Source organism: Colossoma macropomum, unplaced genomic scaffold, assembly GCF_904425465.1.
Source record: "Colossoma macropomum unplaced genomic scaffold, Colossoma_macropomum, whole genome shotgun sequence".
Taxonomy (NCBI): Eukaryota; Metazoa; Chordata; class Actinopteri; order Characiformes; family Serrasalmidae; genus Colossoma; species Colossoma macropomum.
Genome location: NW_023495265.1, coordinates 1 through 60,819, shown reverse-complemented (window position 1 = coordinate 60,819; position 60,819 = coordinate 1). Strand labels below are relative to the sequence as shown.

At 35.4% G+C, this 60,819-nt stretch overlaps 1 protein-coding gene and 1 pseudogene across 1 annotated transcript; both read right to left on the bottom strand.

Annotated features, from left to right (window-relative positions):
• Positions 1-12,141: 12,141 nt before the first annotated feature.
• On the bottom strand, positions 12,142-23,261 carry LOC118801333 (annotated as a pseudogene).
• Positions 23,220-46,800, bottom strand: LOC118801323. Its single transcript, XM_036561581.1, has 19 exons — positions 46,714-46,800; positions 45,653-45,685; positions 44,592-44,624; positions 43,531-43,563; positions 42,469-42,501; positions 41,311-41,343; positions 38,847-38,879; positions 37,735-37,806; positions 36,522-36,554; positions 35,923-35,994; positions 34,758-34,829; positions 33,332-33,403; positions 31,854-32,267; positions 30,163-30,552; positions 29,616-29,684; positions 27,333-27,707; positions 24,872-25,297; positions 24,350-24,507; positions 23,220-23,366 (listed from the first exon to the last, which is right to left on the bottom strand). Exons 8-19 carry the CDS (start codon positions 37,790-37,792, stop codon positions 23,220-23,222), a joined length of 2,286 nt encoding a protein of 761 aa, XP_036417474.1. The 5' UTR covers positions 37,793-37,806; positions 38,847-38,879; positions 41,311-41,343; positions 42,469-42,501; positions 43,531-43,563; positions 44,592-44,624; positions 45,653-45,685; positions 46,714-46,800.
• Between the last annotated feature and the right edge of the window lie 14,019 nt (positions 46,801-60,819).

The window sequence follows — 60,819 nt, the reverse complement described above, 5'->3', positions numbered from 1 at the left end:
TTTGACTGTTTTTTTTTTGTTTGTTTGTTTTTTTGTTAATATATCTTCATCCTTAGATTGAATTTGCATCAGCAAATTTTCCAACAGGTAAAAAATAACATAACATTCCTCGACAAGCATTTGCAAGGATTTTAGGTATTTTATCTTCTGCAGTGCATAATATTATCAAATGATTCAGGGAATCTAGAAAAATCTCTTTGTGTAGAGGATAAGGCTGAAAGTAACTGAATGCATATGACCTACTACCCCACAGATGGCACTGCATTTAAAACCGGCATACTTATGTGAAGGATATCACCACATGGACTCAGGAATACTTTGACAAACGGTTTGTCCAATATGCTGCCATATGTAGCCTTTTACAGAACAGATCAGTAGATTAGATCTCAACTGTCTTTCTAATTCATAATACAAATATAAATTGATTTTACTTGTTTAAAAGCTTTCAGTGGATTTTTTTATGATGTATATTTTTTATGATGTATGATCTTATGATGTATACAGGTCATCAAACACTGGTCATTTAATCATCTACAGAGTGAGATCTAAAAACAAAGTGCTTTTAGCCATGGAGGTCCAGCTTTATGTGAAATGCTGCCTACAATTTGCTGCAAACTTGAGACCTTCCATTTTACTCAGGACTGTAGTTATGTAATATGTTTGTTCTAGTGTGTTTTATTTCTGGAGTTTTATTTGTTTAGTTATTATTATTTTTTTTTAATAATTTCACGTTTTACTTCTGTGAAGCACTTTGGGCTGCAATTCATGTAAAAACAGGTTCTATATAAATAAAGTTTACTATTATTATTATTATTATTATTATTATTATTATTAAACAAATGCAGGGAAAAGACAAGATGTGTAATGTTTATTCTATTAACCTCATGGCCCATCATAATCATCATGTATGTCATCCTGAATCCATCATCAGAATCATAATATATTTTGCCATGAAATCCCAAAGGCTAGCAAATGTTAGCTAGCCCACTAGGTTGGTGGTTAGCTTGCCATATAATGATCATCAAATGTTGGCTACTTAGAACAAAAGTTAGCATTCTCCAAAATCCATAGCAATGTAGTATTATTTATAAACTATTTGTAAACTCATAAAGATATCTATCTATGTTAAGGGAACTAAGCTATATAACGTGTTTGATATTGTGAGTTTAGCTTAGGATGTTTAGCTCTTGCTTAACTTATTTTCTTTAAAAGAAAAATAGAGATCAGTGTGTTTTCATTTGGGCATTGGTTTGAGTGCTCTTTGCCAAATATATATTATTTCTAAAAAGTTAATGGTGAGCTAAATTGAGACAATTAGACTATCATCTTCAACAAGTGTGTTGCCCTGTGTCCATCATCGCCATTATGTTTGTTGTCATGAGTCCATCCTTATCATGTTCCAGCGGAACTGAGACATCCTTAACGGGGCTGCAGAGTGGGAGAGAAACAGTGGGAAAAGAAGCAGAGATATAAACCAAATCTTCCTACAATAATTATGGGGAACGTACGGTCACTGGCTAATAAAATGGACAAACTGTCAGCTCTAACACAAACACATTGGGAATACGGGGAATGCAGCATTTTGTGCTTCACTGATTTATGGCTGAGCCTGTGCGTACCAGACTCTCATGTTCATCTGAATGGTTTTACTACTGTGAGAGTGGACAGAGACCACAAGCAAACTGGTAGGAACAAGGGAGAAGGGCTGGCTGTGTATGTGAATAACAGATGGTGTAATCCTGGTCACATCATGGTTAAAGAAGTAATCTGTAAGCCAGACATTAAACTGTTTGCTGTATCTATGCATCCATACTATCTCCCATGTGAGTTTTCTCACACCATCCTGAGTGCTATGTACATTCAACCTTCTGCTAACATGGATGCAGCATGTGATACATCCACTCGACCATTGTCTGGATACTTCCCTCTCATTATGTCTGCCCACTTTCGGCCAGTTTGTGGACTGCAAGACGAGAGAGAACAAGACTCTGGACCTGCTGTATGCCGATGTTAAAGAAGCATATAAATCCACAGTAAATTTATTTCACATCATGAGATTTTTGAGTTTGTAGCAATAAAATGTTGACTTCATACCCGTTTTTGTCCATTATTACAGAGATGCACCAATATGAATGAGCGGTTGTTGAAACATATATATTTTACACCCTCTGACCCAGGGTCTTACTTAGGAGTTGAGAGTTTGCAAAGATTAAGAAAATAGGTAAAAGGTTAAACGATAATGATGTCAAAATCTGGTCAGTGGCTCAGGATGCCTGAGTGGATATAACCAACTTATCAGAGAATAATGAAAATATGAAATTTGCTTGCAAATGCAAAAGAAGCACAGGTCGAGACTCATGGCAATTGCCCACAAGAACTTTAGGTGGCCTCATGGGAGGCGGACTGTATTTTCAAATAATAAATGCAAGATCACCAAGGGTAAGGTCAAAGTGGAAAAGAACAAATGAAGAGACAAGCGTTCTTTTTTCTTCTCTATCAAACGAAGAAGGTTGAACATTTTCTAATGCCATGCCCTTTCTGCACAGTCTTTTCACCGAATGCACCAAGTCAGAGCTAGATATTTTTACACTGCCTTACACTTCAAGAAGTATTGAAAAATATATTTCCGTCACTTTCAGCCGTGACTGATAACGGTCCCTTGGAGTTTTATGTGGCTAGCAATAGTGAAGATTACCGAGACTTGAACAACATTTTTTTTTACATCTAAGGTGTAAAATCACAAACCCTGATTGATCCAACATAGCTAATAATGCTAGGGTCGGGGTTGTAAACTATTCTCTAGCATCTCTATTTTCACAAGTAAATGGTATGCTTGGAGACAGTCTCATCAGTCAGTCTAGTAATACGTATCTGTACAGATCTATTATGGAATCTATTTTGAACTTTGGAAAGAAAGCTTTGGAAATGCATTTTTCAGCTGGATTGTTTCAAGGTTGTAACAGCGGGTTCAAATCCAGGGCCCTTTTTTAGCACAGAAAGCAAAACCTTTGACTTGATTGGGCACATTCACTCTGATATATTTTTTCAGGATAAACTTTTCCTGAACAGAGTTGATTTAAAAAAATTAAAACGGTTCAAAGTAAAGAGTTTTTTCTAGTGAAAGAAGAACCTAGGAATTACATTCTTAAAATACTCGCAACATCTCTGTTTGTGGAAAAAGTAAACGTGCCTCTGGCTGTACATCTCTACATGTGCAGACACTACTTACTGCCACCGCTAAATAACTGACCAGAAGAGTATATATGAAGACCTTCAGTGTACCAGCAGGCACCCATATATGCACCCAAGAGAACCTGTTCCTTAGCCCACATCCTAAAACATTCATTTTTGGAATGGTTGACAATGACGCATTCAGCAGAGCATCAAAATGTAATTTTACACATTACAATTCAGAATTTATCACTCTCTACATAGACATAACACAATATCCTGCAAAACCATTTCAACCCAATTTTCAATCTGGTAACATGGTCTGTGAATTTCATTAATTAATTTTGGCTTCAAGAAAACAAAGATCAGGGGTTGGCAATAAACAAACAGAACTACACACAGATCACTCTGAACTTGAGCCCTAATCAAGGATACCAGAGAACTTAGAGGTTATGAGAAGTTGTCTTTCTCTAAAGGTTTTTCATTGTGTCTTGGCCTGTGTTGAGTTACCCAAGAACACGCTGATGCAGTTTCTTGCTCTATTCATCGAAAACACTCACTCAAGTCACATACCGGGGGAACACTGGCTGGTGTTGTGTTTGAATGATGAAATATCTGGAGAATTTTTTGATTCATACAGAAACCCATCTGACTTTGACCTCTTTCCTGAATCTATTCATTTTTTAACTGTCCTGAAATAAAACATAACTCAAAACACGTTCAAAGGTTCTAATCAGTTTGCTGAAGACAACATTGCAAATTCGTTTTACGTCACAGTGCTAAAGGTTATTCTTTTAATCAAATTATGTCTATGTACACTGATGACTTTTTAAGATAAATAATGACATGAATGTGTCTTTTGTCAAAAAAAATGTATCCTAGAGGAAATAAAATGCATGCCATGAGCTGCATTTAATGTGCTAACTCTGGAGAAAAATGTAGATTGTACTTGTGATACATTTTAAAATAATGACTCTTAATACCTACAAAAGTCATTGCAATAACATTATATTTCAATAAAGAAAAACGTTACAATATTAATCATTACAATATGTTATCATTTATTAATTAATATATCATCAATCTTAATTAAAACAATAACCAGTTTGAATGGTCAAAGGTAGGAGACTTAAAAACAGATTCAAGAGTATCAGAGATGGTACTTTTAGGGGAAGATGTTAAGGGAGTTGAAGCAAGAATACAAAGTTTTAGCTTTTTTAACAACTGATATTTTATGCTGAACCCCAATTAAGAATGGTTGTGTAGGCCACAGTTCCTTTTTCCTGCCACTAGGTGGCATTTTTGCCCTAAGCTGTTATTATGCTGCACAGGAAGCAGGAAGTTACAGTTTTGTGTTGTGCTTTGTTAAGGTAAGATGTTAAATTCTGCATTCAGCTAAAATTATTACTTTATTAAGCCATCCACGTTCAGAGTTTGCTTAAAATGTATTGTGACACATCTACAATCTACAAACGATGTATGCTATTTTTTTTTAGTTTAGTAAAATATGTGTCAGGAGGCAGTCACATTAACAAGCATGGGTATGAGGCACTAGAGCCATTGTTTTGTGTAGTATGGCTGCATTGTTTGTTCCTATTATTATTCATTTGCATTTAACAATATGCAAAAAGTGACAGTTTTGTGTTGTGCTTTGTGAAGGGAGGACTGCACCATTAATGTGTGCCTAGTTGCTGTTGCGGGTCATGTGAATGCCGAGCTCCAGGTTTTTCAAAGTGCTGCATGTGAAAAGCCATAGGTCGAATAAACTGCTGCTACTGTGCTGCGTTAAAAGAACACTACTCAAGTCCAGTCTCCCTCCTTCCCCAAAAGAAACAAAATACACAACAGGTGGACTGAGCATGCAGATGGTGGAGCACATGTGACACAAGGGTTACAGTTGAAAAAGAGATATTTAAGTTAGCTACAGTTTGTAACATTTCAGACATTTCAGGTGTCTCTGGTCATCAGAGTTTTTGTGGAGCAGTGAAATTTTTAACCAGATCCAACATGTGTGATCCTTCAATCATTTTCTCATTAAAAATAAATTCTCCTTTGTCGTTTCACAAAGCTATATCGCCATACTTTGATATTTCCTCCATGATGTAAAAAGCATTTTTTTTCTAGTTCTAGCAGGAACGTTACTGATAACCTCATTAACGATTGCATCTTCGGTTGTTTGTTGATCATCAGTCACCCCAGTCACAGACTTATTTTCAGATTCAACAGGTAGGGATAGGGTTAATTGAGCCGTTTCCTCATCTCTTTGTTTGACTATGTTTAAAAAATCTTGCAGGGCTGATACATAAAGCTTAGCCTTTTCATAAGGATTCATGTCAGACCTGGTCAAAATATGATGCATCATTTCACCCAAATAATTTTCCATCATCTTTAACATTTTCTTTGCCACTCATCATGGTTTTAAGCTTATCAAGATGGTGTTGAGGTATAAAATACATCTTTTCTCCAGTTTCCATGCTGTCTCAGACAGGATGCTATTAAACTGCTGATGAAGGGAACCGCCACACTTAGTAAAGGCAGAAGAACTTCCCTGGATTGTTTATTTTTTTTTAGACTCTACAGTCATTCTTTAACTGTCAAACAGTTTTTTTTTTCTTTTTGTCTTTTCAATTGATATTGTTGTGCTGTTAAAGGAATGTTTCGCTCTGTAGATTTAGGGTTATTTCACAGAGGGCTAGTATCAGATTGGTGGGAGCTTTATGTAATATATGCCTTTCTTTCTCATGGTGAAGCGTAATATAGAGATCTCAATTCCTGAAATTTTCTCTTTAGTCAAATAGACATTATTGTATTTTTCAGTATTTTAAAGCTTTTTTCTTTGGTACATACACCACAGGATTCTCCCAGGAAAAGAGTCCTGACCTGAGACGAAGTTCTTCTGGCATTGTTGTTATCAAGTCTACAAACAAATATCCATACAGTCTAGCGGGAGCGCCTCGGAAACATTCTAAAAAGTACTTCTTGTTGTTGTTGTAGGATTTCTGACATGGAACACACACAATTTTCCAGTAACAATGGTTGATAGAAAAAGATTTTACACTATTGCTAGGTCCAAGCCTCCTTTATCTCTCACAATTTGACTGTGGGAGGTCATTATTTCACTGGTATGATTAGGGATTTTCACGCATTCATCAACCAGTTCTTCGTCATAGTCTAACCTTTGAGATTTTATGTATTACCCAAAAATAATTTATTTACTTAAATTATTTCTGGGTAATTTACACACTCACTGATTCGGGGTGCTTGAATAAGGAGGGAGGTTAGGCTTCTTAGCATCATTGTTTGAAAGATAACTACTGGGAGAGTTTCTGCACCATTTGAATTATCCAGACTATTACAATGACTAATAAACATTTTTAATAAACAATTTCAAAGTTAATTTCATCATTGGCTTGATCTATTTTACATCCTATTTAATAAACAAATATAAAATAAACTAAAAAATAAATAGCATGACAATAATTATCTTGAATTAAAGGCACTTAGATTGAGAGGTTGGTTGATTATAGCTGGTAGGAATCATGATTGAAATCTAAATAGGAAAAAATTAGGAAATTAGGACTTTGTAGATAGAAAATATATAATAATAAATGAAATATAAATATATAAATAAATATAAAATAATAAATAAAAAAATATATAAAAACAAAGGAAAGAAGAGAGGGCTTCTTGTAGTTTCTTCAGCATTACATGGTCGTTTTCTCTCTCTCTCTTTCTCTCTCTCTCTCTCTCCCTGTCTGACTCTCACTCTGCATGAGTTACTTAGTCTTCCTTAAAGACAGAACTCTTGTGGGTGGAGCTAAGGCAGGGGAAAGCGTTTTTGCACTCAATTTCTTATGAATATGCAATCTCTTGCATGGTTACTGCTAAAGTACAAGAATATAAGCATGCAATTTCATATACAAAAGCACTATTACTGTTTACATAGTAATGGTTTCAAGAACACTATTAAGTTTACAGATTAGTATATCTAAAAGTATTCTAATTCCACACCATGGTTACACAAAAAAAATTACATTTTACTTATAAAAGAAATGTGACTAGTAAGACAAAGAAATGAGATTTCTAAAGAAGGACATAATTTTGAAGTTAGTATAAATCAACCATAACATTTCTAAACAATGCTCAAATGAAAATGAAGTTACAGGGTGGATTAATCAACATTGAATACATTACTTAGTTACTCGTAATATCCTGTAGACACTATGGCAGAAACTGTACTGTGCTTAAAGTGATATATATATATATATATATATATATATATATATATATATATATATATATATATATATATATATATATATATATATACAAGCTACAAACTTTATAATTCCACTTAAAAAAGAAGAAGAAAAAAACAAGCAAACCACATGAAGACTCTAAAGAGGAGAAAATTGATAAGGTCTAACATAGTTCAAAAGAGCCTATTTAGTATTATTTAACACATAAGCCTTGATTAATGAAATTTAGTTACAATTCAACAATCATAAAATAACTACTAAATTGTAATTTTAGTGTTAATTCACTGTTTAACGGGGATAGAGTTATTTCCCAGTTAGATTAAGAAAGGAGAGTCATTTGATTTGCTCTTGCAAAGGGTCCAAAGAATTTACGACGGCTGTTTGCAGATGTTTGGAGTGTCTGCCAAGGGATTTGTGAGGTTCCACTAGCCTCTTACCTCAGGGTGATCTGGTTGTCTCATCTATGCTCCCTCACACACAGTAACCTTGTCTACTGTTCAGTTGCAGGGGTAGATGGTTCTGAGGTGCACCCCCCCTCCCCCTCACTACACATATTGCTGCATAAGGTGAGAAAGCAGGTGAGGGTTGGGATAGTGTCTTTAGAACTCTGGGCCATACATTTGACTATTGGTTCTTCTTCCAGACATCCTGGAGAACTTGTTTGTCCCTGAAGTAATATAACATTCTGCTTTGTCCAGAAAGTTCAGATCAGTTTATTAATTAAAAATTGCTAAGAACACCTGAAAAAGAGTTTTCTCCAATTCCAGACTTCAAATCAACAAAAAGAAAATCAATGGTTGGCTTTAAAGTTCTGGGCTTGATTCCACACAGCAGCATTCACATTTACCACTGTGAGAGTCTTTTTTTACTATCTAGAAAGCTTGTCTGAGAACAACACAAACATCTATAGCTTGGCTCTGTTTTACTTGGGACAATGTGGAAAGCAAAGTAGAATGTAAAGTATTTCATCAATGCCTTAGCTAAACAATTTGGGGAGCTAAAACCATCTAATATCTAATAGTGTTAGCTCCCCAAATTGCTTACCTAAGGTAGTCATTCATTCACTGAGCAAAATATTGTAGCCAAATTTAAATTATATTGTAGTTTTTATTTTGCTAGATCTTCTCCCTTGTGACTTGTTTTTGGATTTGAAAATCCTAAGAAAAAGTTTATTGGAATCAGAGTCCACTCAGAATGTCCAGAACCAACTAATTTACTGACACAGACATTCTTCCTGCAAGTTTGTTCTGAAGAGGTTCTGAAGAGTTATTCCTTTGGCAAATCAGATCACTCCTCCATCCTGCTCCTGCCCACCTATAGGCAGAAGCTGAAACGGGGGCCGGTCACTACCAGGGAGGTGCGCCGCTGGTCTGACCAATCAGATGCTATGCTGCAGGATTGTTTTGATCATGTGGACTGGGAAATGTTCCATGATTCGTCGGGCAGCGTGGACGAGTACGCAGACACAGTCACCGCCTTCATACGCAAGTGTGTGGATGACGTAGTGCCCTGCAGACAAGTCCGCGTTTACCCCAATCAGAAGCCCTGGCTGAACTGTGAGGTTCGCTCCGCCCTCAGCGCACGCAGCGCTGCATTCAGAGCGGGAAATACGGAGGAGTACAAGCAATCCAACTACGCTCTCCGTAAATCCATCAGAGCAGCTAAACGTGCGTACAGAATGAAAGTGGAAGCACAGTTCAACACAGCCAACACACGAAGCTTATGGCAGGGGTTAAATACAATCTCTGACTATAAAACTGCCTCTCGCACTCTGCCCAGTACCAGCGCTGATCTGCCGGACGAGCTTAATAACTTCTACGCTCGCTTCGACGGAATTCCCGCAGCACCACTGGAGAGCGCCCCGCCCACCGCTGATCCCAACCCCCCCTCCGTCTCCGTAGCTGATGTGTGCAAAGCCTTCAAGAGGGTGAACCCACGCAAGTCAGCAGGACCAGATGGCATTCCCAGAGTTTTTGCAGACATCTATAACACCTCACTGTCTCTCTCGGTCGTGCCAGCTAGTTTCAAACTAGCCACCGTTGTGCCAGTTCCAAAGACAGCTAGTATTACCTGTCTGAACGACTGGCGACCTGTTGCCCTGACCTCCATCGTAAGCAAATGCTTTGAGAGGCTGGTCAGAGATATCATCTGTTCCTCACTGCCTGCCACCCTGGACCCACTGCAACTTGCATATAGGCGGAATAGATCCACCGACGATGCAATCGCCCTGACCCTGCACACTGCCCTCTCCCACCTGGAAAAGAAGGACACGTATGTGAGAATGCTGTTTGTAGACTACAGTTCAGCATTCAACACAATCGTTCCTTCGAGGCTCGACTGCAAGCTCCGGGATCTGGGTCTGAACAGCACACTGTGCAGCTGGATCCTGAACTTCCTGACGGACCGACGGCAGGTGGTAAGGATGGGAAGTATCACATCCTCCTCTTTGACCCTCAACATCGGAGCCCCCCAGGGTTGTGTGCTCAGCCCGCTCCTGTACTCCCTGTACACCCATGACTGCACTGCTAGACACAGCTCCAACGTCATCATAAAGTTTGCTGACGACACAACAGTTGTGGGCCTGATCTCCAACAGCGATGAATCGGCCTACAGAGAGGAGGTTAAAATCCTGGAAAACTGGTGCCAGGAGAATAACCTCTCTCTAAACGTCAGTAAGACCAAGGAGCTGATCGTGGACTTCAGGAAGCAGGAGAGAGTACACCCATCGATTTCCATCAATGGGACTGCGGTAGAGAGGGTCAGCAGCTTTAAGTTTCTCGGTGTTCACATCAGCGAGGACCTGACATGGGCAGTGCACACCTCACAGGTGGTGAAGAAGGCCCACCAGCGCCTCTACTTCCTCAGAAGGCTGAGGAGGTTTGGCCTGAACCCCAGCATCCTTAAGACCTTCTACACCTGCACTGTGGAAAGCATCCTGACGGGCAGCATCACCACCTGGTACGGGAACTGTACTGTTCGTGAGAGGAAATCTCTGCAGAGGGTGGTGCGGACAGCACAGTCCATCACCGGGGTTCAGCTCCCTAACCTATTGGATTTATACACCAGTCGTTGCCTGAGGAAATCCAGAAGGATTATGAAGGACCCCTCCCATCCTAGTCACTGTCTGTTCTCTCAGCTGCCGAGTGGTAGGAGGCTCAGAAGCTTAAAAGCCAGAACCAGTCGGCTCAAAGACAGCTTCTTCCCCCATGCAACCAGGCTATTGAACAGCCAGTAATCACTGCTCTGCCCAGCCCAACCCTTCCCATTACACGTACGTGCACCCACTGTACTCCCGCACTTTACTTGCATAGCTGGACTTTGAATACCTATCCAAAGACAATACTCTCCCCCTGCGCTTCCACTTAACTTCCTGTACCTTGCACTTTACTAAATACTCTGCCACCTACTGTACCATCTTCTACCTCCACACCTAGTGTGATTATTTGCACATCCACATAGCATTGTAATATCCATTACTATATATAGTATATAGTTGATTACACCCACCCTACATTCCCAGTGCAATATTATATGTCTCGGTGCAATATTATTATTTTTAAGTTATTGTGTAAGATTATATGTATATATTTTAGTTAAATTGGTTTTATCTATTCTTCTATCCTATCTATAGTTTTGTTTATCTATGTGTAAATACTGTTCTCTGCATAATTTGTGGAACTCGCACTCAAGTTTTTCACTCACCTGTGTCCCTGTACTCTTGTGATGTGACAATAAATCTGATTTGATTTGATTTGATTTGATTTGATGAAGGAAGTAACATTTAGAGACAGTTATGATGGGCTGAGAGACATATCATAATTTGTCTTTAATACTACCACTTTCTTAAAAAGAAAGGTGGCAAAGATGTTTATTTGCATGATGGCATACAAAATAACCACAGTTGGTTCTCTAAAGAACATTTCAATGGGTGGATCTTTGGAGAAATGGGGTGTGTGAGTGTGAAGAACCCTTTTGAAGTCTGAAGTTCCATATAACATAAAGGTTCTCGGGAAGAAGCACTAAATTGCTAGTGCAGCTTTACATTATAGGGCCATAAGATGGAAAACTTCGTTTTCATATTTTTTGGAAAAAAAAGTGGTAGTATGCAACAAGAGTTATTGTTTCAAAAATATATCACTCGATACAGTCTTCACATACAAAATATGCAGCAAAAATTATTTTGTGATTCCATGCAAACCAATACATTCACATGTATCCATCTATTTAGTCTACAGCAGTTTAGCCCCACCCATTCATGCTTAAGTTACATAGAGTGTTTCAGCCCTGACAGCTTTTTGTATGAGAGACAGTACAGAGTGGCCAATCAGAACAGAGATAATTAGTAAGGCACATTAATAAAACAACCTATTTAATTACATGGTGTAAAAGAGATTTTACTCAATTGGGAATTCTCAATGTCAGGTAATTCCCACCATCTTTTGAACTTATCTGTAAAAAAATGCAGCTTTCTGCATGGAAACAAGTGCCTGCATATTATTTGAACCTTATTTTTTATTGAAGCAAATAGAAATGTAGAGATTACATTCTGGCATTAAACACCTCCACCCAGCTTGTGAATGCGGTGTGTACATCAAGATTTATTACAGCACTTAGCATTTCGTACACTTCATAGAGAACATTCCACAACAGATTATATATGTTTATATATATGTTTTTATATCAGAGATTTGAGTTTAATACTCACAAAGACTTTAACATATCACAATATTACAGACTCACATATAGCAGTTTGATATTCTGAGTTAAAACTCTTAAAATGTTACATATACAGCATATAAGTAAACAAAAAATCTCTCCGTCTCTCTCTGTTGGGGCAGTTTCAGTGGTTCGGTGTTGTTTCTTCAAGCCTAAGAGAAGAAGACAAACAAAATGAAGGCAGAGCACACACACACACACACACACACACACACACACACACAAATACACACTCGCCTATTCAGTTAATTTATATTAAGTACACATTGTGCTGTTTTAGCAACACTACACTATTACATAACTACTAAATATTACTGCAAGTACAGTCTGTATAGTCACACTATAATAGAAGCGCAGTAAGAAATTAATTTTATAATTGGCTGGTAAAACATTTAATACATTTAATACAAAACATTTGATACATTTAATTTTCAAGGTCCACTTTATTATGTGCTGTTATCAAATAAATAAAAAGCTCATTGTTATGAACTTTTGTGGACCCAAGAAAAATAGCACCATACAAATTGGCTAAGATGGGGCTGATCTAGCCCAAGCTGTAGATTCACAGATTGCCTAGATTTATATTCCATTAGGGTTCATTTTTAAAGCCTGTGATGTCCAGCTCTGGCTTCACACAGTTTGCATTCAGTATTAGCTGGGACAGATAAGTCTGGTTTTAAAATCTGAGACATAAAGCCCTTAAACATGAGACATTGTAAAATATTGCATGTACACACTGAGTATAAGTATGAATTTATTAATTAGTATGAATTTTTTAAATTTTGGTTTAGACTGAGAGTTAGATATAGTCAAATTCTGAGCATGTTATTATTTGTATACCATAATTAATAACTAACAATAATTAATGCAGAAACTGTTGTATTTGCGTCAAGAGAAGCCTATATTTTTTTATCCACAGCAATAATGTTAATTTCTATTGGCACACATGTAGGATTTGTAGTATTATGTTACTAGAGAGCTAACAGTGGTGCTTTAGCGGCTGCACATGGGTATCTGAAGAGTCCAGAGTACAGAGTTCAGTAATGATTTGAACTTGAAATGTTGTCATGTTCTGTACATGTAGTTGCGATGAATGCTGCTGCACAATATAGTGTAATTTCTCTGATAGCTTGCAGTAGCCATTATGCACAGGTAATGTACACATCATCAACTGTAGATTGTAGCTAGCTTAACAGCTAATTTCCATCACTGATCTGTAGCATTCCCAGTGACCAGTAAAATAATGACGAGTGTAATAAGACTTTCATGTCGGTAACTCACTGGTAGAGTCTCGTACACTGGAGGACTGACTGCATCATTGTAGATTTCTTCCATCCACATTTTCATCATTCACCTCATTTCTCCTGCGTCTTCAAAGAATAAGTATTATTATGCAGGATAGACAGAGGCATTTTTATTTAAGTGATGTACATCATATATTTTTATTAATAATATAATGTGGACTACTGAATTTACCTTAATTTTATCTTGAAATGTTTTCTTACCTTCTCCAAAAATATACCGCAAGAAAGAGCTGCAATCCCACAAAGTGCAATTCCAATAGCTACGTACAAAATTATTAAATAGTCTGTAGAGGGATAGACACACACACACACACACACACACACACACACACACACACACACACACAGCAACATTCGTGAAATCTGTCAACATTTGAAAAGTGTCACAATTTAAAAATTAAACTTTAAGGAAATCTTAAAAAATTAACCAGGTTTAAGCTGGTCTAAGATATACTTCAGTTAAGGTTTAATATAAACTTCAGTTGAACCTGATATACAGCATACTCTAGTGATTTTAAATGCTTAGGACCAGAAGCATACTCCAATTTCTTAGATTGGATTAAGGTCTAGAAATCCAATAGAGACAGCTGGATTTTAGCTCAGTAACCTCAGTGATTTCTCAGTGCATGTAAACTCTTACTCTGATTTCTTTCGTATTTCTCAGTCTGCTGGCAAACACAGACTGCTGCACCAGAAATAGCAAGCAGCGATTAACACAGCAACTGCGAGACTGCAAAAAGATACTTTTGGGGCAATGCTGTAACCAAATACATACTTGATGAAATAAAAGATTTCAATAAAATCTTAAAAATATTTGTGCTCTACGTGATGTATATACATATTTCTAGCTAAAATGACGATGCAAGATGTTCGAGTTTTGCATTACATTTACGTCATGTCTTATCCTATGAGTTGATTATCAGGTTGCAAAGCAGAAAACCAATTATTGCCTGACTAATGAAGACTCAGAGTTTCCACATTATCTGATCACTCAAGTACACATAAACAAATTAAACAGATTACTGACAAAATCTGATTTTCTGCAGTTATTGGATTATTACGTGCATGTAAATCTGTCTAGAAATCCCACCCAAAAATCTGATATAAGCTCTCTGCTTTTAGCTTTTATATTATAACAAAGGGTTAAATACAGCAACATATTGCACATCAGAACACTCAGCAGACTCAGCCCTCACTAACCAGCCTGATTTCATCTAGCTGTGACCAAACATCACCCAGTAATCTCACTCCACAAACCACCCCAAATCCACTCGCTACCACTGTATTAGCTTTTAGCCTTCAAACTATAACAAAGGGTTAAAAGAGTGTCATGATTCAAATATCAGAACACTTTTGATAGTAAACATACAAATTGAAGTTAGATAAAACTGTTTTGCTGTGTATCAAAGTTTTAGCAGTCAGCATGAATCCAAGAGGACAGAAAATGAACAAAACACATGGCCGCTTTATGCTAATGATCTATTTTTACACTAGTAGACTGAACTAACATCAAAATATTAGCATTTTTGGCTTACACACACTCCAGACAAACAATTCCTGACACTTAATTGAACAAATTTAAAAAAAAAAAAATTGCAGGCACAAAGTTAATTAATAGTTAGCAAAATTCTCTTAGCATTTTCATGTACAATCATGACATATCTGAGTAGCCCAGGGTCTTGCGATGGAATCTCATATGAAGTCTTTGCAATTGTAATTGTAATTGAACAAAATGCCAAAACAATGATGGTTAAATCATGTTAAATTGTAAACTACAGCTAATGACAGTGTAATTGCCCCAAAAGGAGCTACTTATACCAAATATACACAACCAACACAGTTGAACACAGCACATAGAATGCCCAAGGCAAATATTTCTGATTTAGGGGAAGAGCTGGGCCAGGCTTTAGCAAGAAAAACAGGCATAGAGTAAAGCATGCAGTTTATCATCAATTAGAAAATTATAATGCTGATGGTCTTTATTTAGACAAGACAATTATGAGAAGCTAAAGCACAGAGACAGCAACTGGACACCTACTAGGGTTTGTATTTGATGGTGGAACACTGGTTGCAGAGGTCAGGGTGGTGTTTGGAGTGATGGTGTTCACATCTGAATAAAGAACAAGTTACAACAGATAAGAAAACCCAAAAATGATTAACAAAACACAGACAAATGTTCAATAACCAATGGAGTACCTGTACAGTAAGTTGCAGTGCAGAACGTTGGCCTGACAAACTCATAGACGTAATAGTTTCCTGGACATGCTTTGACTCGAATAGGGGTGGAACTGTAGTAACAGCAGTCACTTCCTGACCTCCCACAGACTCCACGAGTGACTATTCCATCCTCTATCTTAGGATGAGAACCATTCAGCCACAGAGTGATATCAGTACCACATCTGGATCGATTAACACAGCTGTCTGCCATACGGACGTTCATCCCGTTATACAGCAGCCGATACCAGCCATTCCAGATGACGTTCCTATCGCAGGTGGACCCTCCAGTCTCATTAGTGGCTCTCCAGGGTTGATCCAGCGCAGTGTAGTTATTACAGGGATCAATGAACGCCGCTGTTTTTGAAGTAAATAAAATGTGCATCAGTGGTGAAGTGATTTAGTGCCAGAGAACATAACCTAAAATGTTAAAAACCTACAATGAAAATAACTACTCACTACTAAAATATCACTACTACTCAACCACTGCTTGTGTTTTTTGATTCTACAATGAATGTAAACAGTGTACACATATACCTTAACGCATTCACTGTTATTTCTCTGCTAAATCATTATGTTGAGTATAAATTTTCTAAAATATACAGCTGTATGCAAAAGTTTGAACACCCACAATTAAATTCCCATGAATGTTTTGCTGATTTTCTAAGTGAAAATAAGGGATCGGACTTAAATATGGCATTGGTTATAGTGTCACAGAACTAGCAATATAAATGCCAGCTCAGTGTTAGGAAAGCTGGTAGATACGGTGTAAGTAATGTCTTATTGTATGTTATTGCATACTTCCTTTTACTGCTGGAACTTCTGAATACAACTGCTATTCCAGTCTGAATACAAATGTAATTACATTTGTGTTATAACATGAGACAATAAGCTGTTACAACTATTAAGATACTCTTGTGTAATTACATGAGGCAAAACTGAATTTGATACACATGTATAATTACATAACGTGTACTGATTTAATCCATCTGTAACGGTGACTAAATTATTAGTAGTTACATTCTTGCATGTGTTGTTCACATGTAACTACACAGTTATTAGAGACACAATATAAAGTGGGATCAATTCTTTCAATATATATTTTTTTTTATCGCTCTGTTACGCTGTGCTACTTGATGGTCTTGAAAATGTAGACAGTCTCATTTAGTTTAAACCTCTCTTGTTCTCTCTCACTCTCTCTTGCTTCTCTTCCCCCAGCATGATGTGTAGACAGGCAAGTTTGGGTGTTTTTATACATACATAGTAGTTGTTTGATTGTTTAGACACATCAGGTAAGGGACGAGTGCCACCTGCTGTGTTTTGGTGAGGATTAGACCTGGCTAGGCAGATTTTGGTTTATTGATTTCATTTCTTTGGCACCGTCCTCCGTCCACCTTTGCAGTTGGTTGGGTCACACAAGTCAATGTACACACTTAACCAGTGGTTAATCGAATCTTATTTCTTAACATCATACTCATCCTGTGTATTATTAAGTTCGAACAATTGATCAATCTCATATTGCATCAGGGGTTTTGCTCTTTCTTTGTAAATATTATTCTTGCATCATACACTTTTTGCAAGTGGGAAGCTAAAAAAAGTAAAAAAGCATTGACTAAAATTGCAACTACTGTGTCCTTGTGCCCTTCCCTTCCTTCCTCCATCACATGCCACAACAAGTTTTCCTGGATCACTGTTAGGAATTCGTCTCCTTCTTTACTTGTTCCTAGCTAGGATTTGATTATTTTTTTCTAAATGAAGTAAGACTGTAATAATAATGAAAATAATAATGATAATAATAAGAAGAAGAAAAAGAAGAAGAAAAAGAATAGTTTCTGTGTTAAAGGGTGTCAAGTCTGCTGTCACCAGTTTAAGAACATATATTCTAAACAGAGTATGAAGGACCCCTTTAACTTGCTTTTTGAATTAAAATTCACCTTAACATACTGATCATATCAGCTGTACATTTATTATTAATAAGAAACTGCAGACTTTACCTGCACAGTATGTGGGCATTGGAAGTGATAAAGCTGGCTTGACGAGTCTGTAGACATAGTAATTTCCTGGACAGGCTTTAACTTGGATTGGGTTTGATCTGTAGGCATTACATTGTCTACTACCATTAGAATAGACATAAGTGCCATAGATGTCTCGGGTGACGATGCCGTCTCGTGGTGCAGGATGAGATCCACCAAGTAAAAGTGCAGTGTAACCACCACAGGCCATAAAACTCCAACACCAATCAGATTCAGGAATCTGAGCACTTTTTCCCTGAAGATTCAGACGATACCAGCCATTCCATTCAACAAGAGTGTCATCAAAGCCACTGTAGTTGGGGTAGAATCTACTTTCTGTTCTTCTCCAGTCATTATCAAGAACACTGTGGAGACTGCAGGGGTCAAAAGTCATGTTGTTTGCAGTGTCTGCCATGGAAACAGGATCATAAAAAGCAAATATTTTCCGTACAATTCTCACTGCTTTATACCAAAAATCAAAAAAAGAACACACAAAAACCAAACATCAAAAAACACATGTATATGTTTGATGTTTAAATATAATGAGTAGTAGTGGTGATGATGATAATGAAATAATGATGTTTAAATACTTTTACCATGTTTTTGCTTATGTGATTTGTTGCTTTATTTTAATAGACTAAAGTTCACTCAACTCAAACTTATTGGTTTAGTTAGAGGTTTTCCAAAGCAAACTTTTGGTACTAATACAACCCCAAATTCAAACAGTTGGGTGTAAAATGTAAATAAATCTAAATTAAAACAGAATGCAATGATTTGCAAATCTTATAGACCCATATTTTATCCACAAAAGAACATAGAACACATATCAAATGTTGAAAGTGAGACATTTTACCATGTCATTAAAAACATTAACTCATTCAGAGCTTGAAAGCAGAAATACATCTCAAAAAATTTGGGACAGGGCCGTGTCTACCATTGTGTAGCATCCCCTCCTTTTTTATCAACAGTCTGTAAACTTCTGGGAAGTGAGGAGACTAATTGCTGGAATTTTGGGAGAGGAATGTTGTCCCATTCTTGTCTGATGTAGGATTTTAGCTACTCAACTGCCCTGGGTCTTCTTTGCTGGATTTTTCGTTTCATGTTTCGTCAAATTTAAATAAGCTTTGGCCCGGAGAAGATGGCGGTTTTTCTGGATCATGTTGACATATGGCTTCTTTGCATGATACAGCTTTAACTTGCATTTGTGGATTGCACAGCCAACTGTGTTCAAAGACAGTGATTTCTGGAAGTGTTCTTGAGCCCATGCAGTGATTTTCAGTACAGAATCATGCTTGTTTTCAATGCCAGTGCCACCTGAAGGCCCGGAAGGTCACAAGCATCCAAAATTGACTGTCAACCTTATCCCTTGTGTACAGGGATTTCTCCAGATTCTCTGAATCTTTTGATGATATTATGTACTGTAGATGGTGGGATATCCAAAGTCTTTGCAGTTTTACATTGAGGAACATTTTTCTTAAGTTGTTCCACAATTTTTAGATGCAGTTTTTCACAGATTGATGAAGCTCTGCCCATCTTTGCTTCTGAGAGAGTCTGCCTCTCTAAAATGCTCTTTTTATACCCAGTCATGTGGGTTAGTTGCAAATTGCTCCTCCGGTTATTTTTTATTAGTACCAACTTTTTTGAGACACGTTGCTGCCATCAAGTTCTAAATGAATTAATGTTTGTTATGAAATTGTAAAATGTCTCACTTTCAACACCTAATGTATGTTCTGTGTTCTATTGTGAATACAATATGGGTCTATGAGATTTGCATTCTGTTTTTATTTACATTTATTTACATGTTACACAGTGTCTTAGAATCTGGAATTGGGGTTGTATATAATATGATAGTTCAATTTAAATTTCCTCAAGGTGGGACTCCTTCCATCACAGAATGACACAAATTATTTTCAGTTCAGGGCAGCTGTAGCATCACCAGGATTCGAACTGACAATCTCCTGATAATAAGGAAATTTAAGAAGTGGTTGTTGTTGTTGTTGTAGAAGGTAATGTTGTTGTTGTTGTTTTATACTGCCAAATCCAAAAGGGTGGACAATCAAAATAATAGCAGTTCGTAATTTTTGGCAGATCAAGACTTTAATGGCAGATTTCTTAATCCATATTTGAAATTAAGTGGTGCAACAACAGCTCAATTTAAAATACTCAGATTTAAAAATCCTTGATTAGCTATTAACTCTGTTTATGTAATCCTTGTCGGTGCAACCCACCCTAAGTGGCCCAAGGTACAGTTAATAAAAAAAACTTATGTTAATCATGTCTATCATGATGGCTGACAGTTGGATGATTTACAAATCAGAAAACATGCCATCTGTCATAAATTGCTCTTGTAAAGCACAAGTAGAACACAAGCATCTTCACTGTCTCCAGTTTAAGAGGAATTTGCTGTGGTGTTACCAAATTACTTGCTGAAAAGGGTCACTAGAGAAAGACGCAGGGACAATCTGTGGCACATTTCTATTATACCTGCTGAAAAAGTGCTCAGACTGATAGTTGCTGACTGGCCAGTGACTACTGAGTAGAATTTTCCATTGGCCTGGTGCTGATATTAGATAGTCTAATAGTGCATCACGCATACTATATATGTAATGTATGTCCATAAAGCCATCATTCTTTATTTAGACAAGAACGTCTTCAAAATCCAAAATACAGTAAAACCTTGGGAAGACCTACCAGTGTTTATCTGTGATGCAGCAACACTGGTCACATTCATCTGGGCAGTGTTTGGAGTGACGGTGTTTATATCTGAATAAAAAGAACATTGATACAAACATAAATAAACTTTCACAAAATTCTTGAAAAATGATCATTTAAAGCTAATAAAATAATCATACAGTAAGTACCTGCACAGTAAGCAGCATCACAAACATTTGGCTTCACAAACTCATAGACATAATAGTTTCCTGGACAGGCTTTAACTCGAATTGGGGTGGATCTGTAGGAACAGCAGTCACTTCCTGAACCCCCACAGACTCCACGAGTGACTATTCCATCCTCTATCTGAGGGTGAGATTCATTCAGCCACAGAGTGTAGTAAGTACCACATCTGGATCGATTAACACAGCTGTTTGGCATACGGACACTCATCCCATAATACAGCAGCCGATACCAGCCACTCCAGTTAAAATAATTGTCACAGATCCACAGTCCAGTTGCATTAGTGGCTCTCCAGGGTTGATCCAGAGCAGTGTAGTTGTTGCAGGGATCTGTAAAATTAACTGTTGTTGAAACAATAAAATAAGCATCAATGACAAAAAAAATCAAAGTTTATATAGCATTGCTGTGAGGACAAAATCTTTTATATCCAATTTTGTCATTTTTCACATTTCCACATTAACCTTTTGGGGTTTTGGTGATTTCTTAATGGTGGACTTCCTATTTTTTCTTAGAATAATTTACTTTAATTAATCGTTTTTTCTATCTACATATAATTCTAAATCTAAAGACATATACAGAAACACAAAGTGTTGTGCAGTTATCTAAGTTTCTTTTTTTTTACATCTTACAATTGAAAAAAAACTTCAGTTACATTTTCTTTATAAGAATTCCTGTGAGGACTCATTCTGCATCATATGAAACCTTACAGCAAAAGACTAAATTTACAGTAGACTAAAGTTACATCAATTAAAGTTTAAATTTCTATCATATTTTCAGTGTTAGTTTGAGCTGGTTAACCACAAATATAATATAAGACTGAAAAACACTAGTGAAAACCACTGGAATGCATATAACAATCATATTACCTGCACAGTAAGCTGCATTACAGAAGGCTGGCCTGACAAACTCATAGACATAATAGTTTCCTGGACATGCTTTGACCTGAATTGGGGTGGATCTGTAGTAACAGCAGTCACTTCCAAAACCCCCACAGACTCCACGAGTGACTATTCCATCCTTTATCTGAGGGTGAGATCCATTCAGCCACAGAGTGTAATAAGTACCACATCGGACTGATTAACACAGCTGTCTGGCATACGGACACTCATCCCATTATACAGCAGCCGATACCAGCCATTCCAGTTGAAGTTTCTATCACAGTTGGACCCTCCAGTCTCATTAGTGGCTCTCCAGGGTTGATCCAGAGATGTGTAGTTGTTACAGGGATCATAACTGGGAGTGTTGAACGCAACTGTCATGAAAACAGATGAACATTTAAAAAAAAATCAGTTAAATAACAAGAAAGATCATTTTTACCATGATGGATGAAGTCTGCAGTAGAATATGGGGTAACCCTTTCTTTTACAGTCCCCTAAGTTCTAGATATTAACGAGGTAAGTGTGGTATACAAACTCCAAAGTATTAGGTAATTATTTTTAGGTGACAAGATAGTAAGTACCAGAATAGTCTAAATTAATTATACTGAAATGTCTCACAGGTTCTAGGTATTACTAAGGGTAAGGTATAAATTCCAAAGTACTGGGTAATTATTTTAAGTAATTAGATGGTAACAGGATAGTCTAAAAGAATTACTATGAAATGTCTCACAGGTTCTAGGTATTACCCAGGTAAGTGTGGGATAGAAACTTCAAAGTACTAGGCAATTATTTTAGGTAATAAGATGATAAGTACCAAATAAATTACTTAAATAAATTACTATAAAATGTCTCAGAGGTTCTAGGTATGAAAATCGTAATGTATTGCATTGTACTGTACAGGAATTATTGTGTCAAAAGACAGAGTTGTCAAAAGGTTTTAATAAACAGGTATTGCCATTGTGACGATTCCTGCTTTCTCTTACAGTCTGTTTACACTTGCATAACAAGTGGCAGTTTTTTTCTGAACTTTGTGGTAAGAACCCAGTAAAACTATAGAAAGAGTCCCTGCTTTCTTTTACAGTTCAGATTCAGTTTAGTATCTAGGTAATAGATCCATACTATTTAAGACTCTTCAGTTTGAGTGACCTGGTCTCCTACTCACAGTCTGTTTATTCTGTTCTTTTGAAGTTCCAGGTAAATACATTATAACACATAAATACATTCCCTCTAATATTGACAATCTAGTAGCCATGTGTCAAACACAAGGCCCACAGGCCTGATCTAGAACCTGTGAGACGTTTCATAATAATTCATAAATAATAATAATAATAATAATAATAATAAAAATTTACTCTCACCAGATTAAGAAGACATTTTTAAACAGACTTTGTAGGAGACCTAGAAATTACTGTTTAAATTAAAATTAACCGTAAGATACTGATCATATCAGCTGTATGAATGAACAATACAGGAAACTGCAGACTTTACCTGCACAGTATGTGGGCATTGGAATTGATAAAGCTGGCTTGACGAGTCTGTAGACGTAGTAATTTCCTGGACAGGCTTTGACTTGGATTGAGTTTGACCTGTAGGAATTACATTGTCTACTATTATTAGAATAGACATAGGTTCCATAGATGTCTCGGGTGACGATGCCGTCCTGTGGTACAGGATGAGATCCACCAAGTAAAAGTGCAGTGTAACCACCACAGGACATAGAACTCCAACACCAATCAGATTCAGGAATCTGAGCACTTTTTCCCTGAAGATTCAGACGATACCAGCCACTCCATTCAACAAGAGTGTCATCAAAGCCACCGTAGCTGGTGTAGAATCTACTTTCTGTTCTTCTCCAGTCATTATCAAGAACACTGTAGACACTGCAGGGGTCAGACGTGATGTTGTTTGCAGTGTTTGCTGTGGAAACGGAATCATAAGAAGCAATTCTTTTCTGCACAATCTGCACTGCCTTATACTCTAAATCACAGAACACCAATCAAAACACAGGTATATGTCAAGTTCAAAATAATGGCAGTTTATGATTTTCAGCAGACATTTTAATGGCAGATTTGTTAATCCATGTTTAAAATTAAGTGGTGCAACAACAGCTCAATCTAAATTAAAAAAAAGGTAGAGTAACGAATGCTTGATTAGGTTTAAACTCTGTTTATTTAATCCTTGTTGGTGCAACCCACCCTAAGTGGCTCAAGGTACCGTTAATAATGTTTCAACCATATCTATTATGATGGTTATCAAGTGGATGATTTACCTATCAGAAAACATGCCATCTCTCATAAATCACTCTTGTAAAGCAATTAATAGGCTGAAAAATTGGTATTTTATCAGAATACACCAACGCTAGAACAAAGTTAGCTTAGCAACTTGGCAAGTTTCCAACAAGAACACAATCATCTTCATTGACTCCAGGCTTTGCTGTGGTGGATCCATAAACCATTATTCTTTATTTAGACAAGAAAGAATTCCAAATGTAAAATATTTTTAAATCTTTTGAAGACCTACTAGTGTTTGTATTTGATGCAGCAACACTGGGCGCACTTGTCAGGGCGGTGTTCGTAGTGACGGTGTTCACATCTGAATAAAAATAAACATTGACACAAACATGAATAAACTTTGGCAACACTATAAAATACACAGTCTAAATCTTATAATGCAAATAAAGTACCTGCACAGTAAGCAGCATCACAAACATTTGGCTTCACAAATTCATAGATGTAATAGTTTCCTGGACAGGCTTTAACTCGAATTGGGGTGGAACTGTAAGAACAACAGTCACGTCCTGAACCCCCACAGACCCCACGAGTGACTATTCCATCATCTATCTGAGGGTGAGATTCATTCAGCCACAGACTATAATATGTATCACATCTGTATCTATTAACACAGCTCTCTGGCATACGGATGCTCATCCCATAATACAGCAGCCGATACCAGCCATTCCAGTTGAAGTTGCTGTCACAGATCCGCAGTCCAGCTGCATTAGTGGCTCTCCAGGGTTGATCCAGAGCAGTGTAGTTGTAGCAGGGATCATTAAAAACAACTGAAATCAATAAAATATGCATCAGCGGCAAAGAAAGTTTATTTATAGATCGCTACTGTTGAGACAAAAGCTTTTATCTCCATTTGTGTCATTTTTCACATTTTATCAGAATTTCATGACGAATGTGTGTGTGCATGTATGTATGTATGTATGTATATATATATATATATATATATATATATATATATATATATATATATATATATATATATAGTCTACCCTCAGCAGCTCAAGAATACATTTTTAAACAGACTTTGCAGGACACCTGTAAATTACTTTTTAAATTAAAATTCACCTAAAGTTACTGATCATATCAGCTGTGCACTCATTATGAATAAACAATATAGGAACCTGCAGAGTTTACCTGCACAGTATGTGGGCATTGGAATTGATAAAGCTGGCTTGACGAGTCTGTAGACGTAATAATTTCCTGGGCAGGCTTTGACTTGGATTGGGTTTGATCTGTAGGAATTACATTGCCTACTATCATTAGAATAGACAGAGGTTCCATAGATTTCTCGTGTAACGATGCCGTCCTGTAGGCGGGGATGAGATCCACCAAGTAAAAGTGCAGTGTAACCACCACAGGACATATAACTCCAACACAAATCAGATTCAGGAATCTGAGCACTTGTTCCCTGCAGTTTCAGATGATACCAGCCGCTCCACTCAAGAAGGGTGTCATCATAACCATAGTAGTTATTATAATCATGAAGTTTTGTTCTCCTCCATTCATCATCAAGAACACTGTAGACACTGCAGGGGTCAGAAGTCATGCTGTTTGCAGTGTCTGTTGTGAAAAAAGAATCATATGAAGCAATTATTTTCTGCACAATCCTCACTGCCTTATACTCAATATCACAGGACACCACTCAAAAAGACTGAATATTATAAAACATGAATATGCTTGATGTTTAAAATGATAATGATGATCATAATGAAATAATGATGTTTAAATACTCTACCCTATTTTTGCTTATTTGATATGCTTTATTTTAACAGACTAGAGTTCACTCAACTCAAACTTCTTGGTTTAGTTAGAAATTTTCTGAACTCATAGTCCTGGTACTGTAATGTTGTTATTTTTTTATACTGCAAAATCCAAAATGGTGGACAATCAAAATAATAGCAGTTTATGATTTTCAGCAGAACAAGTATTTAATGGCAGATTTGTTAATCCATGTTTAAAATTAAGTCTTGCAATAACAGCTCAATTTAAAGTAAAACTTAGTTTAACAAATGCTTCATTAGCTCTGAACTCTGTTTATTTAATCCTTGTTGGTGCAACATAATAGATATGATATCTTCACTGTCTCCAATTTAAAAAGGCTTTGCTGTAGTGTTATGACATTTCTTGCAGACACGGGTCACTACAGAAAGATGCAGGGACAATCTGTGGCACATTTCTATTATACCATATCTATTCTATTATATTGAAAATGTGCACAGACTGATAGTGGCTGACTGGCCAGTGATTACTGAGTTGTATTTACCAGTGGCCTGTATTGATATTATGTATTATAGTTTAGCATCCTTAATACTTACGTAGTGTATATCCTTAAAGCCATCATTAATTATTTAGACAAGAAGGAATTCCAGAGTTAAAATACTTCTAGATCTTTTGAAGACCTACTAGTGTTTTTGCAACCCCATTTTCAAATAAATTGAGATGCTGTGCAAATGTAAATAAAAACAAAATGCAATGATGTGCAAAACATTTAAACCCTGTATTTCGTTGAGAAAAGTACAAAGACAGCATTTCAAAATTTGAAACGGAGAAATTTCATAGTTTTTTGAAAAACACATTTCAATTTTGAATTTGATGCCAGCAACACATTCCAATAACACTGGGACGGGGCAAGAAAAGGCTGGTAAAGTTGTGTAATGATATAAAAAAATAAATAAATAAATAAATAAACACCTGGTGGTTGATTGGTAACAGGTCAGTAACATGATTGGGTATAAAATGAGCATTTCAGAGAGGCTGAATCTTTCAGAAGTAAAGATGAGGAGGGGTCCACACCACACAAGACTGTGCGGGCAAATAGTGCAACAATTCAAGAATAATGTTTCTCAATGCTTTGCATCATCTATGATACATAACATAACTGCATTAAAAACTGCAGTGCAAATTACTGCATGGGCTCAGAAACACTTCTGAAAACCACTGCCAGTAAAAACAGTTGGTCACTGCATCCACACATGCAAGTTAAAACTCTAAAATGCAAAGAAGAAACCATACATGAGCAGGATCCAGAAATGCTGCCAGCTGTACCTTACTGAAAACATTTGGTGTATTATGAAATGTAAAATATGACAAAGGAGACGCTGAACTGATGAGCAGCTGAATTGTGTATCAAACAAGAATGGGAAATCATTTCATTTTCAAAACTACAGCAGTGTCTCCTCAGTTTTCAAATGGGAGTGTTGTTAAAAGAAGAGGTGATTGAGCACAGTGGTAAAGAGGCCCCCATCCCAACTTTTTTGGAACGTCACTGGCATCAAATTCAAAATGTGCATATATATTTTTTTCTAAAAAAAATACAATTTCCCAGTTTCAACATTTGATGTTTTGTCTTTTTATTATTTTCCATTAAAAATATGGTTTACATGATTTGCAAATCATTCTACTTTTATTTATATTCTGCACAGCGTCCCAACGTTTTTTGGAAATGGGGTTGTATTTGGTGCAGCAACACTGGGCGCACTTGTCAGGGCGGTGTTCGTAGTGACGGTGTTCACACCTGAATAAAAATAAACATTGACACGAACATGAGCAGCACTCTTAGAAACACAGTCTAAAGCTTATTATGTAAATAAAGTACCTGCACAGTAAGCAGCATCACAAACATTTGGCTTCCCAAACTCATAGACATAATAGTTTCCTGGACAGGCTTTAACTCGAATTGGGGTGGATCTGTAGTAACAACAGTCACTTCCTGAACCCCCACAGACTCCACGAGTGACTATTCCATCCTTTATCTGAGGATGAAAACCATTCAGCCACAGACTGATATTAGTACCACATCTGGACTGATTAACACAGCTGTCTGGCATACGGACACTCATCCCATAATACAGCAGCCGATACCAGCCATTCCAGTTGAAGTATCTGTCACAGATGTTCAGCCCAGTTGCATTAGTGGCTCTCCAGGTTTGATCCAGAGCAGTGTAGTTGTAGCAGGGATCATTAAAAGTAACTGTTGTTGAACCAATAAAATAAGCATCAATGTGAAAGAAATGCAAAGTTTATTTATCTTCATTTTGTCAGTTTGAAAACACAAACTTCCTTTACAGTGCAGTGAAAAACTATTTGCCACTTCCCAATTTCTTCAATTGTTGCATATTTGATACATTTGCATGTTTCAGATCATCAAGTTACCTTTAATTTTAGACAAAGATAACCGAAGTTAACAAAAAAAAATCTTTTTAAATGATGATTTTGTTTATTGAAGGAAAAAAAATGCTGTTCAGCCCTACCAGTCCCTGTGTGAAAAAGCAATTGCCTCCTTAGGCATTGACTACTGGGCTCAATTTCACGAGCGACATCCAGGCATGATAAATGCCAGACCTGTTGAATCTAAACATCACTTAAATAGAACCTGCCTGGTAATGTGATGCAGGTTAGACAGTCTCAAAAAGGAGCACATGATGCCAAATTCTAAAAAGATTCAAATATAGATGCGAAACAAAGTCTTTGAAATCTACCAGTCTGGAAAGGGCTACAAAACCATTGCTAAGACTCTGGGACTCCAGAGAACCACAGTAAGAGCCAATATCCACCACTGGAGAAAACTTGAGACAGTGCTGAATCAACCTAGGAGTGGCCGGCCTACCAAAATTTCACCAAGGGCAATGACACATTCAGGAAGTCCCAAAAGAAAGCAGACGAAGATATAAAGAACTGCAGGCATCACCTGCCTCAGTTAAGGTCAATGTACTCGATTCCACAGTAAGAAAGACACTGGGCAAAAATGGCATCCATGGGAGAGGTACAAGGCGCAAACCACAGCTGATCAAAAAATAACATACAGGCTCGTCTCACATTTCCTGAAAAACGTCTAGTCGACCCCCAAGTCCAGCTCTAATGGTCTCAAAAGAAAGAAAATTGAGGAAATTGAGGAAGTCCTGACTTGAATCCTATTTAGATGCTGTGGCAAGACCTTAAATGAGCAGTTCATGCTTGAAACGGTTTGATTGCAGATGTCACTGCCGAAGGTGGCAAAGCCAGTTATTAGGTTTGGGAGGCAATTATTTTTTCACATGGGTGGTATAAGTTTTGAACAAATCTTCATCTTCAGTAAAAGGAATCATCATTTAAAAGCTGCATTTTGTGTTTACTCATGTTGTCTTTCTTTATCTTGTATTAAAATTAGTTGGGTTGTCTGAAACATTTAAATGTGACAAATTAGCAAAAAAAGAAGAAATTGGGTGAAGGGCAAATACTTTTTCATAGCACTGTACATTGTGTCAGAGTTTGATGATGAATCAACCAATATACAATTAATCTTTTGGGGTTTTGATGATTTCTTGAGGGTAGATTTCTTTTTTTCTCTCAGAATAAATTTAATTCAATTAAATGTGTTTTTTTTTCAGAGTGAGAATTGAACTGTTTCACCAATTGGTGGATTTCTTATAACCCCTTTTATTTATTTTTACCAAGACTGCCAATAATTGTGGAGGGCAGGGCCCCCCACAATTATTGGCACCTTTGGTCAAGATGACTGCTGAAGTTAATAAATGAACTGAAATGAACATACACTACCCCCATTACATGGTGTCAATCCAGAGTGGTTTCTTACTCATGTACAGCAAAGGCAGCAGAATGTCTTGCCACAGTAGTTTGTTTACAAATAATGTGCTTTATATTAATAATTTTATTTGACATTGTGTTTAAAAAGGTGTTTGTGTTTAAGCCACCATGTCTGGATTTATTCACTCTAATATAGAATTAACAAAAGCTTATTATAATTCTACTAAAGCATTATGATACAGTGGCCTTGGACCAATAACAACAAATGATGTACTGAACAAATGATCTGAACCTCTACTGTGCTGATTTGGTCTGAGATTTTTTTAAAGTTTAAAATGTTCCTCTGTAAACCTACTTGGAGTTGTGGTCAGTTCAGTGCTAATGGCAGCTGTTGTGGTAGAGACTGACATGATGGTGTTCACATCTGAAAAGAAGTTAAAAAACAAACATTGAAAAAAATGACGTTAAAGATGAAGTTTCTCTCAAATGATAAGTAGCACTTTAAATAATTTGTTTACAATGTTTTTATATTGATTTTTATATTTTACAATTAAAAAAAAGTTTATTTCATTTTGTTTCTAAGAACTTCTAAGGACTTTTACTGCAATCATATTAAACCTTACAGCAGAAGACTCATTAGTGTTAGCTGGCAAAGGGAGGTTTTACGAAGGTTATACTAAAAGCAGAGGTGCCAACAGCTGTGAAGTTACTTAAAAAACAAAACAAAACAAAACAAAACAAAAAACAAGGGTTATTGTTTTCTTAGGCTAAATTTACATCGGTTAAATTTCAAATTTCTTTAATATTTTCCAGTTAAAATGGAGCTGATAAACTACACATATACAATGTAAGACAAAAATAATAGTGAAAACCACTGGAAATGTATAAAACAGTCAGAGTACCTGCACAGTAAGCTGCAGTACAGATGAATGGCCTGACAAACTCATAGACATAATAGTTTCCTGGACATGCTTTGACCCGAATTGGGGTGGATCTGAAGTAACAGCAGTCCTCCCTTCCAAAACTCACACAGACTCTACGAGTGACTATTCCATCCTCTATCTGAGGGTGAGATCCATTCAGCCAGAGAGTGAAAAAAGTACCACATCTGACTATGTTAACACAGCTGTCTGGCATACGGATGTTCATCCCATTATACAGCAGCCGATACCAGCCAGTCCAGTTGAAGTTTCTATCACAGTTGTACCCTCCAGTCTCATTAGTGGCCCTCCAGGGTTGATCCAGAGATGTGTAGTTGTTACAGGGATCGTAACTGGGAGTCTCCATGGCAACTATAAACAGGTGAACATTTAAAGAGAAATATATACGTTAAATAACAAGAAAGGTCATGACACTTTAATCGTGCAATATGAACCTGGCCTAAACTAATTACACGACCTGCAATTTCCCCACTAAATTAGAAAATAAATGTACTGCTTGTGTTTTATATATATATATATATGTGTGTGTGTGTGTGTGTGTGTGTGTGTGTGTGTGTATGTATTTTTAGTGCTAGTCTATTACAGTCAATAGTTAGTCTATTATAGTCATTATAGTTATACTATATGTGCTAGTCTATTATAGCACATAATAGACCAGTATGTGCTTGTCTATTATAGTCTATTATGTTCATTTGTTTTGACTGTGCTGTTTAAGTGTACAATAGACCAAACTAAAACTTATTTCTAGTTAAAGGGAAACTTTACCGATTTGTGTCTTATATGTTTTATATGTCATGCTGATAATAAGAAAATACTGTTAATTTTTTTTTTTAACAAATATTTTCTTTAGGTACTATTTTTTCCTGACAAGACCCTGCATGTACCTCTTTGCCCTGCCTGCGTTTTGTTTTGTTTGTGTTGCCAGCGTTGCGTCACATGGTGTCAACGAAACTCAGAGCTTATGTGAGTAGCTTAATCATCAGTGGAGCTGGAACAGATCACAGTTGCACCTTGCTGGTTAATTGTTCAGAGTGGTGGTGAACTGCGCTGTACCAAGATAACAAAATAACTAAGAAAAATAAATAAGAAAATAACACAGTGTGTTTTTTGGTAGCCATTACAAATATCAGAAAGGCATTTAAATGCTTCAGATGTTTGGTTCCTAGTAGTGTAATGGTGAACAATTCTGACTAAATCTCTCTAGAAAGGCACATTTCACATCAAACCACTCTGAATGATTTTGTTCACATCTAATCCATTGAATGATAAAGTAATTTTGTAAAATCGGTGGAGTTCCCAATTAAGATTGGATTATAAAAAAAATAGAATGTTAAAATAATAATTCAAATAATTATTTAATTAATTGATTGGTGGATTGTTTGATTGATTAATTAATATATAATAAATTATATATTATATATTATTATTAATAAATAAATAATAACAATAATAATAATAGTTCCTCTATCGAAAGGTGCCTTGAACTCTAGCCTACTTTCACCAGCTTAAGGAGAAGTGTTATGAGCAGACTATTAAGGAGACTTTAACATTGCTTTTTGAATTAGAACTTACCTTAAGACACTCATCATATCAGCTGTACATTCATTATGTATTATTTATGAATAAACAACATAGGAAGCTGCAGACTTTACCTGCACAGTATGTGGGTATGGGAAGTGACCCAGCTGGCTTGACGAGTCTGTAGACGTAGTAATTTTCTGGACAGGCTTTGACTTGGATTGAGTTTGATCTGTAGGAATTGCATCGTCTGCTGTCAACTGAGGTTCCATAGATGTCTCGGGTGACGATGCCGTCCTGTAGTTGGGGATGAGATCCACCAAGTAAAAGTGCAGTGTAACCACCACAGGACATAAAACTCCAACACCAATCAGATTCAGGAATCTGAGCACTTTTTCCTTGAAGATTCAGACGATACCAGCCGCTCCACTCAACAAGAGTGTCATCATTACTGTAGTTGGTGTAAAACCTACTTTCTGTTCTTCTCCAGTCATTATCAAGAACACTGTTGAGACTGCAGGGGTCAGAAGTGATGTTGTTTGCAGTGTCTGTTGTGGAAACAGAATCATTAGAAGCAATTATTCTCTGAACAGTCCTTACTGCTTTATACCCAAAATCACAGAACACCACATATATATGTCAACATATTCCACTGTCTTCTGAGTTCTCTCAAACTTAGGGCACTAGGGGGAATTTATTTTTATTTACATTTATTTTAAAAATACATTTTATTATTGTTTACTGTGCATTCTTCCACACTTACATCTTTCCTCAAGAAACATGAATGACTTCACTGACTGATGTTGTGGTTATATAGAAGTATTTCATAATTGGCACAAACAATTTCACACATTCCAGCCTATATCCGGCTACAGTAACAGCAGCCTTTAGGCTGAAACAACACAGTAAGATTTTGGTGTTATGACTTAAAGCAACTTACAGGCTGTAAAAGTGGGATTTTAGCAAACTATACCAAATAAACTTAACAATATCGCTAAATCGCTTAATCGCTAAACCTACACCTACTCCTAGAACTAACCCTAACCTTAACTTCAATCGCTAAACCTACACCTACTCCTAAACCTAACCCCAATCTTAAATTCAACTTTGAACTTGTGAACGGGCGAGGATTTTAGGTTGTGGGAGCTCCTCTGAGGTGAAAGGCAGGTTTCTTCCTGCATTAACGTTTGCCTGATTAACAATAAATGAGGGTATTAATTATGTCCTCACTCTTTAGAACTTCTGCTACTAGATTTTGTGTTGACTCAGTCTTGGTGAGGCACTGCTTGCATCCATACAGAATCTCACACACCGAAAACACAAGATGGCTTTAGTGCCTTGACGACGTCAGATTTCATTCCATATTCCTTTAATGTATTCAGACTTTCATTCCATATATTCAGATTTTTAGTGGCTTTTTTTAATATAAAATTAAGCAGACATGTATATGGTCATGTTGCAGTCTAAGGGTGTCTGTGCACCTTTCTAACCTGATATTGTCAATTAACATTATAACCAAAATCTCAACAAATGTGATCCACTAGAGTACTGATTTGGTCTGTGAGTTATTTAAAGGTTAAAATAAAAATTCAGAGTCCCTCTGGAAACCTACTTGGAGTGTTGGTCAGTTCAGGACTAGTGGCGACAACTGATGTGGTATAGATTGATGTGAAGGTGCTCAGATCTGAGAAGAAGTAAAAAAAAAAAACTGTCATTGTTACGGGGATCAAAATGAGGATTGTCGATAGCAACTGTCATGAAAAATGCTAAAACAGTAAAAGTCTCCTATTGAATATGGATAACATTCATATGCTTAACAAACATCAGACATGCATTTGCTCTAAAGCACATCTAATATGATGTGATCAGTGTTCACACAGCTCTGAATAAAAACACGTCCATGTCACATTTACACACAACCTGATTTGTGTCACTTTTACCCACTTAACCCACTTAGCTTAAAGTAGTGTTGGCAACATGCAGCCTTTTTACTGCCCTGTTGCGTCTCCACAGCAGAATTAGATTTTTAGGTCAAAATAAAATAATTCTCCTTTGCAGTAAAATAAGGCTCTACTGATTGTTCTAACACAGGTTTAACAATAAATGGTCTGGAGTTATTGTATATCTGCTAATTCATCCTTTAAGCCTGAAGGCACAGAGACTGCTTGTCTCCATAGCAATGCAGACAACAGTCTTGCTTAGCTACTAGCTAACGAAAAGTCAAAGAGTGAGATTTTAGACAAATGTCGATAATTTGGAGACAAATGGATTTATTAGCATTTATAATCACTCTGGCTGATTTCCTGATACATTTAATCTGCAATGAGAAACTGTCAAATGCTAAAAAGTCATTAAGGCTGAAGTCAGCTTCTTGGTTGGATTATCCTATTCCACCTTAAATGGTGCAGGATTACATTTTGGCATCTCAGGCACCATTTAACGTGGAACAGGAAATTTAAAAAAAGAAGCTGGTGAATAAGAAGCAGACTTCAGCTTCATTAAAAAATTGAATGCTGAAAGACATTTTACAAGAAACTACTCCACTTTTGCGGGAAACTATCCTGCCAGAGATGTGAGAAAAGTGACTGAGCTATACCTTAAGTCTTTAAGCCTGTTTTTTAATTTATATTCTTTTGTTTAGCCTAGACTAGTACAATAGCACATACTGAGAAATGCTGACAGACAAAATGGTAAAATGGAAGAGTAAGTACAATTTTAACAAGAGCTAAAATTCTGGTTACACAACTAAACATACCTTTAACACTTAATTTAAACCTATTCCTTAATCTAAACCTAACCATTACTTTAACATTAAACCTACACCTCCTCCTCATCCTCATCCTGAACTTAACTTCAAAACTAAACCTACACCTACTCCTAAACGTAACAAATGAAACATAGTTTCATTCCATCGATTCAACGTTTCTTTCCATACATTCAGAGTCTTCAGTCATTAGACACATGAATAATTTCCTAAACGGATTTGAGAATTGCTGGTGAATAGTGTTTGTAAAGTAAAAGTCCCTCTGGAAACCTACTTGGAGTGGAGATCAGCTCAGTCTGAGCAGCAGCCGTTGTTATTTTTGAGGTTGGTGTGATGGTGTTAACATCTGAAAAGAGGTAAAAGTAAATGAATAAAAAAAAAACGGTAGTTATTGGAGGGATTATAATGGAGAGTGTTAAAAGTCATGATGGAAATATAAAAAGCTAATATAATAAAAGTGTCTTATAGAGCATAGATAACGTTAAAAAGCACATTTAAAAGTGACTCAAATATAATTTGAGATACAAAAGACAACCCCAACCTTATCTTCAAAACAAAATCTACACCTACTGCTTAACCTAACCCCAACATTACCTCCTACATTAAATCTACACCTACTCCTAATCCTCACCCCAACCTTAACTTCAACTCTAAACATACACTTACTCCTAAACCTCACCTAAACTTAAATTCAACGCTAAATCTACACCTACTCATAATCCTCACCCTAACTTCAACACCAAACCTACACTTACTCCTAAATCTAACCCCAACCTCATCTTCAACACTAAATTTAAACATACTCCTTAACCTAAACCTAAAGTTAACTTCAACATTGAAACTACACCTACTCCTAATCCTCATCCTAAACTTAACTACAATACTAAACCTAGACCTACTCCTAAACGTAACGAATGAAACATGGTTTCTTTTCATCGAATCAGTGTTTCATTCCCTATATTCAGAGTCTTCAGTCATTAGATATATGAACAATTATTGAACATAACTTCAACCCTAAATCTATATCTACTTCTAAACCTCACTTTAACCTTATCTTCAGCACTAAACCTACACTTACTCCTGAATGTTCGCTGACATTAACTTCAATCCTAAACCTAGACCTACTCCTAAAACTAACCCAGATAACCCTTAAATTCAACACTAAACATACATCTACTCCTAATCCTCACCCTAACTTTAAGTTCAACGCTACACCTACACCTACTCCTAAACCAAACCCTAATCTTAACTTCAAAACTAAACCTACACCTACTCCTAAACGTAACAAATGAAACATAGTTTCATTCCATCGATTCAACGTTTCTTTCCATATTTTCAGAGTCTTCAGTCATTAGATATATAAATAATTTCCTAAACAGGGACTTTGAGAAGTGCTGGTGAATAGTATTTGTATAGTAATAGTCCCTCTGGAAACCTACTTGGAGTGGAGATCAGTTCAGTCTGAGTGGCAGCCGTTGTTATTTTTGAGGTTGGTATGATGGTGTTAACATCTGAAAAGAAGTAAAAGTAAATAAACAAACAAAAAAATGGTAATTATTAGAGGGAATATAATGGAGAGTGTTAAAAGTAAAGGTGGAAATATAAAAAAGCGAATATAATAAAAATGTCCTACAGAGCATAGATAACATTAAAAAGCACATTTAAAAGTGACTCAAATATAATTTGAGATTAGATTAACCCAACCCCAACCTTAACTCCTACACTAAATCTACACATGCTCCTAATCCTCACCCTAGCCTTAACTTCAAGGCTAAACCTACACCTACTCCTAAACCAAACCCTAATCTTAACTTCAAAACTAAACCTACACCTACTCCTAAACGTAACAAATGAAACATAGTTTCATTCCATCGATTCAACGTTTCTTTCCATATTTCAGAGTCTTCAGTCATTAGATATATAAATAAATTCTGAATTTAACTGAAAACTGAAATCTAAACTGAAAAAAAAAAAAAAAAAACTTTGAGAATTGCTGGCGATTAGTATTTGTATAGTAATAGTCCCCGAGGAAACCTACTTGGAGTGGAGATCAATTCAGTCTGCGCGGCAGCTGTTGTTATAAATAAATAAAAATGGTAGTTATTAGAGGGATTATAATGTAGACTGTTAAAAGTAATGATGGAAATATAAAAAAGCTAATATAATAAAAGTGTCCTATAGAGCACAGATAACGTTAAAAAGTACATCTAAAAGTGACTGAAATATAATGTGAGATTAGTGTTCATACAGCTCTCAATAAATAGACCTCTATGTCACGTTTACACATGACCTGTTTGGAATCACTTTAATCCTGTGATGTGTACTTAGCCTCTTCAAACATCACCCTAAACTTCAACTGACTACACTTACTCCTTAACCTAACCCCAATATTAACTTCAAAATTAAAATTACACCGACTCCAAATCCTCACCCAAAACTAAACTTGAACTCTAAACATACACTTACTCCGAAACCTCACCCTAATCTTAAATTCAACTGTAAACTTACACTTACTCCTAAACCTAACCCAAACTTATCTTCAACACTAAATTTCAACATACTCCTTAACCTAACCCTGATGTTAACTTCAACATTAAAACTACACCTACTCCAAATCCTCACCCTAAACTTAACTTCAAAACTGAACCTACACCTACTCCTAAAACTAAACCTGATCTTAAATTTAACACTAAACCTACATCTACTCCTAAACCTCACCCTAACATTAAATTCAAAACTAAACCTACACTTACTCCTAAACATAACAAATTAAACAAAGTTTCATTCCATTGATTCGATATTTCGTTCCATATATTCAGAGTCTTCAGTCATTAGATATACCTAAACGAAAACTTGGAGTGGAAGTCAATTCAGTCCTAGTGGCAACCTACACCTTCTTCTAAATCTCACTCTAGCCTTAACGTCAAAACTAAACCTACACCTACTCCTAACATTCATTTCAATCGTAATCCTACACCTACTCCTAAAAGTAACCCTCACCTTCAATTCAACACTAAACGTACATCAACTCCTAAAACTAACCCTAACCTTAAATTCAACACTAAACCTACTCCTAAACGTAATGAATGAAACATAGTTTCATTCCATCGATTCAATGTTCTTTCCATGTATTCAGAGTCTTCAGTCATTAGATATATAAATAATTTCCTAAACGGGAAAAAAAAAGAAAAAAACTTTGAGAAGTGCTGGTGAATAGTATTTGTATAGTAATAGTCCCTCTGGAAACCTACTTGGAGTGGAGATCAGTTCAGTCTGAGTGGCAGCCGTTGTTATTTTTGAGGTTGGCATGATGGTGTTAACATCTGAAAAAGAGGTAAAAGTAAATAAACAAACAAGAAAATGGTAATTATTAGAGGGAATATAATGGAAAGTGTTAAAAGTAATGATGGAAATATAAAAAAGTGAATATAATAAAAGTGTCCTATAGAGCATAGATAACATTAAAAAGCACATTTAAAAGTGACTCAAATATAATGTGAGATGAGATAGTGTTATACACAGTGTTATAGATCAGATTTATGTTGAAGCACAGCAGTGCTAAGTAATGTTTGAATGTTAGTGTGAAATATGGATAAATGAGGCAAAGCATCACACAGGATTAAGGCACACATAAAACTGTACTAAAGTTAACTACAGAACCCAACTAACAGGATTTCAGAGTTCAGGTGTGATACATGGAAAAAAAATGACATTTTAAACTACCTTTAAGAAAATCCTCACTCTAAGCTTAATTTCAACACTAAACCTACACCTTCTTCTAAGCCTCACCCTAACCTTAACTTCAACACTAAATGTACACCTACTCCCAAAATTAACCCTAAAATGAATTAATCCCAACATTAACATCAATTCTAAACCTACACTTACTCCATAACCTAACCCCAACCTTATCTTCAAAACTAAATCTACACCTACTCCTTAACCTAACCACAAACTTAACTCCTACACTAAATCTACACCTACTCCTAATCCTCATCCCAACATTAACATCAATTCTAAACCTACACTTACTCCATAACCCAACCCCAACCTTAACTCCTACACTAAATCTACACATGCTCCTAATCCTCACCCTAGCCTTAACTTCAACACTAAACCTACACCTACTCCTAAACCAAACCCTAATCTTAACTTCAAAACTAAACCTACACCTACTCCTAAACGTAACAAATGAAACATAGTTTCATTCCATCGATTCAACGTTTCTTTCCATATTTTCAGAGTCTTCAGTCATTAGATATATAAATAAATTCTGAATTTAACTGAAAACTGAAATCTAAACTGACTTTGAGAATTGCTGGCGATTAGTATTTGTATAGTAATAGTCCCTGAGGAAACCTACTTGAAGTGGAGATCAATTCAGTCTGCGCGGCAGCTGTTGTTATAAATAAATAAAAATGGTAGTTATTAGAGGGATTATAATGGAGACTGTTAAAAGTAATGATGGAAATATAAAAAAGCTAATATAATAAAAATGTCCTATAGAGCATAGATAACATTAAAAAGCACATTTAAAAGTGACTCAAATATAATGTGAGATTAGATAGTGTTATACACAGTGTTATAGATCAGATTTATGTTGAAGCACAGCAGTGCTAAGTAATGTTTGAATGTTAGTGTGAAATATGGATAAATGAGGCAAAGCATCACACAGGATTAAGGCACACATAAAACTGTACTAAAGTTAACTACAGAACCCAACTAACAGGATTTCAGAGTTCAGGTGTGATACATGGAAAAAAAATGACATTTTAAACTACCTTTAAGAAAATCCTCACTCTAAGCTTAATTTCAACACTAAACCTACACCTTCTTCTAAGCCTCACCCTAACCTTAACTTCAACACTAAATGTACACCTACTCCCAAAATTAACCCTAAAATTAATTAATCCCAACATTAACATCAATTCTAAACCTACACTTACTCCATAACCTAACCCCAACCTTATCTTCAAAACTAAATCTACACCTACTCCTTAACCTAACCACAAACTTAACTCCTACACTAAATGTACACCTACTCCTAATCCTCATCCCAACATTAACATCAATTCTAAACCTACACTTACTCCGTAACCCAACCCCAACCTTAACTCCTACACTAAATCTACACATGCTCCTAATCCTCACCCTAGCCTTAACTTCAAAACTAAACCTACACCTACTCCTAAACCTAAACCTGATCTTAAATTTAACACTAAACCTACATCTACTCCTAAACCAAACCCTAACATTAAATTCAAAACTAAACCTACACTTACTCCTAAACATAACAAATTAAACAAAGTTTCATTCCATTGATTCAATATTTCATTCCATATATTCAGAGTCTTCAGTCATTAGATATACCTAAACGAAAAAAAAACAAAACAAAAAAAAAACTTGGAGTGGAAGTCAATTCAGTCCTAGTGGCAACCTACACCTTCTTCTAAATCTCACCCTAGCCTTAACGTCAAAACTAAACCTACACCTACTCCTAACATTCATTTCAATCGTAATCCTACACCTACTCCTAAAAGTAACCCTCACCTTCAATTCAACACTAAACGTACATCAACTCCTAAACGTAATGAATGAAACATAGTTTCATTCCATCGATTCAATGTTCTTTCCATGTATTCAGAGTCTTCAGTCATTAGATATATAAATAATTCTGATTTAACTGAAAACTGAAACTAAACTGAAACTTTGAGAAGTGCTGGTGATAGTATTTGTATAGTAATAGTCCCTCTGGAAACCTACTTGAAGTGGAGATCAGTTCAGTCTGAGTGGCAGCGTGTTATTATAAACAAACAAGAAAATGGTAATTATTAGAGGGAATATAATGGAAAGTGTTAAAAGTAATGATGGAAATATAAAAAAGTGAATATAATAAAAGTGTCCTATAGAGCATAGATAACATTAAAAAGCACATTTAAAAGTGACTCAAATATAATGTGAGATCAGATAGTGTTATACACAGTGTTATAGATCAGATTTATGTTGAAGCACAGCAGTGCTAAGTAATGTTTGAATGTTAGTGTGAAATATGGATAAATGAGGCAAAGCATCACACAGGATTAAGGCACACATAAAACTGTACTAAAGTTAACTACAGAACCCAACTAACAGGATTTCAGAGTTCAGGTGTGATACATGGAAAAAAAATGACATTTTAAACTACCTTTAAGAAAATCCTCACTCTAAGCTTAATTTCAACACTAAACCTACACCTTCTTCTAAGCCTCACCCTAACCTTAACTTCAACACGAAATGTACACCTACTCCCAAAATTAACCCTAAAATGAATTAATCCCAACATTAACATCAATTCTAAACCTACACTTACTCCATAACCTAACCCCAACCTTATCTTCAAAACTAAATCTACACCTACTCCTTAACCTAACCACAAACTTAACTCCTACACTAAATCTACACCTACTCCTAATCCTCATCCCAACATTAACATCAATTCTAAACCTACACTTACTCCATAACCCAACCCCAACCTTAACTCCTACACTAAATCTACACATGCTCCTAATCCTCACCCTAGCCTTAACTTCAACACTAAACCTACACCTACTCCTAAACCAAACCCTAATCTTAACTTCAAAACTAAACCTACACCTACTCCTAAACGTAACAAATGAAACATAGTTTCATTCCATCGATTCAACGTTCCTTTCCATATTTTCAGAGTCTTCAGTCATTAGATATATAAATAAATTCTGAATTTAACTGAAAACTGAAATCTAAACTGAAAACTTTGAGAATTGCTGGCGATTAGTATTTGTATAGTAATAGTCCCTGAGGAAACCTACTTGAAGTGGAGATCAATTCAGTCTGCGCGGCAGCTGTTGTTATAAATAAATAAAAATGGTAGTTATTAGAGGGATTATAATGGAAACTGTTAAAAGTAATGATGGAAATATAAAAAAGCTAATATAATAAAAATGTCCTATAGAGCATAGATAACATTAAAAAGCACATTTAAAAGTGACTCAAATATAATGTGAGATCAGATAGTGTTATACACAGTGTTATAGATCAGATTTATGTTGAAGCACAGCAGTGCTAAGTAATGTTTGAATGTTAGTGTGAAATATGGATAAATGAGGCAAAGCATCACACAGGATTAAGGCACACATAAAACTGTACTAAAGTTAACTACAGAACCCAACTAACAGGATTTCAGAGTTCAGGTGTGATACATGGAAAAAAAATGACATTTTAAACTACCTTTAAGAAAATCCTCACTCTAAGCTTAATTTCAACACTAAACCTACACCTTCTTCTAAGCCTCACCCTAACCTTAACTTCAACACTAAATGTACACCTACTCCCAAAATTAACCCTAAAATTAATTAATCCCAACATTAACATCAATTCTAAACCTACACTTACTCCATAACCTAACCCCAACCTTATCTTCAAAACTAAATCTACACCTACTCCTTAACCTAACCACAAAGCTTAACTCCTACACTAAATCTACACCTACTCCTAATCCTCATCCCAACATTAACATCAATTCTAAACCTACACTTACTCCGTAACCCAACCCCAACCTTAACTCCTACACTAAATCTACACATGCTCCTAATCCTCACCCTAGCCTTAACTTCAACACTAAACCTACACCTACTCCTAAACCAAACCCTAATCTTAACTTCAAAACTAAATCTACACCTACTCCTAAACCAAACCCTAATCTTAACTTCAAAACTAAACCTACACCTACTCCTAAACCAAACACTAATCTTAACTTCAAAACTAAACCTACACCTACTCCTAAATGTAACAAATGAAACATAGTTTCATTCCATCGATTCAACGTTTCTTTCCATATTTTCAGAGTCTTCAGTCATTAGATATATAAATAAATTCTGAATTTAACTGAAAACTGAAATCTAAACTGAAAACTTTGAGAATTGCTGGCGATTAGTATTTGTATAGTAATAGTCCCTGAGGAAACCTACTTGAAGTGGAGATCAATTCAGTCTGCGCGGCAGCTGTTGTTATAAATAAATAAAAATGGTAGTTATTAGAGGGATTATAATGGAAACTGTTAAAAGTAATGATGGAAATATAAAAAAGCTAATATAATAAAAATGTCCTATAGAGCATAGATAACATTAAAAAGCACATTTAAAAGTGACTCAAATATAATGTGAGATCAGATAGTGTTATACACAGTGTTATAGATCAGATTTATGTTGAAGCACAGCAGTGCTAAGTAATGTTTGAATGTTAGTGTGAAATATGGATAAATGAGGCAAAGCATCACACAGGATTAAGGCACACATAAAACTGTACTAAAGTTAACTACAGAACCCAACTAACAGGATTTCAGAGTTCAGGTGTGATACATGGAAAAAAAAATGACATTTTAAACTACCTTTAAGAAAATCCTCACTCTAAGCTTAATTTCAACACTAAACCTACACCTTCTTCTAAGCCTCACCCTAACCTTAACTTCAACACTAAATGTACACCTACTCCCAAAATTAACCCTAAAATTAATTAATCCCAACATTAACATCAATTCTAAACCTACACTTACTCCATAACCTAACCCCAACCTTATCTTCAAAACTAAATCTACACCTACTCCTTAACCTAACCACAAACTTAACTCCTACACTAAATCTACACCTACTCCTAATCCTCATCCCAACATTAACATCAATTCTAAACCTACACTTACTCCATAACCCAACCCCAACCTTAACTCCTACACTAAATCTACACATGCTCCTAATCCTCACCCTAGCCTTAACTTCAACACTAAACCTACACCTACTCCTAAACCAAACCCTAATCTTAACTTCAAAACTAAACCTACACCTACTCCTAAACGTACCAAATGAAACATAGTTTCATTCCATCGATTCAACGTTTCTTTCCATATTTTCAGAGTCTTCAGTCATTAGATATATAAATAAATTCTGAATTTAACTGAAAACTGAAATCTAAACTGAAAACTTTGAGAATTGCTGGCGATTAGTATTTGTATAGTAATAGTCCCTGAGGAAACCTACTTGAAGTGGAGATCAATTCAGTCTGCGCGGCAGCTGTTGTTATAAATAAATAAAAATGGTAGTTATTAGAGGGATTATAATGGAAACTGTTAAAAGTAATGATGGAAATATAAAAAAGCTAATATAATAAAAATGTCCTATAGAGCATAGATAACATTAAAAAGCACATTTAAAAGTGACTCAAATATAATGTGAGATCAGATAGTGTTATACACAGTGTTATAGATCAGATTTATGTTGAAGCACAGCAGTGCTAAGTAATGTTTGAATGTTAGTGTGAAATATGGATAAATGAGGCAAAGCATCACACAGGATTAAGGCACACATAAAACTGTACTAAAGTTAACTACAGAACCCAACTAACAGGATTTCAGAGTTCAGGTGTGATACATGGAAAAAAAATGACATTTTAAACTACCTTTAAGAAAATCCTCACTCTAAGCTTAATTTCAACACTAAACCTACACCTTCTTCTAAGCCTCACCCTAACCTTAACTTCAACACTAAATGTACACCTACTCCCAAAATTAACCCTAAAATTAATTAATCCCAACATTAACATCAATTCTAAACCTACACTTACTCCATAACCTAACCCCAACCTTATCTTCAAAACTAAATCTACACCTACTCCTTAACCTAACCACAAACTTAACTCCTACACTAAATCTACACCTACTCCTAATCCTCATCCCAACATTAACATCAATTCTAAACCTACACTTACTCCATAACCCAACCCCAACCTTAACTCCTACACTAAATCTACACATGCTCCTAATCCTCACCCTAGCCTTAACTTCAACACTAAACCTACACCTACTCCTAAACCAAACCCTAATCTTAACTTCAAAACTAAACCTACACCTACTCCTAAACGTACCAAATGAAACATAGTTTCATTCCATCGATTCAACGTTTCTTTCCATATTTTCAGAGTCTTCAGTCATTAGATATATAAATAAATTCTGAATTTAACTGAAAACTGAAATCTAAACTGAAAACTTTGAGAATTGCTGGCGATTAGTATTTGTATAGTAATAGTCCCTGAGGAAACCTACTTGAAGTGGAGATCAATTCAGTCTGCGCGGCAGCTGTTGTTATAAATAAATAAAAATGGTAGTTATTAGAGGGATTATAATGGAAACTGTTAAAAGTAATGATGGAAATATAAAAAAGCTAATATAATAAAAATGTCCTATAGAGCATAGATAACATTAAAAAGCACATTTAAAAGTGACTCAAATATAATGTGAGATCAGATAGTGTTATACACAGTGTTATAGATCAGATTTATGTTGAAGCACAGCAGTGCTAAGTAATGTTTGAATGTTAGTGTGAAATATGGATAAATGAGGCAAAGCATCACACAGGATTAAGGCACACATAAAACTGTACTAAAGTTAACTACAGAACCCAACTAACAGGATTTCAGAGTTCAGGTGTGATACATGGAAAAAAAATGACATTTTAAACTACCTTTAAGAAAATCCTCACTCTAAGCTTAATTTCAACACTAAACCTACACCTTCTTCTAAGCCTCACCCTAACCTTAACTTCAACACTAAATGTACACCTACTCCCAAAATTAACCCTAAAATTAATTAATCCCAACATTAACATCAATTCTAAACCTACACTTACTCCATAACCTAACCCCAACCTTATCTTCAAAACTAAATCTACACCTACTCCTTAACCTAACCCCAACCTTAACTCCTACACTAAATCTACACCTACTCCTAATCCTCATCCCAACATTAACATCAATTCTAAACCTACACTTACTCCATAACCCAACCCCAACCTTAACTCCTACACTAAATCTACACATGCTCCTAATCCTCACCCTAGCCTTAACTTCAACACTAAACCTACACCTACTCCTAAACCAAACCCTAATCTTAACTTCAAAACTAAACCTACACCTACTCCTAAACGTACCAAATGAAACATAGTTTCATTCCATCGATTCAACGTTTCTTTCCATATTTTCAGAGTCTTCAGTCATTAGATATATAAATAAATTCTGAATTTAACTGAAAACTGAAATCTAAACTGAAAACTTTGAGAATTGCTGGCGATTAGTATTTGTATAGTAATAGTCCCTGAGGAAACCTACTTGAAGTGGAGATCAATTCAGTCTGCGCGGCAGCTGTTGTTATAAATAAATAAAAATGGTAGTTATTAGAGGGATTATAATGGAAACTGTTAAAAGTAATGATGGAAATATAAAAAGCTAATATAATAAAAATGTCCTATAGAGCATAGATAACATTAAAAAGCACATTTAAAAGTGACTCAAATATAATGTGAGATCAGATAGTGTTATACACAGTGTTATAGATCAGATTTATGTTGAAGCACAGCAGTGCTAAGTAATGTTTGAATGTTAGTGTGAAATATGGATAAATGAGGCAAAGCATCACACAGGATTAAGGCACACATAAAACTGTACTAAAGTTAACTACAGAACCCAACTAACAGGATTTCAGAGTTCAGGTGTGATACATGGAAAAAAAATGACATTTTAAACTACCTTTAAGAAAATCCTCACTCTAAGCTTAATTTCAACACTAAACCTACACCTTCTTCTAAGCCTCACCCTAACCTTAACTTCAACACTAAATGTACACCTACTCCCAAAATTAACCCTAAAATTAATTAATCCCAACATTAACATCAATTCTAAACCTACACTTACTCCATAACCTAACCCCAACCTTATCTTCAAAACTAAATCTACACCTACTCCTTAACCTAACCCACAAACTTAACTCCTACACTAAATCTACACCTACTCCTAATCCTCATCCCAACATTAACATCAATTCTAAACCTACACTTACTCCATAACCCAACCCCAACCTTAACTCCTACACTAAATCTACACATGCTCCTAATCCTCACCCTAGCCTTAACTTCAACACTAAACCTACACCTACTCCTAAACCAAACCCTAATCTTAACTTCAAAACTAAACCTACACCTACTCCTAAACGTACCAAATGAAACATAGTTTCATTCCATCGATTCAACGTTTCTTTCCATATTTTCAGAGTCTTCAGTCATTAGATATATAAATAAATTCTGAATTTAACTGAAAACTGAAATCTAAACTGAAAACTTTGAGAATTGCTGGCGATTAGTATTTGTATAGTAATAGTCCCTGAGGAAACCTACTTGAAGTGGAGATCAATTCAGTCTGCGCGGCAGCTGTTGTTATAAATAAATAAAAATGGTAGTTATTAGAGGGATTATAATGGAAACTGTTAAAAGTAATGATGGAAATATAAAAAAGCTAATATAATAAAAATGTCCTATAGAGCATAGATAACATTAAAAAGCACATTTAAAAGTGACTCAAATATAATGTGAGATCAGATAGTGTTATACACAGTGTTATAGATCAGATTTATGTTGAAGCACAGCAGTGCTAAGTAATGTTTGAATGTTAGTGTGAAATATGGATAAATGAGGCAAAGCATCACACAGGATTAAGGCACACATAAAACTGTACTAAAGTTAACTACAGAACCCAACTAACAGGATTTCAGAGTTCAGGTGTGATACATGGAAAAAAAATGACATTTTAAACTACCTTTAAGAAAATCCTCACTCTAAGCTTAATTTCAACACTAAACCTACACCTTCTTCTAAGCCTCACCCTAACCTTAACTTCAACACTAAATGTACACCTACTCCCAAAATTAACCCTAAAATTAATTAATCCCAACATTAACATCAATTCTAAACCTACACTTACTCCATAACCTAACCCCAACCTTATCTTCAAAACTAAATCTACACCTACTCCTTAACCTAACCCACAAACTTAACTCCTACACTAAATCTACACCTACTCCTAATCCTCATCCCAACATTAACATCAATTCTAAACCTACACTTACTCCATAACCCAACCCCAACCTTAACTCCTACACTAAATCTACACATGCTCCTAATCCTCACCCTAGCCTTAACTTCAACACTAAACCTACACCTACTCCTAAACCAAACCCTAATCTTAACTTCAAAACTAAACCTACACCTACTCCTAAACGTACCAAATGAAACATAGTTTCATTCCATCGATTCAACGTTTCTTTCCATATTTTCAGAGTCTTCAGTCATTAGATATATAAATAAATTCTGAATTTAACTGAAAACTGAAATCTAAACTGAAAACTTTGAGAATTGCTGGCGATTAGTATTTGTATAGTAATAGTCCCTGAGGAAACCTACTTGAAGTGGAGATCAATTCAGTCTGCGCGGCAGCTGTTGTTATAAATAAATAAAAATGGTAGTTATTAGAGGGATTATAATGGAAACTGTTAAAAGTAATGATGGAAATATAAAAAAGCTAATATAATAAAAATGTCCTATAGAGCATAGATAACATTAAAAAGCACATTTAAAAGTGACTCAAATATAATGTGAGATCAGATAGTGTTATACACAGTGTTATAGATCAGATTTATGTTGAAGCACAGCAGTGCTAAGTAATGTTTGAATGTTAGTGTGAAATATGGATAAATGAGGCAAAGCATCACACAGGATTAAGGCACACATAAAACTGTACTAAAGTTAACTACAGAACCCAACTAACAGGATTTCAGAGTTCAGGTGTGATACATGGAAAAAAAATGACATTTTAAACTACCTTTAAGAAAATCCTCACTCTAAGCTTAATTTCAACACTAAACCTACACCTTCTTCTAAGCCTCACCCTAACCTTAACTTCAACACTAAATGTACACCTACTCCCAAAATTAACCCTAAAATTAATTAATCCCAACATTAACATCAATTCTAAACCTACACTTACTCCATAACCTAACCCCAACCTTATCTTCAAAACTAAATCTACACCTACTCCTTAACCTAACCACAAACTTAACTCCTACACTAAATCTACACCTACTCCTAATCCTCATCCCAACATTAACATCAATTCTAAACCTACACTTACTCCATAACCCAACCCCAACCTTAACTCCTACACTAAATCTACACATGCTCCTAATCCTCACCCTAGCCTTAACTTCAACACTAAACCTACACCTACTCCTAAACCAAACCCTAATCTTAACTTCAAAACTAAACCTACACCTACTCCTAAACGTACCAAATGAAACATAGTTTCATTCCATCGATTCAACGTTTCTTTCCATATTTTCAGAGTCTTCAGTCATTAGATATATAAATAAATTCTGAATTTAACTGAAAACTGAAATCTAAACTGAAAACTTTGAGAATTGCTGGCGATTAGTATTTGTATAGTAATAGTCCCTGAGGAAACCTACTTGAAGTGGAGATCAATTCAGTCTGCGCGGCAGCTGTTGTTATAAATAAATAAAAATGGTAGTTATTAGAGGGATTATAATGGAAACTGTTAAAAGTAATGATGGAAATATAAAAAAGCTAATATAATAAAAATGTCCTATAGAGCATAGATAACATTAAAAAGCACATTTAAAAGTGACTCAAATATAATGTGAGATCAGATAGTGTTATACACAGTGTTATAGATCAGATTTATGTTGAAGCACAGCAGTGCTAAGTAATGTTTGAATGTTAGTGTGAAATATGGATAAATGAGGCAAAGCATCACACAGGATTAAGGCACACATAAAACTGTACTAAAGTTAACTACAGAACCCAACTAACAGGATTTCAGAGTTCAGGTGTGATACATGGAAAAAAAATGACATTTTAAACTACCTTTAAGAAAATCCTCACTCTAAGCTTAATTTCAACACTAAACCTACACCTTCTTCTAAGCCTCACCCTAACCTTAACTTCAACACTAAATGTACACCTACTCCCAAAATTAACCCTAAAATTAATTAATCCCAACATTAACATCAATTCTAAACCTACACTTACTCCATAACCTAACCCCAACCTTATCTTCAAAACTAAATCTACACCTACTCCTTAACCTAACCCCAAACTTAACTCCTACACTAAATCTACACCTACTCCTAATCCTCATCCCAACATTAACATCAATTCTAAACCTACACTTACTCCATAACCCAACCCCAACCTTAACTCCTACACTAAATCTACACATGCTCCTAATCCTCACCCTAGCCTTAACTTCAACACTAAACCTACACCTACTCCTAAACCAAACCCTAATCTTAACTTCAAAACTAAACCTACACCTACTCCTAAACGTACCAAATGAAACATAGTTTCATTCCATCGATTCAACGTTTCTTTCCATATTTTCAGAGTCTTCAGTCATTAGATATATAAATAAATTCTGAATTTAACTGAAAACTGAAATCTAAACTGAAAACTTTGAGAATTGCTGGCGATTAGTATTTGTATAGTAATAGTCCCTGAGGAAACCTACTTGAAGTGGAGATCAATTCAGTCTGCGCGGCAGCTGTTGTTATAAATAAATAAAAATGGTAGTTATTAGAGGGATTATAATGGAAACTGTTAAAAGTAATGATGGAAATATAAAAAAGCTAATATAATAAAAATGTCCTATAGAGCATAGATAACATTAAAAAGCACATTTAAAAGTGACTCAAATATAATGTGAGATCAGATAGTGTTATACACAGTGTTATAGATCAGATTTATGTTGAAGCACAGCAGTGCTAAGTAATGTTTGAATGTTAGTGTGAAATATGGATAAATGAGGCAAAGCATCACACAGGATTAAGGCACACATAAAACTGTACTAAAGTTAACTACAGAACCCAACTAACAGGATTTCAGAGTTCAGGTGTGATACATGGAAAAAAAATGACATTTTAAACTACCTTTAAGAAAATCCTCACTCTAAGCTTAATTTCAACACTAAACCTACACCTTCTTCTAAGCCTCACCCTAACCTTAACTTCAACACTAAATGTACACCTACTCCCAAAATTAACCCTAAAATTAATTAATCCCAACATTAACATCAATTCTAAACCTACACTTACTCCATAACCTAACCCCAACCTTATCTTCAAAACTAAATCTACACCTACTCCTTAACCTAACCACAAACTTAACTCCTACACTAAATCTACACCTACTCCTAATCCTCATCCCAACATTAACATCAATTCTAAACCTACACTTACTCCATAACCCAACCCCAACCTTAACTCCTACACTAAATCTACACATGCTCCTAATCCTCACCCTAGCCTTAACTTCAACACTAAACCTACACCTACTCCTAAACCAAACCCTAATCTTAACTTCAAAACTAAACCTACACCTACTCCTAAACGTACCAAATGAAACATAGTTTCATTCCATCGATTCAACGTTTCTTTCCATATTTTCAGAGTCTTCAGTCATTAGATATATAAATAAACTAACTCTAACAAATGAAATCATTAATATATAAATAAAAAAAAACTTTGAGAATTGCTGGCGATTAGTATTTGTATAGTAATAGTCCCTGAGGAAACCTACTTGAAGTGGAGATCAATTCAGTCTGCGCGGCAGCTGTTGTTATAAATAAATAAAAATGGTAGTTATTAGAGGGATTATAATGGAAACTGTTAAAAGTAATGATGGAAATATAAAAAAGCTAATATAATAAAAATGTCCTATAGAGCATAGATAACATTAAAAAGCACATTTAAAAGTGACTCAAATATAATGTGAGATCAGATAGTGTTATACACAGTGTTATAGATCAGATTTATGTTGAAGCACAGCAGTGCTAAGTAATGTTTGAATGTTAGTGTGAAATATGGATAAATGAGGCAAAGCATCACACAGGATTAAGGCACACATAAAACTGTACTAAAGTTAACTACAGAACCCAACTAACAGGATTTCAGAGTTCAGGTGTGATACATGGAAAAAAAAATGACATTTTAAACTACCTTTAAGAAAATCCTCACTCTAAGCTTAATTTCAACACTAAACCTACACCTTCTTCTAAGCCTCACCCTAACCTTAACTTCAACACTAAATGTACACCTACTCCCAAAATTAACCCTAAAATTAATTAATCCCAACATTAACATCAATTCTAAACCTACACTTACTCCATAACCTAACCCCAACCTTATCTTCAAAACTAAATCTACACCTACTCCGTAACCCAACCCCAACCTTAACTCCTACACTAAATCTACACCTACTCCTAATCCTCATCCCAACATTAACATCAATTCTAAACCTACACTTACTCCATAACCCAACCCCAACCTTAACTCCTACACTAAATCTACACATGCTCCTAATCCTCACCCTAGCCTTAACTTCAACACTAAACCTACACCTACTCCTAAACCAAACCCTAATCTTAACTTCAAAACTAAACCTACACCTACTCCTAAACGTACCAAATGAAACATAGTTTCATTCCATCGATTCAACGTTTCTTTCCATATTTTCAGAGTCTTCAGTCATTAGATATATAAATAAATTCTGAATTTAACTGAAAACTGAAATCTAAACTGAAAACTTTGAGAATTGCTGGCGATTAGTATTTGTATAGTAATAGTCCCTGAGGAAACCTACTTGAAGTGGAGATCAATTCAGTCTGCGCGGCAGCTGTTGTTATAAATAAATAAAAATGGTAGTTATTAGAGGGATTATAATGGAAACTGTTAAAAGTAATGATGGAAATATAAAAAAGCTAATATAATAAAAATGTCCTATAGAGCATAGATAACATTAAAAAGCACATTTAAAAGTGACTCAAATATAATGTGAGATCAGATAGTGTTATACACAGTGTTATAGATCAGATTTATGTTGAAGCACAGCAGTGCTAAGTAATGTTTGAATGTTAGTGTGAAATATGGATAAATGAGGCAAAGCATCACACAGGATTAAGGCACACATAAAACTGTACTAAAGTTAACTACAGAACCCAACTAACAGGATTTCAGAGTTCAGGTGTGATACATGGAAAAAAAATGACATTTTAAACTACCTTTAAGAAAATCCTCACTCTAAGCTTAATTTCAACACTAAACCTACACCTTCTTCTAAGCCTCACCCTAACCTTAACTTCAACACTAAATGTACACCTACTCCCAAAATTAACCCTAAAATTAATTAATCCCAACATTAACATCAATTCTAAACCTACACTTACTCCATAACCTAACCCCAACCTTATCTTCAAAACTAAATCTACACCTACTCCTTAACCTAACCACAAACTTAACTCCTACACTAAATCTACACCTACTCCTAATCCTCATCCCAACATTAACATCAATTCTAAACCTACACTTACTCCATAACCCAACCCCAACCTTAACTCCTACACTAAATCTACACATGCTCCTAATCCTCACCCTAGCCTTAACTTCAACACTAAACCTACACCTACTCCTAAACCTAACCACAAACTTAACTCCTACACTACCCTACTCAAATCTCATCCAACAAACATTCTAAACTCACTACATACCCCAAAAAAAAACTTAATCACACTAACTACACTCCTAATCCACCCTAGCCTAACTCAAACTAAACCTACACCTACTCCTAACCAAACGTATCTAACTTCAAAACTAAACCTACACCTACTCCTAAACGTAAAATGAAACATAGTTTCATTCCATCGATTCAACGTTTCTTTCCATATTTTCAGAGTCTTCAGTCATTAGATATATAAATAAATTCTGAATTTAACTGAAAACTGAAATCTAAACTGACTTTGAGAATTGCTGGCGATTAGTATTTGTATAGTAATAGTCCCTGAGGAAACCTACTTGAAGTGGAGATCAATTCAGTCTGCGCGGCAGCTGTTGTTATAAATAAATAAAAATGGTAGTTATTAGAGGGATTATAATGGAAACTGTTAAAAGTAATGATGGAAATATAAAAAAGCTAATATAATAAAAATGTCCTATAGAGCATAGATAACATTAAAAAGCACATTTAAAAGTGACTCAAATATAATGTGAGATCAGATAGTGTTATACACAGTGTTATAGATCAGATTTATGTTGAAGCACAGCAGTGCTAAGTAATGTTTGAATGTTAGTGTGAAATATGGATAAATGAGGCAAAGCATCACACAGGATTAAGGCACACATAAAACTGTACTAAAGTTAACTACAGAACCCAACTAACAGGATTTCAGAGTTCAGGTGTGATACATGGAAAAAAAATGACATTTTAAACTACCTTTAAGAAAATCCTCACTCTAAGCTTAATTTCAACAGTAAACCTATACGTTCTTCTAAGCCTCACCCTAACCTTAACTTCAACACGAAATGTACACCTACTCCCAAAATTAACCCTAAAATGAATTAATCCCAACATTAACATCAATTCTAAACCTACACTTACTCCATAACCTAACCCCAACCTTATCTTCAAAACTAAATCTACACCTACTCCTTAACCTAACCCCAACCTTAACTCCTACACTAAATCTACACCTACTCCTAATCCTCATCCCAACATTAACATCAATTCTAAATCTACACTTACTCCATAACCCAACCCCAACCTTAACTCCTACACTAAATCTACACATGCTCCTAATCCTCACCCTAGCCTTAACTTCAACACTAAACCTACACCTACTCCTAAACCAAACCCTAATCTTAACTTCAAAACTAAACCTACACCTACTCCTAAACGTACCAAATGAAACATAGTTTCATTCCATCGATTCAACGTTTCTTTCCATATTTTCAGAGTCTTCAGTCATTAGATATATAAATAAATTCTGAATTTAACTGAAAACTGAAATCTAAACTGAAAACTTTGAGAATTGCTGGCGATTAGTATTTGTATAGTAATAGTCCCTGAGGAAACCTACTTGAAGTGGAGATCAATTCAGTCTGCGCGGCAGCTGTTGTTATAAATAAATAAAAATGGTAGTTATTAGAGGGATTATAATGGAGACTGTTAAAAGTAATGATGGAAATATAAAAAAGCTAATATAATAAAAATGTCCTATAGAGCATAGATAACATTAAAAAGCACATTTAAAAGTGACTCAAATATAATGTGAGATCAGATAGTGTTATACACAGTGTTATAGATCAGATTTATGTTGAAGCACAGCAGTGCTAAGTAATGTTTGAATGTTAGTGTGAAATATGGATAAATGAGGCAAAGCATCACACAGGATTAAGGCACACATAAAACTGTACTAAAGTTAACTACAGAACCCAACTAACAGGATTTCAGAGTTCAGGTGTGATACATGGAAAAAAAATGACATTTTAAACTACCTTTAAGAAAATCCTCACTCTAAGCTTAATTTCAACAGTAAACCTATACGTTCTTCTAAGCCTCACCCTAACCTTAACTTCAACACGAAATGTACACCTACTCCCAAAATTAACCCTAAAATGAATTAATCCCAACATTAACATCAATTCTAAACCTACACTTACTCCATAACCTAACCCCAACCTTATCTTCAAAACTAAATCTACACCTACTCCGTAACCCAACCCCAACCTTAACTCCTACACTAAATCTACACCTACTCCTAATCCTCATCCCAACATTAACATCAATTCTAAACCTACACTTACTCCATAACCCAACCCCAACCTTAACTCCTACACTAAATCTACACATGCTCCTAATCCTCACCCTAGCCTTAACTTCAACACTAAACCTACACCTACTCCTAAACCAAACCCTAATCTTAACTTCAAAACTAAACCTACACCTACTCCTAAACGTACCAAATGAAACATAGTTTCATTCCATCGATTCAACGTTTCTTTCCATATTTTCAGAGTCTTCAGTCATTAGATATATAAATAAATTCTGAATTTAACTGAAAACTGAAATCTAAACTGAAAACTTTGAGAATTGCTGGCGATTAGTATTTGTATAGTAATAGTCCCTGAGGAAACCTACTTGAAGTGGAGATCAATTCAGTCTGCGCGGCAGCTGTTGTTATAAATAAATAAAAATGGTAGTTATTAGAGGGATTATAATGGAAACTGTTAAAAGTAATGATGGAAATATAAAAAAGCTAATATAATAAAAATGTCCTATAGAGCATAGATAACATTAAAAAGCACATTTAAAAGTGACTCAAATATAATGTGAGATCAGATAGTGTTATACACAGTGTTATAGATCAGATTTATGTTGAAGCACAGCAGTGCTAAGTAATGTTTGAATGTTAGTGTGAAATATGGATAAATGAGGCAAAGCATCACACAGGATTAAGGCACACATAAAACTGTACTAAAGTTAACTACAGAACCCAACTAACAGGATTTCAGAGTTCAGGTGTGATACATGGAAAAAAAATGACATTTTAAACTACCTTTAAGAAAATCCTCACTCTAAGCTTAATTTCAACACTAAACCTACACCTTCTTCTAAGCCTCACCCTAACCTTAACTTCAACACTAAATGTACACCTACTCCCAAAATTAACCCTAAAATTAATTAATCCCAACATTAACATCAATTCTAAACCTACACTTACTCCATAACCTAACCCCAACCTTATCTTCAAAACTAAATCTACACCTACTCCTTAACCTAACCCCAAACTTAACTCCTACACTAAATCTACACCTACTCCTAATCCTCATCCCAACATTAACATCAATTCTAAACCTACACTTACTCCATAACCCAACCCCAACCTTAACTCCTACACTAAATCTACACATGCTCCTAATCCTCACCCTAGCCTTAACTTCAACACTAAACCTACACCTACTCCTAAACCAAACCCTAATCTTAACTTCAAAACTAAACCTACACCTACTCCTAAACGTACCAAATGAAACATAGTTTCATTCCATCGATTCAACGTTTCTTTCCATATTTTCAGAGTCTTCAGTCATTAGATATATAAATAAATTCTGAATTTAACTGAAAACTGAAATCTAAACTGAAAACTTTGAGAATTGCTGGCGATTAGTATTTGTATAGTAATAGTCCCTGAGGAAACCTACTTGAAGTGGAGATCAATTCAGTCTGCGCGGCAGCTGTTGTTATAAATAAATAAAAATGGTAGTTATTAGAGGGATTATAATGGAAACTGTTAAAAGTAATGATGGAAATATAAAAAAGCTAATATAATAAAAATGTCCTATAGAGCATAGATAACATTAAAAAGCACATTTAAAAGTGACTCAAATATAATGTGAGATCAGATAGTGTTATACACAGTGTTATAGATCAGATTTATGTTGAAGCACAGCAGTGCTAAGTAATGTTTGAATGTTAGTGTGAAATATGGATAAATGAGGCAAAGCATCACACAGGATTAAGGCACACATAAAACTGTACTAAAGTTAACTACAGAACCCAACTAACAGGATTTCAGAGTTCAGGTGTGATACATGGAAAAAAAATGACATTTTAAACTACCTTTAAGAAAATCCTCACTCTAAGCTTAATTTCAACACTAAACCTACACCTTCTTCTAAGCCTCACCCTAACCTTAACTTCAACACTAAATGTACACCTACTCCCAAAATTAACCCTAAAATTAATTAATCCCAACATTAACATCAATTCTAAACCTACACTTACTCCATAACCTAACCCCAACCTTATCTTCAAAACTAAATCTACACCTACTCCTTAACCTAACCACAAACTTAACTCCTACACTAAATCTACACCTACTCCTAATCCTCATCCCAACATTAACATCAATTCTAAACCTACACTTACTCCGTAACCCAACCCCAACCTTAACTCCTACACTAAATCTACACATGCTCCTAATCCTCACCCTAGCCTTAACTTCAACACTAAACCTACACCTACTCCTAAACCAAACCCTAATCTTAACTTCAAAACTACACTACTACTAACATACACATCTTCAACATCCATTTTCAACCACTAGATACCTAAACAAACAAAACTGAAACATAGCACCTACCTTCTCAAATCTCACCCTAGCTTAACGTCAAAACTAAACCTACACCTACTCCTAAATCTTTCAATCAACATATCTATAACTTCAATTAACCTAAACTCATACTCCTAAACGTATGATGAAACATAGTTTCATCATCATTCAAGTCTTTCAGTATTCAGATCTTCTGAATTTAACTGAAAACTGAAATCTAAACTGAAAACTTTGAGAATTGCTGGCGATTAGTATTTGTATAGTAATAGTCCCTGAGGAAACCTACTTGAAGTGGAGATCAATTCAGTCTGCGCGGCAGCTGTTGTTATAAATAAATAAAAATGGTAGTTATTAGAGGGATTATAATGGAAACTGTTAAAAGTAATGATGGAAATATAAAAAAGCTAATATAATAAAAATGTCCTATAGAGCATAGATAACATTAAAAAGCACATTTAAAAGTGACTCAAATATAATGTGAGATCAGATAGTGTTATACACAGTGTTATAGATCAGATTTATGTTGAAGCACAGCAGTGCTAAGTAATGTTTGAATGTTAGTGTGAAATATGGATAAATGAGGCAAAGCATCACACAGGATTAAGGCACACATAAAACTGTACTAAAGTTAACTACAGAACCCAACTAACAGGATTTCAGAGTTCAGGTGTGATACATGGAAAAAAAATGACATTTTAAACTACCTTTAAGAAAATCCTCACTCTAAGCTTAATTTCAACACTAAACCTACACCTTCTTCTAAGCCTCACCCTAACCTTAACTTCAACACTAAATGTACACCTACTCCCAAAATTAACCCTAAAATTAATTAATCCCAACATTAACATCAATTCTAAACCTACACTTACTCCATAACCTAACCCCAACCTTATCTTCAAAACTAAATCTACACCTACTCCTTAACCTAACCCCAAACTTAACTCCTACACTAAATGTACACCTACTCCTAATCCTCATCCCAACATTAACATCAATTCTAAACCTACACTTACTCCATAACCCAACCCCAACCTTAACTCCTACACTAAATCTACACATGCTCCTAATCCTCACCCTAGCCTTAACTTCAACACTAAACCTACACCTACTCCTAAACCAAACCCTAATCTTAACTTCAAAACTAAACCTACACCTACTCCTAAACGTACCAAATGAAACATAGTTTCATTCCATCGATTCAACGTTTCTTTCCATATTTTCAGAGTCTTCAGTCATTAGATATATAAATAAATTCTGAATTTAACTGAAAACTGAAATCTAAACTGAACTTTGAGAATTGCTGGCGATTAGTATTTGTATAGTAATAGTCCCTGAGGAAACCTACTTGAAGTGGAGATCAATTCAGTCTGCGCGGCAGCTGTTGTTATAAATAAATAAAAATGGTAGTTATTAGAGGGATTATAATGGAAACTGTTAAAAGTAATGATGGAAATATAAAAAAGCTAATATAATAAAAATGTCCTATAGAGCATAGATAACATTAAAAAGCACATTTAAAAGTGACTCAAATATAATGTGAGATCAGATAGTGTTATACACAGTGTTATAGATCAGATTTATGTTGAAGCACAGCAGTGCTAAGTAATGTTTGAATGTTAGTGTGAAATATGGATAAATGAGGCAAAGCATCACACAGGATTAAGGCACACATAAAACTGTACTAAAGTTAACTACAGAACCCAACTAACAGGATTTCAGAGTTCAGGTGTGATACATGGAAAAAAATGACATTTTAAACTACCTTTAAGAAAATCCTCACTCTAAGCTTAATTTCAACACTAAACCTACACCTTCTTCTAAGCCTCACCCTAACCTTAACTTCAACACTAATGTACACCTACTCCCAAAATTAACCCTAAAATTAATTAATCCCACATTAACATCAATTCTAAACCTACACTTACTCCATAACCTAACCCCAACTTATCTTCAAAACTAAATCTACACCTACTCCTTAACCTAACCCCAACTTAACTCCTACACTAAATCTACACCTACTCCTAATCCTATCCCAACATTAACATCAATTCTAAACCTACACTTACTCCATAACCCAACCCCAACCTTAACTCCTACACTAAATCTACACATGCTCCTAATCCTCACCCTAGCCTTAACTTCAACACTAACCTACACCTACTCCTAACCAAACCCTAATCTTAACTTCAAAACTAAACCTACACCTACTCCTAAACGTACCAAATGAAACATAGTTTCATTCCATCGATTCAACGTTTCTTTCCATATTTTCAGAGTCTTCAGTCTTTAGATATATATATATAAATTCTGAATTTAACTGAAAACTGAAATCTAAACTGAAAACTTTGAGAATTGCTGGCGATTAGTATTTGTATAGTAATAGTCCCTGAGGAAACCTACTTGAAGTGGAGATCAATTCAGTCTGCGCGGCAGCTGTTGTTATAAATAAATAAAAATGGTAGTTATTAGAGGGATTATAATGGAAACTGTTAAAAGTAATGATGGAAATATAAAAAAGCTAATATAATAAAAATGTCCTATAGAGCATAGATAACATTAAAAAGCACATTTAAAAGTGACTCAAATATAATGTGAGATCAGATAGTGTTATACACAGTGTTATAGATCAGATTTATGTTGAAGCACAGCAGTGCTAAGTAATGTTTGAATGTTAGTGTGAAATATGGATAAATGAGGCAAAGCATCACACAGGATTAAGGCACACATAAAACTGTACTAAAGTTAACTACAGAACCCAACTAACAGGATTTCAGAGTTCAGGTGTGATACATGGAAAAAAATGACATTTTAAACTACCTTTAAGAAAATCCTCACTCTAAGCTTAATTTCAACACTAAACCTACACCTTCTTCTAAGCCTCACCCTAACCTTAACTTCAACACTAAATGTACACCTACTCCCAAAATTAACCCTAAAATTAATTAATCCCAACATTAACATCAATTCTAAACCTACACTTACTCCATAACCTAACCCCAACCTTATCTTCAAACTAAATCTACACCTACTCCTTAACCTAACCACAAACTTAACTCCTACACTAAATCTACACCTACTCCTAATCCTCATCCCAACATTAACATCAATTCTAAACCTACACTTACTCCATAACCCAACCCCAACCTTAACTCCTACACTAAATCTACACATGCTCCTAATCCTCACCCTAGCCTTAACTTCAACACTAAACCTACACCTACTCCTAAACCAAACCCTAATCTTAACTTCAAAACTAAACCTACACCTACTCCTAAACGTACCAAATGAAAACATAGTTTCATTCCATCGATTCAACGTTTCTTTCCATATATTCAGAGTCTTCAGTCATTAGATATACCTAAATGAAAAAAAAAAAAACAAAACAAAAAAAAAACTTGGAGTGGAAGTCAATTCAGTCCTAGTGGCAACCTACACCTTCTTCTAAATCTAAATCTCACCCTAGCCTTACCGTCAAAACTAAACCTACACCT

Bases quoted from the DNA above. Each gene is read 5' to 3' on its own strand.
- LOC118801323 (XM_036561581.1), bottom strand. From the start codon at position 37,792: ATGCCAACCTCAAAAATAACAACGGCTGCCACTCAGACTGAACTGATC. The intron at 36,555-37,734 runs GTAGGTTTCCAG...TTATAACAACAG, and splicing joins TGAACTGATCTCCACTCCAA to CTGCCGCGCAGACTGAATTG. The intron at 23,367-24,349 runs GTTAATAGATAC...CCGTTTCCACAG, and splicing joins TCCGTATGCCAGAGAGCTGT to CAAACACTGCAAACAACATC.